The sequence below is a fragment of the Stegodyphus dumicola genome, chromosome 4 (genome assembly GCF_044657685.1).
Source record: "Stegodyphus dumicola isolate Sdum_Otavi_A_Nest chromosome 4, ASM4465768v1".
Lineage (NCBI taxonomy): Eukaryota > Metazoa > Arthropoda > Arachnida > Araneae > Eresidae > Stegodyphus > Stegodyphus dumicola.
Genome location: NC_140771.1, coordinates 39,675,646 through 39,736,593, shown reverse-complemented (window position 1 = coordinate 39,736,593; position 60,948 = coordinate 39,675,646). Strand labels below are relative to the sequence as shown.

Here is a 60,948-nt window from a genome sequence, read left to right as displayed (position 1 = left end):
AACATTATCATGTGTACAGATTGACCGCGTCTTTGTAACTGATAATTATTATTACTTGCAAATTATTCTCTTGCTGGTGAACTATTAACAACCCTTTCTATTGTTGAGTTACGGTTAACAACCTGCGCTCTCGCTACCGACTGCCTTACGGAAATCGGCGTAAAATGCTGGTACCTGGGCTGATTGGGCTCATGCGCGAACGTAGGTGGTGTGAATAGCTTTTTAGCTATTCGCTCCGTCGGTGCGATTAGCCTTTGCGACAGCGTCGGCCGCCTGGTATATAGAAGCCTTAACCAAACACACTCACCACACACACCTGGGAGACACTATTTAAAGTAAATGTACACAGCCTCTTTCCCTTTTGACTAAAGGCATGGACTCAATCGTATTTTTAGGAAATTTTCTACTTTTTTTTTTTTTTTTACCCCTTTCTATAGGCCCATTTTTATTTTTTTTTCTTACATTACTATGGGCCATTTACTTTAATTTTATTTTGTCCCATGTTTTTCTTCTTGGCATTTTGAATTCGTATAAAAAGTGCGAAGTTTCTTTTTCTCTCTCCTGTGAACGAAATTGCCCGTTTTCTATCTGCCTTTCCTCCAGCTAAGCTTGATTTTTCGCCCATCCGTGTAGAAAGACTTAAACGGGTGCAAAACAAGACATCTTTCTACTTTGTCCAGAGAATAGACGTTGTTATCTTCGTCTGTATAAAATGGAGTGGGAATATTCCGTTGCCTTCGGACTCATGCGTCTGGAAAAGACGAGCAAGTATCGCAGGCGAAAGGTACTTGGCTCGCTAAGACCTGAGAAAGTTATATTGCCGACATATATTTTTTCTCAGGGAGAAAGTTCTGAGAATGCAATACTTCAGAGGAGAGTACAACGTGGGACGAGTAATTGAAGGTTCCTGGATTATCGGAATGTTTCAGAGGGAAACAAAAGAATTTCGACTCGAAATATGGCCAGAGAACAAACGATCTGCAGATACTCTAATACCACTGATTAAGGAATACGTTGCGGAAGGTACCACCATAAAAACTGATGAATGAAGGGCGTATTCATCATTATCCAGGCACGGATATTATGTGCACTAGACTATGAACCACACAAGGAATTTTGTGAATCCGGTGACTGGTGGACATACCCAGTGCATAGAATTCAACTGGCGACTGCTGAAAGCCAAACTCCAAGAAAGCGGTCTCCATAAAGAAAACCTTGCTGATCATCTACTGTATTTATTTCGGCGTGAAGTGAAACGCAGTGGTTAGGATATATTCTTGGAAAATTTAGATGCGGTCAAAGACTGTTTCCCGGTTAGTTAAAGGTCTCCGTCAATTTTCTTAACCGCCTTTTTTTTTTTAATTCTCTTTTCAGGGCCATACAAATCTAGTAAAGGATATATGCCACTTTGCTTATCAAAAGTATCATAATAGTCCTAACAATAATGTAAACGTAAGTATAAGAATACTAGGATTAAACCAAAAGGTTCTGATCAAAGAAGCTATCAAAAATTCTTTGAAATTAAGAATTCAACTGAAAAATTGTTGAACAATGTGAAACAAATACAGACAGAATAGCTGTTTGTAAGAGATACAATTTCATAAAAAATGTGAATATAAAAATATTTTTATAAAAAATTTCAAAATTTTTAGTAGTTTAATTTTAGTGCTAATTTTTAATAATTATTTTAGGATTGATTAATGAATTAATGATTATTTTACTTGAAAAGTTTAAAACTGATATGACAGCTTGCAATATATGCAATTTCACTTAAGAAAATTATGTTTGTAATGGAAATTAGTTTAATTAGCTGCAAAATGTTCACATTAACCTGAGCAGATGAAATATATCAGACACTGACATTGGGGCAGGCAGATGGAGAATCTGCTGACATAATCATATGACAAACAGAAGCAATACATTTCCTATAACTCTTTATATCTTCCAGTACTGAACCTCTGATGACTCAGTTTAGTGTTATCATTTTCACTGCCACTAGCTATAAGATTTTCATTTGGTATAGAATCTGCTGACATAGTGATCTAATGAATAGAAATAATAATTTACATATGCCTCTGTTTTCATTTACTGAATCTCTGATAAATCAGTTCAGTATCACCAGCATGGTTGCCACTGCTCAAGGTTTCAAATTATATATCTGGGTTTGGAGCAGTGTACAGTCAGGTAAACTGATAGATTTGTAACCAATGAAGCATGTTTCATTCTAAGATAGAAACATATTTTACATAGAGAAAAAAGACTTCAAAATGAATTTTTCAAACCACAAAATTTTTAAACCATTATAGAAAAGTCCCTTACTTGGGTGAATTGTAAAACACATTGATGCATATTGCAGAACGCATCTGATTTTCAGATATTATTGAGGTAATATAAATTTATGTTTTATTATAAATTAAATTTTTTTTTTTTAAATCTTCCTTTTTCTGTTATTAAGATTGCAAGAATATTACTTTGCACCACTGAGATGGCTTTCACCCTCATTAAACCATGTGGAATTGTGCTACCAATTGAAAATATTGTTTGAATTATTAACTGTGAAACCAGTGTAAATAATGTGTATGTGTATAATGAAAAGTTAATGTTGCGAGATTTTAGAATGGCCATAGTGAATAACATGATGCTTTGAGTTGCTCATTTTTCCTTGTTATTCATATCTCAAGAGGTGCAGTGGCTAGCGCATCGCACAGCAGCACTACAGGTCCGGAGTTCAATTCCCAGGCGGGGCAAGGTCGACTCAGCCTTTCATCCCTTGATTTCCATCACTTGAATCGATAAAATGAGTACCAAGTTCGCTTGGGGACTAAACACTGGGGTCCTGCGATAAGCTGACCACTTGTTCAGGGCATATGCTTATGCAGCCCAGGACTCGTGGTTAAGAAAGCAGATTTCGGGCACTGCAGGCCTTGGCCCATTAGGGCTGTTCCGCCACTGAGTTTAGTTTTAGTTTATTCGTTATCTCATGTAATATTTAGAAGTGATATAGCAAAGTTAGTGATTCCTACAAGTGCATTGTATCTTACAGTGGTATATAGCACTCGCGTAATAAATTGTCCCAAATTTGGATATGTAATAGCAAAATATATTAATAAGATAATTAAAATATTACAAAGAGCAACTAATTAATACACTAATATTCAGGTTATAAAAACAAATTATGTTCAAGTGCTAATGCGTAACCTCTTCATATAAATTTCTGAGAAATGCATTTCTCAGTATTTAAAGATACACACGCACACAGTAAATAAATAAATAAAAGTTAAATCTAATGGGTTTTCGTGTACTTAGAAAGATAAAATACATTGTAGAAGCACTTGATGCTTGTAAAATATCTAAAAGAGGCATAATATTTGTAATTGCTATATAATACTGAAGGAAGTATTTTCATACAGCTTTTTACTTTATCCATGCATTTATGCGACATGATATGGATACTGTCATCATATAAACACTGCTGTATATGGACAAATATAAGTATAAAGAGATGCAATTTCTTATTTGATCTTAATCTTTGTTAGAAACCGTAACTGGCTTCATGCAACATGTCATGTTTTTGGACATTAATTCAGTTCATTTTCTGTTTTATGTTGAGCTGTATAGCTCTTTTGAATGTTTCTGGCTCATACTGCCCAGTTTTGTAAGGTTAGACCTTTTCAGATGATGTTTTGCTGTACTTAAACAATTAAATATAGTGGTCAAGGATTTCTTTTTTGCCACACAGCATAAATCTATTACTATATCAGGAATGATAGAGGTAAGAAGGAAACGAGCTGTGATAAGTCTTGTGTCAATGACGAGTTGATGCAGTATTTCTGTGGATATTTTGGGAAAGAACTAAAACATTTGTTTTTTATGTGGGCTAATCTTTGGAATATGGTAACAGGTAGTTTTGCGACATTTTGGTAAGGCGATAAAGGTTACCAGGTAGGACTTTAGCAATAATCTGAGAAGTACACGGTTCGAATAACAGATTATTTTGTCTCAGAGAAATGAGAGATCATGAGACATGTCATGTGACATTTTCCGGAAAATTTCGATTGTGATTTTAGCTAATAAGCACTTTGAAACAATGTCACTGCTAAAGTGCAGAATTGCCCACTTATTTGTTTGGCGCTTTTTACAAAAGTAACAAGAATTCGATTTTTGTAAATTTTCTTTGACTTTTTAAGTGAAAATATGAAAATAGGTCGATGTGTACATGGATAAAGTCAAGAGTATGCACAATGCCATTTTTGTGCAATTCTGGGATGTTTTTTTAAGTGAAAATAGGTCGACGTGTACATGGATACCGCGTATGTGCAATTCTTAAAAACGTGCCAAGCTGTGGGCGATTCTGCACTTTCTCTCAATTTCGCACCTAATCTTCGTCGTGATTAAGCACTTTTGTTTCATAAAAGTTCTAGCATAAGCATAATTCGGCTAGCAGATCGTTGGGCGGGGGGGAGAAAGCCTATAACAAAATACTTCCTAGCCTAGCTAGGAGAAAGCCTAACAAAATACTTCGTGAAAACAAAATGGCGTCCCCCAAAAAGAAGAAAAAAAAACAAAAAAAAAAAAAACTAGCAGGTTGCTGTAGCAGGGTTGGTCGCCAAGAAATCGCCAAGTTACCATTATCCCAAGATTCACCTTTATGTTTTCTATCACTCTTTTTATGTATTATATATTCTCCTCTCATAACTTGGAAAAAAAAAAAAAGTTAACAAAATATAAAAAAAATTAGTACAATAATATGCTGGTTTAAATTATAAGATATAATTTATGATCACTGCGAAAATACTTAGAATGTTAATATCATAATTTTTTGTTTGCTTAAGGATACTGAAAAACTGCATGAAATTGGTTCTCTCTCTTTTTCTAATGCTTGCATGTTATTAATTATGGTAATGAAATGTGTGACAAAATAAATAGATAATTAAAAATATTCAAAAATTTTTTTTTTTTAGATTGGAAGTGAGATATTGTACTTTGCAACAAGGTGTAGTGGGGGCAGGTTGGTTATACCGAGAACATGGAACATGGATGCATTATGATCTTTTTTCTTGAAATTTGATGGGTCTGTATTTGCATTATGTGAAGATGAAATGGTGCAAGCAGAAGATGATAAAATGTTTGGAAATGCAAGAATTTTTATGTGATGTTTTAACACTATTTGAGTGTGGAAATTTTTCTGTAATGGCTTGTTAAGGTAAAGTATAATAGATATTTGTATGCATGCTGAAATGAAAATTTTTTGAAAATTTATTATTTTTAAAGTTTATCTTGTGTTATGATTATCCTAATAATATATTAGAAAACAAGAGGCAAAATTATCAGGATAATTAAATTAATTAAAGTTAGCTTCATTAAAAATGCATACTCTTAGGATTGTGCTAAAAAATTTGGAAAAATTTTGTGTCTTAGGATTTAGATAATTGGAAAAAGTCTATTAGATGCAAAGCAATAATGTAAATAAATAACCTTTATTATTTTTATGCTAAATTTTTGCAATTAACTTCTGATTGACAAGAGTAATGACGTGGACGACATATACAGTTAAAGTCGTGCTTAATTTGATGGCACTTTGAGAGACCTTAAAAGTCCTTAGGTTTTTTTTAATCGATTTTTGGCCCTTAAAAGTCCTTAATTTCGGCAAAAAGTTTTTAATATTAATCATCTGAAATTTCTGTCTGGTTTTCAGACTGCTATTTTGAGTGTGAATTAGCATTTTGGAGGAATATTTTTGGTGATTCACTGATGACTATGGTTATCTTTTGAATAGGTTCATGGGTTATAATTTTTTCCTGTTTCTTATATAAATGGTGGAGTACTCGAGTTTCTGAGCAAGAAACATAAGCATTTCAAAATTATTTAATTTTTTCTAATGAAGAGCTCTTAAACAACTTTTCGCTTTTGGAAATGTGAATTCTTTTATTAAACGGTTCTAAATTGGACGACTTATCAACACTTTGGCGATTTTAAGATTAGTTTCTATAGAAAATTTTTAATTCCGAGATCTGGGAATTTTTCGACGATTTTTTTAAAACATTGTAACATTGATAAATTTCATTAAAATAAATGTAATATATTGCAATTATATTTAAAAAATAACATTGAAATAAAAATATTCATCAAATTTATAAATTTTATTTTTTGCTGTCATACTATAAAGTTCCATTTTGGCCATTATACGGTATTTTGAATCTGAAAAATAAACAAGGTGTACAAAGTACAGTTTACGAACAGTTCTTAGCAAAAGCAGCTATGTAATTAATTAAAAATGTCTTTTTAATTTTTTCATGGGAAGAGTTTTTTCCATGTAATTCTCAGAATATTCATGAGTTTTCTCTATAAAATTAATTTTACACTTTTTTCCTCTCTGATTTTTTCCCAAAATATTTGTGGCTTTTTGCTGTTACAGAATTGGCAGAGGTAATTTTTCTTTTACATTTTAGACATTGCAAATTGGAAAGTTTAGAAAGATTTGAAGGCAAGATTTATAGACCCACGATTCTAGAAGATTCCACAAAATGTGACAAAATAAAAAATGTCTTCATGGTAATAACACGTAACAAATGTATTCTACGGAAAGTTTGCGATGAATTTCTTATTGTTTGGAGAACGTCTAGAGAAACAATGAAAACATAATATTTGGATGTTTTATTTCTGATACTAGAATCTTTTTCTTAACATGTTTATCTTTCCTTTATTTTCTTTATTCCGATTTGCTTGTAGGCCCTTAATTGTTTTCATTAATGGTCCTTAAAAGTACTTAATTCTGTGTGCAGAAATGTGTTCGAACCCTGTAAAAAAAAAAAAAAAAAAAAAAAAAAAAAAACATAGGAAAAAGAAATAACCCATATTATAACTAATAAAAAATTACTCTTAACAATTTATTTGTAGTTTCAAGCAATATAATCTGGAGAATAAATTCATTTGATTGCATAAATTAAATCAGTATTCGGACTTTTCTTTCTATTGAACATTTGCACAAACCCTCTTTTTCTCTGTGTTATTCCCTTTCCCAGACTATGTGTCTTCCTCATTTCACAGTGCATGTGTTTGTATATTTTGGTATTTACATAGGTGTAATATCAAACAGAAGATCAGTGGTGTACATTTGATCTCTTTTTTTTAATATTGAGTAACATAATTTTCATGGATAATTTAACAGTGTTTACATATTGTGAACAGGATTGCAAAATTTATTCTGCAGTGGAAAAAAAATATGGTAAAAACTATTGAACTATTGAAACAAAAGAGAAAATTTAATTTCAAAATTGAGTTGCATCATCATAAAAATAGTATTTTTTGTTACAGCATACAATAACTCATTTGTTAATATTTTAATTAATAAATTTCAAAGAGGAAATTTATTGTGTGCCTGGTAAATTTTGTTATATTGTTCATGTGAAATTTCAGAAGTAACATTCCTTTCTACTATATCAGATTTAGAGTACAGCAAACAGTATCAGAGTAAAGTAAGATTTTTGAAATGATGTATTCTAGGCAGAATCAGCAAGTTTCTTCTATTGGAGAAAATCAGCTGGAAAAAATTTATTTTTTAGCCCAAAAGGGTGTTAATTGAATAATGAGAGTTCAGAAATGGAAATTAGAAAATTATAAAGAAAATGAAAGAAATTGAAAAAGAGGAAGAATCTGCATGAATGTATGTATTTTTTGTGCACTGTGAAAGAGTGATGGTTTGTAGAGTCATCAAATTTTGAATAACATAGTCCTTAACTCGAACATATGCACCTGGAAGCCTGAATTTTGAATTTTATATTTCATGTTTTGTAAAACTTTAATGAATTTTTAACAAACCCAAAGATCTGAAAGTGAGCTGTAACAACACTGTACAGATTAAAAAGATATGTTGTTTTTAACTATTTTGTAATTTTGTCATTCAGCTGAATTTTGGCATAGTTGCTAAGAACAAGATATTTAATTAATAAATATAACACAAAAAATGTTAATAATAAAAAGGGGAAAAAAAAAGTTTTGCTAGCGATCTTTCTAAGAAAACTGTACATTGGTATGATACACTGAGAAAAGACTGTAAAGATAGAAAAATGTTAGCACTTCATAGGGAATTTTAAACACATGCTGCTTTTAAAATTTTTTAAAATTTTGCTGTTGATGCTTAATAATAAAGCTAAAAAGACAAAAAGAAGTGGGTTAGCAGGAGTGAGTGCAACAGCAGACTGGTACACTGCAAGTTCAGCAAAAGCATAAAAAAAACAAACCTTAACAAACCCTTTTGGGTGGTTGTTCAAATCTGAAACTTTTCAGATTTTTTTATTTGCTTATTTTTTATTTGTTATTAATTTATAGTTTATTGATATTCAGCACAGCTATATTACTAATGAATTTAAATATTTTTATTGCGTGTATATTTAACCTTATTTGTGTAGCAGCAATAACCTTCTTTGGTACTAGCTATGTGTTTAGATCTGTACATATTCCTAAAAAACAAATATTTAAATAAGACAGTTTAGAATTCATTTATAAAAGCTTAAATTGTAATTATAATTTTCTTAAATATAATTTTTATTGTGTGAGCATGTTGAAAAGGAAAAATTCTGTGAAATATTTCATCAATAAATGAATAAAAATTTTATCACACTTCAACTGGATTCTTTGAAGAAAATTATATAATTGCTTTGAATTTTATTGCAGAAATATTGAAGCATTTTTCTAGTTTCTTCCATCCCTCCCATTTTCTTCAGCCATACTGGAAGGAACCTGAATTTGATTCTGGATTATGTACTGTATTGGAAAAAGGCAACTTTCAAATTTGTGATTTTTTATGGGTACTTTCTGATTATTCACTCTTCTGTCTCAGAAGTTGGCATGTCGGTGATTAAGTTTTCACCAGGCTAATGCGTGAAAGGCAGCAGCCATTTCGAATTAAGAATTCTATAAAAGAGCAATGAATCAATGAAATTAAAAAAAGCTAGGAACATACATATTAAAAAACATCTATTTTGAGAAGCCTTATGTAATTTCTTTTCACTGCTGTTCTCTCCATTTAACCAGCAATCTGTTTTTGCTTATATTCGTCATTGCACATAGTCTTGTCCTCCTTATCTAAACAGCACTTTTTTTTTTAAAAAAATTAAAACATAAAAAAAAGAGGGAACTGCACAACTTTGGCATCACCACAAATTTTGAACTATGTAATTCGATGGTTTGAGAAGTACAATTTCAGTAAAATTTTTACTATTGGTAAAAGTACTATTGGATGAAGCGTCATAAATTTGAAGAAATGCAACACTTTCTTCTTCATCACCTGGCAAACTCTACAGCAGTGATTCTCAACCTTTTTTGTTGCACCACATTCTTAACCTATTTCAAAATTTGGCGGCACACAAAGAAAAAGATAAGTTTAAAAGAGAAACACGCTAATGTGACAATCAAAATCGTAAAAACAACCTTGTATTTAGCGTAGGTATAATGAAACACTCAATCGATTTCGAGGGCAGCTAAAGGTCCCTCCTCATCAGGAGAAAGAAATTCTGTTTTAAAAATTTAATTATTAAATGAAATACTTCTTTCCCTGTCATAGTTTAAAGTAATATTACTTTCTATTTTGGCGACTTAAAAGTATTTTGATTCGTAACAAATAAGCATGATAATAAATTCTGTAAAGTAGTTTCCAAAGCACTTCTCAGTAACAATAAAAAAGCTGCTGTAGTTATTTTAAAATTAATTTCATTTGACCTCTTTTATATTTTTCCACGATAATTGCTTCAGAACACTGAAAATCAGTTATCTCTGTAAAATTGTATTTTCTGCATTTAAAAGAAAAAAAATTGCTGCCTTTTTGCTCTTACAAATTTGGTAGGGATGGTTTTTCTTTCAGATTTTAGACCTTACAATTCGAAAGGTTTAGAAGGATTTCAAGGCAAGATTTATAGACGCACGATTCTAAAAGTTTTTGCAAAAATGTGACAAAATGAAAAATGTCTTCATGGTATTAACATGTAATGGCTTATGCAATAGGAAGTTTATGAAAAATTTCTTAATTTTTGGAAAAATAATAAAAACAAAATTATTTTGGTTTTTCCGTTTTGATCACAGAAGTCTTTTTCTCGACCTGTTTATCCTCGATATATTTTCTGTACTCTTCATTACACACAAGCATTGAAAATTTCAAAAATGGTTTTAAACTTGTCATATATCTCAACTGTAGAAAACAGTTGTTCGGTTGTAAAGAAATTGAAAACTGACAATTTAAAAGATTAACATTATTTTTGCATATGTTAGCCACATCCTTAATTTTTACCTGTAATTTAAAAAAGAAGTGCTTGGGGATAAGCCATTGATAACTTGTATACTAACTACAATATTATTTTTGTTTTGGAGATGTGAAAATATCTGAAATGAAAACTGTATTTAGCACACTTTGAGATAAAATTTGCATTTGTTTAGTTGATATGAACTGATTTATTTTATATTCAACTGATAATTTTTGTGAAAACTTCCTTCAGTATTTTATTTTATAAAACATATGTCTAATGTCATATATTAAGTACTTGATATAGAATTATTTGATTTTCATCCTTAAAATGCATAAAATGTGCTTATCAGAGAAACATAATGCCAATTTTAGAAATTTGGTCATCTAAAGAACGATATTAATCACTTTTTTATACTTTCATTAAGTTCTATTATTTTAGGTTCTATGATGTTTTGTCCTTGCACTATCCCTCCGCCCTAAAGTAGTGTTGGTCCTTGCACTATCCTTCCACCCTAAAGTAGTGTTGAAATTTGTTTCTAACAATGTAAAAAAATGTTTGAAAGGTCTATGTAAGTCTGTAATAAGTGTGAATAATTTGTCATGAATTGTTTCTTTTGACTTAATAATTATGTTACAAACTAAATTTTGTCTCTTTGCATTGTATGTAGATGCAAGAAAATATTCAGGAAGTGAAGAGAGTAAATTTTGATAGAGCTTTTGATGGTATGTTTTAATATCATAATATATATATATATATATATATATTTTTGATGTTGAGTTTCCTATGTTAAAACTTAGAATTACTAAATGCAGTGTGACTGTTTTATTGATTAGAGAAAATGGCATTATTAGTGTTATTAAAAGTATATACAGTGCGAAGTCTGAGGTCCAGAATTGTGAGGACTTTGGCAACTCTGAATTTCAGAATTTTCTGGGCTTTTGATCATCAATTTAAACCTTGCAAAATGACATGTAGAAATTATAAAATTAAAGATATTTTTTATTATTGCTTTAAGAAAAAAAGTATTCCCTATAAAAAGATTTTTAAAATCACCACCACATGAAATTTAAATGCGACTTGAAGCTGAAATGGCAATATTTTCTGGAATTAAAGCCATACTACAGATATTTGCAATCCTTTGATTGATGATTGATGCATTATCATTGTAATGTAAGATTTCATTTATATAATTTTCTAACAGCATTTCTTCTTAAATTCCATTAATTGGAAAATTTCGCTTTTTTATTTTTGATATCCAGAAACTTTTACATTTGTGGCTTTCTTCATCGTCATGAAATTTGATACCTGGCTGTATGCTATGCCAAACATTTAAAAAAATATCTGCAGACATGTCCTCTCATGATCTTGCAGTGCAGATATGAGTTGCACACATCAGGTTTTATATTAAAATATTTCTGGAATTCAGGGATGAACTTACTGCTGCATAGTTTCTTAAAAAGCTGCTTTACATCTGCATTTCAGTGTGCGTAAAATTCTGATATCTATTAGCTAGTTTACAGACATACATTTTACTCTTTTCACAAAAATTGTAAATTGTAATTTTGATAAAATTGGTAATGATAGATAAAACAAAATAATAAGCTGATTCAAATTAGGAAGTTAAGAATGAGTGAATTTGCTCGCTACATTCCTTTCCAATTAAGTATGTCTTGAGATGTCACATATTATTTAGGTCAGACAGAAAAATGCTACTTATCCCACAACCACTCAAGGGCTGAAAGTGTGTTCTGGGCTAATGTTAATGCAGTACTAATCGTATTGTCATTGATCATGGTGTGATCTCTAACCAGCAGGTCTTTGAAAGTGACATTCAGGGATCTAATCTAGAGAAAAGTTACTTTTACTGTACATACCTGTTTTTTCTTTATTATATTCTTCATTCCTAGATTTTGAATAGAAAAACTTTTTCTTGTGTGTGTGGTCCAGGTCTTGAATGTCTGTATTTCAGACTTTGTACTGTATAGTGAATGCTTTAAGTTAGCAGTTCTTAATCTTTTCTCTCTCACATATAAAACTTTGTAAAATTGAATATCCATAACCTTCTCTTTTAGAAATGACTCCTTTCTTCACCTCCCTTATATTATTCCTGCAATATATATTCCTGCCTTATATTATTCCTGCAATTGCTGTATTATTTTAATACTTGAAAATTAATAGACTGCAGTGAATGATGTCAGAAAAGTGTGATGAACAAAAGATGATTATTACATTATTTATTTCAAATAAATACACTGATAATATGATACATATTTAAAATAAAAATAACAATTATTAATGTATCATAATTATTTTGAATAATAGTTTTCCTAAAACAAAAATGAAGAAATGAGTGAATTAATTAATTTATTGACCATTGATGAGATCTAGGCCTATTTTAAAACCTTAGTCTTGAAATAGTGTTGTAGCATATTAAAATAATAAACCTATAATTATTTTAAAGTGATTTAATGTATAACTATATTCATACTAAATTTTTAGGCTTAGGTTTATTTAACTTTCTTAAGCCTGCGGTACAACTGTAGTACCGCAAAATTTACTTGCTCTTAAGCCAGCTATGGTACAACTGCTGTACCAAGCTTTCCATTCCCCCTTTTAGCGTAATTGCCTATCTTTAAATTCTCTGGGTGGTCTAGTTTTCTCTTCAGAGCAGCCTCTGGCTATGTAATGTTTCCCACTTCTTATCTCCTTGGCTAAGTTTTGGCGAAGACCGTAGGTTTCGTCTCGCGCCAATGTGCTTGAGAAAAATACAGATGCTATCTCTCTTTCAATTGTTAGAGCTTTTTCTCGTGATTTCTGTGTAACTCGCGCTCTTATTCACTTCTTATAATAGCACCTCGTTTCAAAGGTCTCAGTCAGGATGAAATTAATAAGTTGCTAAGAGATTTAGAAGAGGAAACTTTTGCTGATACAGATTTGGACTGTTCAGATACAGAAGAAATATGTTTTAATCAATCTTTTAATGAAGATAAAGTTGCCGAACTTCAAAAGCAACTCTAATAATTTATTTGAATGGAGACAGCCAAGTGAGCATGGCAAAGCAAACATATTTTTCTTTACTGGTAAACCTGGCATAAAAACTGAATTTTCGGGAATTCATTTTGCTGTTGATTTTTTTAAGTTATACTTTTCAGATGAATTTTTGTTATTTTTGTTTAATTAATGTTAACCATAGAAACTAATCGATATGCTTCTCAAATCTTAGAGTTGCGGCCAGATATAAGCGGTAAAAGAAAACATGAAACCGACTAGAGGCCAATTACATCTGATGAGCTTCAGAAATTTTTTGGATTAGTCTTACTCATGGGACATGTTGAAAAGCACAGCATTCGAGATTATTGGTCCGTGGATGATTTAATTGACACACCAATTTTTCATAAGGTAATGTCAAGAGACAGATTTTTAATGATTTTAAAATTTTTGCATTTTGAAAACAATAAAGAAAAACCCGATAAAATTATGAATTATGACAGACTGTAGAAAATTCGAAAAGTTTTTGATCATTTAAAAACAGCTTATAAACAGATTTACAGCCCCGCAGAAGAACTAGCGATAGATCAAATTATTGTCAAATTTAAAGAGTAATATTTAGACAGTATATCCCAAAGAAATGCAAGCAGTTGGGTATAAAATTATACAAGATCGCTGATAAGGAAGGGTACACCTACGATAAGGAAGTTTACCTTGGGAAAGACAAATCTAAGGATCCCAGCTTCTCAGCGTCTTATGATGTCGTTAAAGAAATGAGTGGCACTATTAGAGACAAAGGCCATAAATTATTTATGGACAATTTCTTTTCCTCGCCAGAACTTTTCGTTTATTTATTAAGTGAAAATAAAATTAATTCATGTGGAGCTATTCGTCCAAATAGGAAGCATTTCCCAAAAGATGTAAGCAAAAGAAAATTGAATAAAGGAGAAACCACTGTGCGTTTCACAAATGGGATGTCAGCTCTATGCTGGAAAGATAAGCATGACGTTTTCATGCTGTCAAATATGCACAATCCAATGATTATAGCCGATGAGCAAAGCCCGAGATCATAACATGTTACAACAAAAATATGGGCTATGTTGATTTAAGCGATTGCATGGCCAATAGTTATACTTTTGGCAGAAGAACTTTGAAGTAGACGAAAAAACTATTTTTTCATCTACTTGACCTAACAGTGCTAAACGCGTACATTCTAAGCAAAATAAGCAATATCGAAAAGAATCACAAAGTTTTTCGCATGAATTTGATTAGAGAGCTGATTCATTATTCTGATCTTCAAGCTCATACGTGGTCTCCATCAAGTCGAAAAAAACAATGCAAGTATCTATGCTCCCATTTCCCTTTTGATACAAAGAAAAGGCGAAGATGTGCTGTTTGTTCAGCAAAAGGTTTACAGTGGAGATCAACTGTCATATGTAAAGCATGTGATGTAGCACTCTGCATAAACTGTTCTGAAGCTTATCACACGTCATTTCAGAAAAACAGTTAAAAAAAACAGCAATAGTTAATTAAATGAAAGCACCTTCCTATAATAGCAAAAACAAAACAAAAAATTACTAATCTTACATCAGAATTTAATAGAGCATGTCTCTATTAAAGGCTAAAAATTGAAAAAAAAAAAAAAGAAACTACACTCAGATGATCACAACGAACGTAACATTGAATATATAACTCTGAATTTTTCATGTGAAAACAACTCGGTTTAGATACCGGTGAATGAGCTATCTGTATGATCCTTTTCGTAGTTTTCCCGTTAAAAACGTGAACGTGAGCCAGTTCTGTCAGTCTTTCATGAAACATCACTTTTCAGCAAGTAGTACTATTATACTTAATTAAATAATCTGTCTGACATTTAAGCTTCTTCCCTTACACCAGTAAATATGGGATTTAGTTACATCGCTACACTCAGTTGTTATGTAGATAAAACTATTGACAATTTCGTTTGGTAATAGATAGTTCAATATAGGTTCAATACAAGTGAATAAACAGGCTCCATAAGATTCCCCCCCCCTTGTGTAACGTCATTATAAACCGCTTTCTTTCCAAATGTCCTCTACTAAGGTTACTAAGGTTACATTAATTAATTCAGAAAAGCAACTCGAGGGCTATCTCTCTATGGGTAGAGATGTTATCGTGGAAGACTTTCTAAGGGAAACTCTCTCGCATTCAAATTATACATTAAGAAATCCACGAAAATCTCTCATGTTCGTCTGGATTTTAATCCAGGTTGAACTACCAGTGTTTAGTGATTTTACTGCTCTTTTATCTGGTGGATTCCTTCATGAAGGCATTCATATTTTGAGGCAACTTATAAGGTATTTTCTCCCTCCTTTCTGCATGCCTTCAGGGTGTAATGGTTAGCAGACTTGGTGATTATTTTGAGAGATCCAGATTCCGATCCCGATGAAGGCATTGCACAATTTTTCATGTCTTCTGCTTCAAAAAATAACCTAATGACTCTATAGTGGTGCACGAACTAAAAGGTGATGGATGGTGATTTAGCTATTGGGTCTCCAAGGGCAAGTATATAAGGTATTTTCTCCCTCCTTCCAGCATGCCTTCGCGGTGTAATGGTTAGCACACTTGGCACATATTTCGAGAGGTCCGGGTTTGAGTCCTGAGGAGGGCATTGCTCATTTTTCACATCTCCGGTATCAAAATAGCCTAATGACTCTAAAAATTAATCTTAGCTTGCTTTGTCAACCTCGAAGTAAGCAATAAGCATTTCTTTATTATAATAAACTCCATAAAATAAATAAAAAGGTTTATCACTTGGCTAATAACATTTGCTAAAGATGCATATATTTATATTATGTTTCAAATTTCAGCGATCTTGCACTCTGTTCGAGATTTAATGTTTCTAAAGCTCCTTTTACAAAGTAGGCACAACTACTTTTTTAGGGCCTGCTTTACACTTGAGGCTTAAATCTAATATGATGTTACTTTGGCTTTTCTTGCTGCCGAGGTCATAAAACTGTTCAGTAATGTTAACTCCGTTCGAACTTCTACTGTTAGGCATGCTACTTTCTCTTATTTATCTTTTTGTGATTTTCATTCATTCTTAAGTAAGTAAAATGGAAAAATCCACATGTAACCAACCTGTTCTTTGGGATTTGTTAAAACTGTTCTGAAAAATAATTTTGATAAATTTATATTTTCTAAAATTTTAAATCATACATTAAAATTCTACTCAATATTAAACAGAACATAAAAACAGCTTTAATAAAAACAGCTTTCTCTCTCTCTTTCTACGGATACCACAAAAATGCGAAGATTTAAGAAATTATCTCATCAAACTTCACTTCACATTGCAGTTATAAAATGGATTGCATATATGGGTATTTGGAGAATTTTTTAACTGCTAATGTAAACAAAATCCAGCTTTATAAAGAAAATTCTCTCTACAGATATACCTCCTTTGCCCGATAGTCCGAAGTAATATCTGTTAAAATTATATAATCAAATGCAACGAATATATATCTGATTTTCTTTTTTATATTACAATAACTTAATTATGAAACAAAAAGTTTTAAAGTTGAGGAGGGCATTATTATTGGTACAAGTTCATCTCAAAATCTAATAGTAATGAATCATATTCTAAACATCTAACAGTAATGAATATTATTAATGAATTCATTATTATTATTCATCAAATTATTCATTACTGCTATTTTATTAATGAAAATAAATTATAAAATATTGCATTCCGACCTGCAGGCATACAAAGCTAGTTCATATTTGTTATATTTTGTAATGTTCTGTTCTCTTTTCCTAATTTCTAATAAGAACAAAGAATTCACATAAAATTCACAAATTATTACCAAGATTGATCAGAAGTAGTAAATGTTATATAAACATTGTATACATTTTGCTCTTAATAAATAAATGATCTTTAGTTTAAATTAAATCAAAATAAACCTCGAAAAAGTCTCAAATATAGTAACCTATTTCAAACTATTGTCCAGCGTGCAACAAACATGTAAATTTTACTGCATCTATGGAGGGGACAAATGACCACCCTAATGACTTTTCTCATTAGGAAACAGTAAAGGAGGGGGAAACAGTTTTTTGTATCGTGCTGTCCGAAAGGTTATATTATGAGAATTTAAGCCCAGTTTTAGAAGGTTAATTACAGCAAAGTACACTAGGGCTATCTGGCCAGGGAGAGGGATGCTTTCATGGAGGACTTTCTAAGGGAAACTGGCTCGTATACACGTTACACATGGGGAAAAATCACGAAAATGCCCATGCAGCCAGGCCGTTCGTGGGATTCGACATACTAAATTTAAAACAAAAATTAAGATTCAATCTTGAAAAGATTGCAGTATATTGTATTGTTATCAACATATTCAGAAAAAAAATCTAATGTGTACACCACATGACTTCATTGTATGGAATATTAAATTATACACATTTTTCCTTGCATTTCATTTAAACTTATTGGATTGAATTAAATCTTCGTTGATAGCTCATAAATCACAATAGAATAATTGTACTCTTTAAAATTCACTATATTTGTTTACCATAGTGACACTCTGGTGCTAGGTTCCCTTAACGGCATTACATTTCATTCATTTTATAACTCAGAATGCACAAAATTTATATTATCTGAAGAATTATCTAATCATTGCCACATGCACTATTCAAATACTATAATAAATCTAAAATGATGTATAAAAGAAATTGAACAAACAAAATAAACAGTTTTTCACAGATGATTCAGTATTTCTCATTCAATTAATTCAGTTCTCAGTTCGTGACAAAGCAAAAATACATAAAAAATGATCATTTTTGATTCACTATGACAAAGCGGAGCAGCCAACATGCAATAATTAAGGAATCAAGTAATATAAATAGTGTGGTTGGGGTTAGATACAGCTAGTTACATTGCTTTCGTATACATTTTGGCCAGTGACATTTTTCATGTTTGGAATTCCTCGTACTTACCTTCCTTTTTTATTCAGTGACAAATTTAATATATATTCATTGCAACATGTTGTTTTTTGCCATTATTGTTAGTTTTTCCGCATACCCCCTAAGCTGTCATATATCACAAATTGCATACCATAGGTTGGGAGCTGCTGCTTTTAAGTATTCATACAACTGCAATGTTTTCCATTTATTCAATATTATAACAACATTATGTTTCCCCCCTAAATTAAAAATAAAAATCTTGTATTCAATTTTTCTCTATTTTCTCGGTGACTTCTGCAGAAATAGATGTTTTCTTTCTGAAATATAATTTTCAAATCATTTTTATTTAATATGATATTGATATAATGCAGTAATGCACAATGGCATTTTTTTAATAATCAGTATAAGCTGAAAAAACATGCATAAATTAGCAATTTATGTAATATAAACCTGATGTTTTTACAATTACTTATTTTTGTTTATCCAAATATGAGTATTTTTTATTTCTGAATCTGAAGTATTTTGTAAATGTTTTGTGGGTTTCATGCCATTTTATTGGAAAAGTTATAAATGTATTTTTCTGTATGATAAAATAGTCACAGTTTTAGTATTATTACATGTTGTATTTATTACATGTTGTAGGCTTGGTGTTATATTTTAAATACTTTTTGAAAGCTTTATTTCAGAATTCATGCATTATCTATTTTGTTATTCATTAATAATGTATGGGCTTCTTTCTTCTACAAAACTGTAAAAGGCTTTAACACTAGAACAGCCGAATTTCAGACTAACCGAAAACCGCCATTGGGGGTCAATTTGACCCTCATAAGAAATGTAAGTAGAAACACAGTAAATGATTGAAATGATGCGGAAATGACCACATAAAAGAATTTTTAGAGGTTTTTTATTTATTTTTTATACTTTAGAATTTTTTTTCGTGCAATTAGTGTAAATTAGCACACAATATCTTTCAATGTAAGATTACAAAAACAAAAACAAAATCTATGAAAAACAAACAAAAGATACAAATGCAAAAAGCAGAAAATAGAACATATGCAAAAAATTACAAAAAATCATAAATTGGGAATAAACACACAATGTTTTCCAAAGTTTGTTATACATTACCGCAGGTGATACAATATGAACTCTTGACAGTGACAGCAACACATTTACCACAAATTGTTTCTGGCATCCCTCACAGCTGACAACAGTCTTGTTTTGTCCCTTGCAACTTGAAATGCACATTTCTTTTGTTTAAGTATCTGTATTTGAGCAATTGGGGGGCATCTGTTGCGTAGTGCACCAACTCGTAGTTCTTTTCACGAGTGCAAGAATAAATTCTCGACGGGAAATAGAGGTGCCCAAGTTTCTTTGAATATAATCCAAGCATTGAGTGCAGCAATGTCAAGGACGTTGTAAAAAACATGTACAGGCCACCTGCGACTTCCACTACTTGTACAGTCAAAAGTCGTTAATTCGGAAACCCATAATCCGGACCTCAAAGCTACAAACTTTCTGCGCATGCGTCCGCGTAAGACCTTTACGGCTGCGAATTTGCATGTGCGCGTGCGCAAAATACGTTTACGAATGCGCGTTTAATGTATAAAGGACGGGATAAGCTAAGATAAAATTATCTAATTATCTATTTCAGTTAATGTTGCAGATTGCATTGTTCCTTAATCTTCGAATTGGATCCGGCTTATTATTTTTTTGAAGACTGTTAGAGCAATTTTATAAAAGTAAGCTTGAACTTTCGATTATTTCAAATAGAATTTCCGATATATATATACTAATATGTAAAGGATATAAAAAGCGAAAGTATCTTTCGGAGTCCATTAAACAAAAAGTGGAATTGCTGCAAAAAATACCCATTACTGAAAAAACTGATAAAATATGTTTTTAGTTCCATGGATATACTATATAAAGTGCATTTCATTATGTGAGTGATATTATGTCCAAATAGGGAATATCCTTGAAACTGATAACCTACATGCTGTGAAGACTGGGAAATATTATTAATTTTCATTAAACAGAAACACGTTTAAAGGTTTCAAATCAGAAAATCCGTCTGAGGATTGGTAAAGATTTTATGGATAATTTATTGAATAGCTGGGCAGCTTACCATGACTTCTGCATTACATGAGCTATTCTTTTCTTGGTAGCAGTTCCTCATCTGTAACACCTGTTAATATGCACACTTCAGTATAATACTCAAAGTGCAAAGTATGCCTACATCAAAATGTATCGCTGATTATACTGAACTTGTAGCTGTTGCAAAGAAAAATATAAGTGCAGCAATTACCAGAACTTAACCCACAAAAAACAAGCTAGACTTCCCAATTATTTTTTTAAATATTGATTATCCAACAAAGTAAGTAAATTTGTGAAATGATGTAGTGTAATTTAAATCAGCATTTAATAAATTAAAAAAAAACTTTTTGCTTTGCTAATCAGCATTTAATAAATTAAAACTTTTCACTTTGCAAATGCAATTTTTCGAAAATATAGGGTGAGCACAAAAGCATTCCCTAATTTCAAGGTGTCATAAAATTAACAGTTACTTGAATATGTTAATGAATGTGATATTCATGACTCAAAAATTTTTCATTTCTTTTCTTTGCAGAATCATTAGGCATGACTTAGGCTGTTAGAGGGCAGTGACATCGAAAATACCATGATACCACTGTAATGAAGCTGGTATTAAAATTTGCAAATACAAGCAGTGTTGTGAGAGTGCAGCATGAGTTCAAATGAAACTTTGTTATTGATCCACCCACATACAAATCTATTTTGAAGTAATATAGCATTTAATGAGACAGTGTGCTTTGTGATTAATATTCTGGCCAACTTTCCATCTCAGAAAAAATTGTGGAGCCAGTGTACACAGCCCAAAGAAGCCAACATATAAAGCCAGCAGAGAGTTACAGGTGCCACAAACAACAGTGTGCAAGCTGTTAAGTAAACGTTGAGGTTTCACCTGTGCCAACTGCAATTGGTTCATAAGTTAAACCAATACCTTCTTAAAATTTATTATTCGTAACTCGAGGCATTCTCCATGAATTAGAAAAATACGCTTCTCAATATAAAAAGAAAATAATTCAGTTTTTATTTGAGAAGCTATCATTGCTCTTTTTGCATAAAAATAATAAGACATATAGTTTGATCTGTTAATAAAGTTTGATGCAACAGTTGTACAAGTATATGAAGCATGGGTTCACTCTCTTTCACTAATTTTAAAGTCTACCATTCATGGTGAAATTACGATAAGTCAGACTGAATGTGAACAAAAAGATGGATGTTGACATAGAAGAACCAGAAGTATCTGGATTCAAACTTATTTTTAAGTGTATAAGACATTGCAAATATTAAAGCTACTCCACTGACGTATATAGTGTGTTATTGTGTACATTCTGTGATGAAAAAATTAGATTGTACATTTTGTAAAAATCATTTGTTAGTATCAAAAGAATTTGATTTCATGTGAACTGCTAAAATGTTTAGACTATGGGAGGCTGAAATATCGCATGATGAAGTTATCACTATTATTATATCTAATTACATTCTCATATATATTATCTTTTGAAAATAAATCTATTGTTTTGAAATGTAAAAATTATAGGGCTTTTACAACCCAGCTTGCTACAGAATTATTATGTAATGATAAAAAATATTTCCCATTTGAGGCATTTGGAAATGAACACTCGCCTAACAGACTTCTTAAACTACTTCTGCATATGTCTGCTAACATATCCCCCAAGATTTACTGTTAAAAAATAAATCTAAACAATTTCATCTTTTGCATTATTTAACTTTTTTCATATTATATAGGAAATTATCCACTGCATCCGATCCTCGATAAAAAGTGAGCGGGCTTCACACTTTTTCCATCGGGCCTATTATGATATATATGTACCCACAAGCTTCATGATGGGCTGTGTATATGATGCAGCATTATTAGGTTCTGATGATAAAAGTGTGAAACTTGCTCACAGTTATCAAGTATCAGATGCAGTGGACAATTTTTTACATAATATCGTCCACAAAAAAGAACTTGGGGAAAAAAGTAATCTGTATTTTTCCCCGCAACAAAAACTGGACTTTGTAATGGCTACCTTATGTCATCTGTGTGAGAAGCCACTTCATAAGGATCACATTTGTGATCATGATCACCTGACCTGACGTTATAGAGCATTACACAATTTGAGCAACCTCAAATACCGTCTACAAAAAAAGATACCTGTGGTATTTCATAATTTGATACATTATGATGCTCATCAGCTAATGCAAGGATTGGTGAAGGTTAAAGACCACGAAATCGAAGTCCTCGCTACAAACATGGTGAAATACATCACTTTTACCCACAGCAAGAAACATAGCAATACTGATAGTTGCCAGTTTTTAAATACATCTCTGGAAAAATTCGTACAAAATCTGCTTAGCGAGAAATTTTCCATTTTAAAGGAAAATATAATGGAAGGGGGTCTTTTTCTTCTCTTGAAGAATGGTATTTACCCTTATGACTATATCCAGCCCTTCGATATGTTTGAAGAGATGGCCTTAGCAGCTCCTTCCGCCTTTCATTAATAGTTTAAAGGATGAGAAAATTTCCTTGGCAGATTATGAATATGTGCAGGTAATGTGGAAGAACTTCAAGATTCAGGTAATGGAAGAATATCGTGGCTTGTAGGTGAAGCCAGATGCCCTCCAGCTGGTAGATGTAGTCGATATTTTTCAAAAGCTGTGCATACAATTTTATGAAATAGATTGTGCACATGTTATGATGTCGCCCGCTCTGTCCTGGCAAGCATGCCTAAAAATGATTGATCATATTGTGGAACTCTTAACGGATGTATGCATCTATTCATAGAATAGAGTGTAGGAGGTGGAATTTCGGTGATTACAAAGTGGTGGGCACAGGTCAATAATCACTATCTGCAGAAACCAGACACTTATGTATTTAGACGCAAACAGCTAGTACTGTTGGGCGATGCTCCAATCATTGCCATATAGTGAATATGAATGCATGCCAGCGAAAGGAGTGACATCAGAATGATTCTCTCCATTAGTGAAGATTCCACTGAAGGATATATTTTGGAATTGGATTTGAAATATCCTCCCGAACTGCACGATGCCCATAACAATTATCCCCTTGTACCTGAAAAGCTGAAAATTAATTTAGAAGATCTTTCTCCTTTCTCCCTGAACATCCTGCCCCATCAAAATTGCAATAGTCAAATGAAATTAATTACCAGTTTAAAAGATAAGAAAAATTATATTGCATATTATAAGAATTTACAATTTTGTTTGAAGCAAGGTTTGATATTAACAGCAGTGCATAGAATTATGAAATTTAAACAGAAATCATTACTAAAACATTACATTGAATTTAAACTGGAGTAGTGCAAAAATGCAAAATCCACCTTTGAGAAAGATTTTTTTAAGCTATTGTATATTAATTGTATGGTAAAGCTTTGGAAAATATAAGGAATGGAATGAACATACAACTTGAGAACACCCACAAAAAAGCAGAAAAACTGGTAACTTATCCCAATTTTAAAAGGTTTAAAATTTTTAGTGAGAATCTTATTGCGGTGGAGAGATTAAGAAACAGCATCACTTTAAATCGCCCAAGCTATGTGGGTTTTGTTAATTTAGAATTGAGTAAAATTCTCATGTACAACTTCCATTATAACATCATGAAGAAGGTGTACGGAGAAAATGCTTCTCTATTATTCACGGATACAGATTCTCTCACCTATGAAATTCATGTGAAGGATATATATATGAGGATATGCAACATCATAGCAACATTTATGATACATCTGAGTGCCCACAATCATCCTCTTTACAGTCTTAAAAATATCAAGAAAATTGGATGTGTGAAGGATGAATTTTCATGAAAAATAGGCTACAAATTTGTTGGTTTGCGACCTAAAGTGTACTCTTTTTTGTCGGAGGCAGAGCAGAAGAAGACAGCAAAGGAAGCTTCACGTCATGTTGTGAGAAACAAAATCATGCATGAAACTTACAAGAAATGCCTCCAAAGCCTGCAGCCTAGATGAGAAATTCAACATAGAATTGCAAGTAAGAAACACCATCTCTTCACTGTTCATTAGAACAGATTAAGTCTATCCCCTTTCAACAATAAAAGATATATTTTTCAAGATGGTTATCATAAAATAGAGGCTGACAAACAAAAAGCAGACTAATAGTTTTTAATACTATCATTGGTCAATGACTTCACAGTGAATTTGTGGGAAGGGGCTGGCACCTGGGAATTAAAAAAAAAACCCACAAGTCTGAAACTGTGAAAGAGACCCTCAGGTGTCAGAAAGCTGAGGCTTTCGATAAAAGCCTATGTGTGAATGATTATTATGTGTGTGTGTGTGTGTGTGTGTGTGAAATGAAAGGAGTATTATGGAATTTATTCTTTGCAATATTTTTAACAGTAATTTAAATTCTTTGCAGAAGATGACAACAGATACACTCTTGTGTCATCACAGTAATCCATAGTTGCCATTACTGCAGTTACCGTTATCATGGTGGCCATTGCCACTTGATGAACCTAAACATTTTGGTGTTGCCACTAATACATCTTTGATTCCATGGCAGCAGCATGCGAACTCATCCACTCTACAATCTCCACCTTTTCTGGTGCTATCAGGGATGACGTAGCCTCCCTTGCAGTAACATTACTGGCCACACCAACACCATGTGCAGGTGAACCTCCACTTTATATATACTGATACATGAGATGACGTAACAGAGAAGGAAAGCTTTCAGATGTAGCTGTTGATTCTACATAGTTTTATTTCATAATGGAGAAAGACTTGACATGCATAACCATATTCACAAATCATCATTTTGAGTGCATTATGCACCCTCATAATTTTATATAGCTTACATCCTCTTAGATAAAGGCGAGTTGGAGCAATGAATGATGCATGTCTTAGCAAGTAGCGAGTGAAGCAGGAGAAAGGGGCTGCATTTTGGTAGTAGCGATATTTATAGACAAAAGTTTCTGTCACCACACAGAGCAGATGTCGATCAAAATGAATTCGCTTGCTGATTGGAGAAATGCATACACAACGCTTTTGTACTGCATTAATAGAAATTGGGCTTTGGATGTCCTATCGGCTTGAAGTAATGTCCGCTAACTTAGCGAGAGCTAGGTCATGAATTAAATATCAATCAACTGTAACATTTAAAGAGAGTTAGATGAATTTCATGCTGGAGTTTACTCTGAGAGTGAGTTTGAGAATTCACAATATTTCCCACGTGCTGAGAGGAAATTATTCAGTATCCGCATTCTGCTCAAGTTATTTGCTGTTATTTTTTGTGCTGTATAGATTAAATTTTTAGAAGCTTTTATCTAATATACTCATTGTGATTTGATTTTCGAGTCTCGCTCTTTTCGATGGAAACTCACTGTGCCAAGTAAGTTCCAAATACCACTTTGCTATTTGTATTTACATCTTTATCATCACTAAAAATTATTATGCACATATACCTACAGAACAGCACAGTACACCCCGTCCTCCTAGGCACAGAACAGCGCAGCAGACACACACTCGCAAGGGGGGAGGGACTATAAAATTGGACAGCATAAAAAGGGATTTATACCGAGAGTAAAAAATAACCATAAACAAGCAAACAAACAAAAAAGAAAGAAAAAAAAAAAAAAAACATACAAAATATAAGCGCTGCTCATATCAAAATTTCCTTTCTTAGAGTTACAATACCAGACAAAAGCATTCTAATACCCATATACACTGGTGTGCAAAAATTAAGGACAAAGTCGAAAAATTAGCATATCAGCTGAACGAAGAGGCAGAGCGGACAGAAAGACCAATCAGGAGATTAAGTAAGGTGATGTACGGTAGCACATGTGCAGATATGCAGGTAGACGTAATGGGGGAGTGTCTGAGTAGTATAAAGCATGTTGTCGGTGTAAGATCAGTATTTCTGGCAAAGAGATTGCACGCCGTATAGCAGTTAAAATCACACCGAGTTGCTGCCTCAGCGAGAAATGGCGAATAATCAATCTGTTAGACGACATCTGGATGCTTTTACCCAAGGTCGAATCATTGGGAAGTTGGAGGCCGCAGTGTGACAAGTGTGGCTGCAGAGTTCGGAATTGCTCACAGCATCGTTTCACGACTTTGGAGACAATTTCAAACTACAGGAACAGCTATCCGAGGGTTTAGTAGTGTTCGTCCACGAGGAACCACACCCGCAGATGACCGGTATATTGCCTTACAGGCCAGAAGAAACAGGCGGCAGACAGCGGGAGAAATCGCTAGACACACAACACAGGCGACTGGACGACCGATATCGCGTTTTACCGTGGCCAGAAGACTGCAAGGTGGTGGTCTGTTTGCACGACGCCCTGTACGGTGTGTACCTCTAATGCCTGCCCATCGGAGAAGGCGTTCTCTGTGGTGCCGGGAACACCGGAATTGGAGAGACAAGGAATGGGGACAAGTACTCTTTACAGATGAGAGCAGATTCAGTCTGAGTAGCGATTCTCAATGCATACTCATCTGGAGAGAGCGGGGAGGCCGCAATCATCCCTCGAACATCATTGAAAGGGACAGGTATGGAGGTGGCGGTGTTCTCGTTTGGGAAGGCATCATGCTTGGTAGTCGTACAGACCTTCACATCTTCGACGCAGGTTCAGTCAACGGGACCCGTTATTGTAATGAGATTCATCTTCCATATGTGCGTCTTTTTAGAGGCGCTATGGGTCCGCAGTTCCTTTTCATGGACGACAATGTACCATGTCATCGCACAGTAGCTGCCGAACAGCTCTTAGAGAGTGAGGATATTGAACGTAAGGATTGGCCGGCACGATCTCCAGGTCTCAATCCCATCGAGCATGTATGGGATTTTCTAGGCAGACGCTTGGCAGCTCGTACCTTACCACCAGTAACGATTCCGGAGCTTCGATTGGTGCTGCAAGACGAGACACCCTCATTCTCAGCATGGGCAGATGCTGTGAAACCTGCCTAGCAGTCAGGGGAGATCATATCCCCTATTAAAGACCGGATGTTTCTTGCTGGACACCCATCACAGGGATGTTTCGGCCTTCAGTCGCATTGTGCTCCATGCTACTTTTTCAATAAAGCTTTTTTTTATCCCTCTGATTTCTCTTTTAGTAAGTGTTGCTTACATTACTCATGTCCTTACGTATTGGGGATCTTACGGTATTAAATGTGTTGATTTGGAAAGCTTTTGTACAAAGTTATATTGAAAAAACCGTCTCGTCCTTAATTTTTGCACACCAGTGTAATTCTTAGACATGTCAGCAATGAACATTTTCTTTGCTAGAGTTACAATAACGACAAAATATTCCAATACCAATATAATTTTTTTTTTTTTGACATTTCAGCAATGAACAGTATACCACACAGTAAATTAAAAAAAAAAAAAAATTCTTTTGCTTTATTTGCCAGTTATTCTTCTTGTCAGTCATTCGGGATTCTGAACAAGGCATCTGCATCTGAGTATTTTGTTCCTGGTTTATGCATAACAGTCACTTGGAATCTAGATAGATCTAGAGAACATAAATTTATCTTTGTAACCTAGCATTATGGGTATCCATTCGGTGAAATATTTCAAAGGGTTATGGTCGGTCTGCAGTGTAGTTTTGTTGTCCTTGTTTCGAATTTGTTTAAGGCAAAAATTCCTTTTGCTTTGTTTCTCTTTTGATAGTACTCAGCACCTCTCTTAAATGCTTAATGTGTTCCTCCTGTGTTGACGAATAAACAATTATGTCATTAATGAAACTTTCCGCATAATCACTACAGGGTCTAAAGAGTTTGGAAGGTTTTGATAGTACCTGAGATTCCGAACGGCATCACGTTCCATTGATACTAACCCTACGGAGAACTGAAAATTTTAAGATGTCAGCTTTCGTTCTCCATGGGTATTTTCAAATACCTTTTATGGATATCCAATATTGACGAATAGTCTGCTGCAGCTACCTTATATCGAAGTTCATGTGCATTTTGCTTGGAAAATGGGTTTATTTGATTTCCCGCGATAAGCCCTCATCCATTTGATATTTCTGTGCTCTATCTAAATGTTTCCAGTCGTCTAAAGTACCACTCTTATTTAACAACGTTTCCGTTTTCGGGTTACTTTAAACAGAGACGTGCTACACCTCTCTGAATTCTGCATAAGTTCCGTAAATTATCCCTATTGTGTTTATGGGTTGTATGTATTTCTGAAACTTATTTTTTGAAGATGTCTAACCGATTCATCCGGCAACTTCACCAAACACGAATGTGGAGACCTTTTCTCAACTATCATTGCCTGCCCTGTCCATTTCGAGTAAAGTTTATTTGTGGAAGTTTGTATTAATAATACTTACTATTTCATCTCCTATCTCAAATTCTCTTTCTGTATTTCTCAAATTGTGATAATGAACATACTTCTGCTACTTAGTTTCGGAATTTTCTTTAGCGAATTGTTCCATTTTCTGTAACTTATTTCTAAATAAAATTAAATATTCCGTTATCGATCGCCAACTCGTTATGGTGATATTATCTCATCTACCCAACTTGATTTAAGTATCACCCAAAGTCCCACTGTTACTGGCCTGTACATTGAGAAAAATGGTGAGATTCCAGTAGTTCAGTTAGTATCTCCCGACAAACCCATAATAAATGTGGAACTGTTTATCACAACTTCGTCCTTGTATATCTATCGCATGACGAAATACTGATTTCATCGTTCCGATCCCTCTTTCCACCAAACCGTTTAACTGCGGAAAACCTGGCACAGAAAATTTTGGCAAGGTCTCTAACCGACTCAAAAACTCTTCTGTTAGCTTAGCTTTAAAAATTCGTGCCATCATCTATGGTGATCATTCCCGGAACTCCATTTCGCATGAAAATATCAATGAAATCGTCATAGGTAGCCATCAGGGTCACTGTTTTGAGTGGTCCTGCCTCAGGCCATCTACTGCGTTGATCGACTGCACATAACACATACTGGTTCCCTCGTTAGGATTTTGGTTTAATCGACCTTAAAATGTCCACATTTACAACTTGAAACGGAAGTTCTGGCCTCTTTTCCTTCACTTTAATTTTCCTTTGAAGGTGGTATTCCATGCAAGCTTCGCATCACTTCTGACCTTATTCGCCTCAACCACCACCAAAATGACATTTTTATCCTCTATGTCGTTTTCTCTGCTACGAAATGTCCCTGATCATTATAAGCTTTAGTGAGGCAATGTCACATTTTCTTCCCTATGGTATTCAGGAATTGTCTATATGTTGCCCATTGATATTTCACGTGTGATACAGGATCCCCGACTCTAGCCAGTACCTATTGTTGTTGTGTGCATCCAAGAACACTTTTTTCAAAGAATCGCATTATTCCGAGCTGGATTTGCGATAAGGGTGGGCTATCAAGTGAGACTTGGCCATTATCTCCAATTTCCACTTTCGCTTCATTTCTCTCCTAGTCGAGCTGTTTCCGACTTTAAATTCGACTTCGGAACTTTGTTTTTTGGAATCAGCCGACTGCTCTCTGGCAACGTTCCTCGATCCCTGACAAACATCCTATAGTTTTTCTTTTTTCTTTTTTTTTTTCTCCCCAATAAATATCCTTTTTTCCCCTGAAGAGTCTAACATCTCGAGGCATCATTAGCGCTTCTCTGTTCAAATTAGGCACCATTGCTGCATGTACATTTAACGTTAGGCTGTATTATCCTCTTAGTCCGACTATCTAGTCGGACGTATGGGTATCAAACCTAACTGGGCTTTTATTCGGTGTCCAATGGCGGGCTTTAACAGTAATTTCTCCCAAATTCCAAGTACCTCTGGATCTACAGATTTTTGGATCATAATAATTTCTGCTCCGCTGTTAATTAGTTGATTAAAACTATAGAATTGCTTATCCGTAAATCTATCGTAGGCAATCCCCTCCTTTGCCCTAGTCAGTGGAATTTCTTCTGCATTCCTGTACCTTTAGCTTCCGCCTTATCCATATCAACTTTCTTGGTTCCTTTTTTGGGTTTAAGTTTATCGCCGGACAAAATCGTTTTATATGCTTTTCACTGAAAACATTTCACGATTTTATTATTTGTCTGCAAAATGCTCTGAGGTTCTAAAGCTTTTACCTCTTTGTATCTCTCTCTCTCTCGACTCTATAATCTGAATTAAAATTTTCCCTACTCTTACTTGGTCGCACTAACTTCTCCCCTTGTCTTACCAGCTTTTATTTGGGTCACATTTTATTTATTTTCTGAGCACTCATAATTTGTATTGCAATTTGCAGCAACATAATTATCCAAATCATTTGCAAATTCCGATGGAGGTAACCAGTTTTCTACCTCATATAGCAAACAATTATGTGGGACTTAACATTTGCTGGTATTTGATCTTTAACCTGATCCACAATAGTTCCTTTAGTTTATCAAAAAGTTTTAACTTTTCTGGATTCTAAGTAGAAGTCAAGTGCTACCTCACCTCTTTCTATGTGTTAAATTTTCTAGTACTTTTTCCTGCATCTTTCTAAGTTTTTTTATGTGGTAATGAGGTAATCTGGAATTCCTTCAATACTGTGTCGTCAACTTTATAGTTATCTCAATCTCTTTCACCTAGAATTAGATTAAACTTTGCAAAATAATTTATCAACTTGTTAGAGTATTTTTAGTCCAAAAAGCGTTAGCCCAGAAGGTGCATTAATTTCGTTTTGGCCTTTTGTGTCAAATCACTACAAACGGCGTATCACGTTTCAAATAGTTTCCACCAAATGTTAGAGCACTGCATTATATTTAATTTCGTTAAATAATAAAGAATCTGCATAATGTATGTATGTTTCTCGTATTGTGATAACACAACGGTACGTAGAGCCATCAAATTTTGAATAACGTAATCCTCCATCCGAATATGGGCATCTGGAAGGACAAATTTTAGTTTTATTATCTATTTCACATTTTGTAAAACGAATTTTTTATTAATGAACTCAACGATTTCAAAGCGAGTAATGGCAAAACTGTACGAAAACAAAAACACTTTTTATCTCCAGCGCGCGAGACTGTGCATCGGAGATTCTAATGATATGCTAATTTTAAAATTATTTTGCGATATTGCTCTTGAAATGAATTTCATGGTTTAAGCGGGAAGAACATCATATTTTATAAATAAACGTAACACACAAAACGTTAAAAAAAAGCTGCTTTGGGCGTAATATACAATCTGGAAGCTTTCAGATTTTTTTTGTTTTTTTGTTTTAAATTGTTCTTAATATTTAGAACCTGTTAAATCTTCAACTTATGCTCAAGTAATGAGTACACAGAGCTTTACATCCTTGCTCAGGAGAGGAAACTGGTAATAGGACAAAATTTGATAGCATCCGATTTTTAGGATCATGCTGCCACTTTGAAACTTTGGCTTACACCTGTCAGTGTTTGACATTGTTTGACTTTTACTGAGACGCGATAAAAGTATTTGAAAAAAGTATATGAATATTTACAAAAAGAAAATTCGAAATATTTGCATGTTTATCGTTATAGAATTAAACAAAAAAGATTACTGAAAAAAGTACTTTGGGCTAAGGAACTTTGCTAAGCGCTTCACTTAGTTTACTAAACTTCTAAGTTTTAAAAGATCGATTTTGCAGTCTTTTATTCTTTCGAAATTACTCTAAATGCTTTTTTATGTTGAGGTTCTTAAAGCATTATATATTAACCGAACGCCTGGAAATTTAAATAATGTTTTTCGCATATTTCGTTTCGATAATAATTAATAAAAACAATGCAAGATTCCAAATCTAAACGCTCAGTAAACATAGATTCCTAAAACAGCCAACTTTATCAACTTAAATGAAACTTTGCGTGCGAATGAATTATGTGACAACGATGATAAATGATGCTAATAAAATACATGGAACAGAAGTAAGAATAATTTCCAGCTCAGCTTTCTTTCCAGATGTATATCAGCGGCAAAGTTCGAATCATTTTTAAAAAATGAAACAATTTTTGACTCGTCGCGAAACGAGTTATGATGCTTAAAGGTAGAAGAATGCTACAATTTAACTTTATCTTCAGAGAATGATAGCTATGATTTATTTACGATAATATATAGAGCATTTTCATGGAATGTGGTTGCATTACAAATGAAAGCAAAGAAGTAAAAGAGGCATTTCTAAGCTGACATTTAAAATAATGCGAATTTTATCTTAGTTATTGTTGTTGATTCTTTAAAGAAAGGTTTCTTGTAAAATTAACGATGCGAACGTAAAATGTTATACTAATTCGAATATTCTGAATTTTAATGTTAGGGAAATACGTAATTTTAAATATATAATTAAACTGGGGAAAAGAGATGACATATAATTTCAAAAATAAGCTTCTAGTTATGGCATTTGTTAAGAATTGCGTAATTGACTTTTTTGGCTGAAATGTGTGTAGAGTCATTAGGTTATTTTGAAGCAGGAGACATGAGAAATGAGCAATACCCTCACTGGGACTCGAACCTCGATTTCTTGAATGCGCGCCGAGTGTGCTACCATTACACCACGAAGGCATGCTGGAAGAAGGGAGAAAATACCTTATATACTTCCCTTTTAAAGGGTGACTGGAATTAGGGGACTCAGTCGCCAAATCCTGGTGATGACGAATTATTGTCCAGCACCTTTTAGTTCGGGCGCCATTAGTAGAATCATCAGATTATTTTGAAGCAGGAGATGTGATAAACGTGCAATATTCTCGCCGGGACTCGAACCCTGAACCTCTCGAATACGCACCAATTACACCACGAAGGCATGCGGAAACGGGAAAGAAAATACCTTATATACTCCCTCTTTTAAAAGGTGACTGAGGATTAGGGACTTAATCGTCAAATCATGGTGGTGTGGATTATCGTCCACCACCTATTAGATCGGGCGCCACCTGTAGAATCATTACGTTTTTTTGAGGCAGATGACGTGAAAAATATGCATTGCCGTAGGCCGGGATTCGAACCCTGGATCTCTCGAATATGCTTCCAGTTACACCCCGAAGGCATGCGGAAAGAAGAGAGAAAATGCCTGATACGTGTATTACATAAATCTGTGTGTATCTTGTATATGCTGCCTACTATTAAAAAAAATTGATAAAAAAAAGCTCATCTGTCTTTTTTTAAACCCCGTTTAGAGTTGTAACTCTACCAAAAAGTTAATAGTTAATAACGGAACTAAGCATATTTATTTTTTAAGTACATCCTCTATTGACATTATTTCAAATTCACAAATTGAAATTGGCTTTTGTTGTTTGTTCTACGTTGTATTACGTCTGCTTATTTCTGATACTTATAGTTTAGTTGAATTATAAATTTGTATGTTAATTAATTTAATATATATGCATAGACTGTTTTTTAGTAATCAAAGGTGAAAAATTTCTAATTACACAACTAGGGAGTCTCTCTGAATGCTCAGTTTTGTAATTCTAAAGGTTAGGTTCATTTTTATGCAAAAACGAAAAGGTGTGAAATTTTTAATTAAAACAATGAATATAACTAAATATAGTTAACTAAGTCAACATTAGTGAACAATATTTGCTATATGTAATGGAAAGGAAAGTTGATTAAACTTAAGATAATTAAATTAAAAGAGATTGCTCTTAGTGATACTTTTACTTGCATTATCTTAATGTCGTGACTGATGTGTGGGTTTCTGCAAATTTAGTACATATTAAACTGATTTTAAACCACCTTGTGATAAAAGTAAACCTATTGTTCTCTTTAAAAGTCTTTTCCAAGTAATTGCTATTTAAGTGAATATTAAATAAGCTAAGAATAATGAAATATTTGTTTACTAATATTAAAAAGGAAACATTTCAAGGTATTTTGTATTCCCACGATGAGACCTAGAAAAGCAGTTAATATGAGAAATTTTTTAAAAATCTTTTTAATGCAGACGATAGGCTGTGCATGTGATAAAACGACGAATTAATAAAAAATAAATATATTGCACATAATTTGTGTGATTATAAAGTGGCATATTCTTTTAGAACATTTTAGGCTGCAAGGTCGCGCTGATAATTCGGTAAGTAATTGTACTTTACTTAGGCTGAAAATCACGCTGCGCTTAATCTGTAAAGTTGACTTTCTAATTAAAACGTTTGTTGTTTTGCTGAAAAATTATCATACATTGATTACTGTAATGCATTTATAAAATGATTACTTTCTTGCTGTAGAATCTCATATTTTTTAAACTACGCCAATTTTATCGATAAATGCCAACCTATGTAGTAAACCATCACTAAACGGCCTGCAGTCCTAACCACAATTGCTTGTTGTTCTTTTTTCACGAGAAGAGCTCTGAGCTTTTAATCGTATTTCTTTTTCTCAACCCCAAAAGCAAAAAATTTTGACTTACTGAGGAGTGGGGAAGATGGTACGTCATATTCTTGCAAGAAAGTTGCATTTTACTTCATTCGAATATGCGAAAATGGCCTCGAAATAAAACTGTACATCAAAGAAAGTATTTGGAAATGAAGCGGGAAAAAAAGCAAGAGAAAGAAAAGTACAGTGGCTTCAGAATACCATTTTCAACAGTGCTGTGGTTTTCTACTGTAAGGCAGAGGAAGTTAATTACTATTAAATGATATAAGAAGCAACTCAACCATAATGCAATTGTTGACTGAAACAGTTTTATAAAAGCGGTGTATTCTGTACATCTAATTCAACAGCCAAGGATGCGAAAACGTGGCCTTGAAAAATGTGTGCAAATAAATGAAAACCTTTTCGTATGACAGAAAAAAACACGGTTAATCTTTGGATTATGGTAACTTGGCGATTTTTTGGCGAAAATTTGGCAATTAACCCTGCTACAGCAACCTGCTAGTTTTGTTTTGGACGCCATTTAGTTTTCACGAAGTAAAGGCATTTCTTTTTTACTCAAAATTTTTTCCAACAATCTGCTAGCCGAATTACCCTTATACTAGAACTTTTATGGAACAAAAATGCTTAATCATGACGAAGATTAGGTGTGAAATTGGGAGAAAGTACAGAATCGCAAACTGCTTGCCGCGTTTTTAAGAATTGCACATACACGGTATCATCCATGTACACGTCGACCTATTTTCACTTAAAAAAACATCCCAGAATTGCACAAAAATAGCATTGCGCACACGCTTGACTTTATCCATGTACACTGCTAAAGTCCTAGCTAGTAAGCTTTATCGCCTTACCAAAATGTCGCCAAACTACTGTTACCATATTCCAAAGATTAGCCCAAAACAGCTTGGCATGGTCTTTCTAAAACAGTGGACATTCCGCACATTGTACCAAGAAATTGGTAAACGTTTTCTCGTTCAGGTTCCGAAAACAAAGCAGTCACACTTATACCAAGAATGTGAAACACGTACAAAAATGGACAAAGGTTCGACGAGCATACAAAACAAGGAAACTGGTAATAGCAAGTTAATATTATAAATCCTTACCTATTAACGAAACCATCTTAGTAGAATTCGCCAAATTTTCAGAATGTGACAAGCTTTAGCAACCATGAGCATAACCATTTATATTTATTCATTATTTTTCCGGAAAACATGCTCATAACAATTTTTCAATCAAGCAACGCCGCCATTTACGTTTGCTGTATTCCAAGTTCCAACGGAAAACAAAATTTTCCTTAGTTTTAAAATATAAACTTGTGGAATTTGCCAGCAATGGGAGAAGCTGCGATAAAATTTCTACAGGAATATAGAATTTTGCTGAAAATTTTCTAAAGGGGTCAACGACGAAATGCGTTTCTTCGATAGTCGCTGTTTCTGAGGGTTGCACGATGCCGAGTTTTCACAATTGTCTGGTGTTTTCTTAAGCAAAAACAGATCGCTTGTACTTAGGAAGAAGAATAGTGCAAAAAAAATTTACAGAAAGATATGAAGAAGAATGTAAGTGTTTTACTTTTTTAATGTATCACGTAAGCATACTTTAATAATTAAAGCAAAGCTTGTATATGAAATTGCTAAAGCATGTTTTCTTTCCATATGCTGATAATGTTTAGCGACTTACGATAAATAGAAATAGTTGGGAGTTTTTTTTTTTTTTTTTTTAAAGCTTGAAAACCACCAACATGTACCAAGTGTAGGTGGAAAATATGCGTTTCATGATATATTAAAAATAATCACTGACAATAATCGGCAATCACAAATTGTATGCAAGAGGTGAAGATGTATAGTAGTACATAAGTTCTTAATATTTCTTTTCTAAATATTAGAGATAATCTTGGTGCCATTTAAATAGCAGGGGGAGTAATAACAGAAAAGTGTATAAAATAAATAATGCTAGTGTGGGGTTATTGATAAATTTATGCAAATATAAAATAAAAAGTATTACTTACCGAAGTTGTTATGAATTAAGCTTGTAAAAACATTAAACAAATTTGAACAATTAAGAAGTTAATGTGTTTGGACTTGAGGACATGGGCGTACGTGATTTAAATTTTATCTTCGATCTCAACAAATTTCAGCATCCGCATCTAATTTTTTCATGGGTACATAAGGTTTACTGATAATCTCTTGCCTTTCTTTTACCTTAACATTGACTGCGCTCCCTAGGAAACGTCATATCTTGCAAGCAGAAGAGCTATAACCTAACGATTTTCGTCTTTCCGTCCTCATTAGGTGCTTAATAATAAAATATTAAAATAATTTCCCCGCTCAAATACTAATCGGCTTTTTGACTTTAGAGTTAAAAAAGAAAATGAATTGCCAATAAGTATTAATTAAAATTCGGTAAAACATTACTGAATTTTACTTAATGTTAAGTTGTCGTGTAATACTAATATTCAACCCATTAAAGGGTATGAAGACAAGAACAGGAATTGTTTCAATATTTCAGCTGGTCTGTCAATACCATCTGAGACATTAGGTTCCATTCTCTATTTTCTGTTTCAAGGAAAACTAACATGCAGCCATTATCGACTTTAACAAATATCGACTTTACACTTAATATTTATGAAAAATGCTCGTTGCCACAAGTTCTGTCGGCCCAAATTTATCGATATTTGTGCGTTAGAATTTTCTCATTCTTATGGTACTTACTACTTTTTATTTATTCGATTGATTTAATTTAACGCATACTATCTGATAAGTAAAAGAAATTTTCCCTATACCATTCATCTACTTATTTATTTTGCATCTTCCGCGAGTTCTGCATGGAAACATACGAATATCTTTAAGTCATTGCTTTTGGACTTCGATTAGTTTTCTTTTGTGAAGCTTTGAAGTTCAGACTTATCTCGAGAATTATTATTTATTCATTATTTTTAAAGCAAGAGTAGCTCTGCTATTAATTTTTCATTTTTACTTATCAGAATTTTTTATTTATTTGTTATTTTTATTTGCTATCAACAAATGGAAGAGGATTTATTTTCCTTATTTTTTTCGGTACTATTCGGTTTCGAGGGCCGTAAAAAAATTGCAGCGTATGTAATGTATGCACGAAAGCGCCAAATCTAGCAAACACGTATGAAACACGTATGAACACGTATGAAACACGTATGAACGTATGAAAATGTATGCACGAAAGCGCCAAATCTAGCAAACACGCCCATTTAACAGCGTACCATCTCGCGTACGCGCTGATTTCAGATTGCGTAAGTTTATATAGTTCTATATTTCTTAAGACGCCATTGAAATACTAGTTTAATTTTTAACCCCTTTTTTGATATCCTATGGATTTAACAATTTGGGAATTGCCTATGATGAAAAGTCTGCGATAGAATTTTGGGTAAAGTGCAAAATCACCCACTGCTTGACGCGTTTTTAAGAATTGCACATACTCGGTATCCATGTCCACATCGACTTATTTTCACTTAAAAAAAATCCCAGAATTGCACAAAATGGCACTGCGCACACCATTGACTTTATCTATGTACACATCGACCTATTGTCACTTAAAAAGTAAAAGGAAATTGACAAAATTCCAATTGTTTTACCCTTGTAAAATACGGCAAAGAAATAAGCGGGCGATTCTGCACTTTACCGAAAATGTTTTCAAAGAAAAGGCATCATTCATTAAAAAAAATTATGTTTGAACAACCAACGAGATGTCATTATGCTTTAGCGATAACTCGGTAGCGAAATATTATATGAAATTAACCTTTCATCTAAATTAAAACATCAATATTTAGATAGTTATTTACTATTATACTTCCTTTCTTGCGTTAAGGGCCCACCAGCGGCCGAGCGGTAAAGTCGCTGAACACTGGTAGTTCGGTCCGAGGTTCGAATTCCGCGAACGGGCTGGCTGCATGGGCGTTTTCGTGGTTTTCCCCATGTGTAACGTGTATACGAGCCAGTTTCCCTTAGAAAGTCCTCCACGAAGGCATCCCTCCCCTTAGGCAGATAGCCCTAGTGTGCTTTGCCATAATTAAATACACCACACCTTTCTTGCGTTAGGGTTGCCGCTATTACTTTTGGCAGCACTGGCACATCAACAATAGTTTGGCGATTTTTTACGGACCTCGAAACCGAATAGTAACTTTTTTTTTCCTTTTCCATTTCTATTTTTCTCATTTATTAAAATTCAGATTGCAAATTTAAAACAGAATTCGGTACTTCTGTATTAACTTGTGTTACTTAGCGCCAAACATAAACATCAGTGCGAAATCTAATTAGATGATTGCAACTCTAACGGTACTTTAAGAAAAGAATGACTATTTTGTTTAATTCTAGTATACGGTACACACGGGATTTGGCAACTTTTGGCGACATTATGATGAGCAGTAAACTCGGTAGTTATAATGAGTTGTAAACGAGTTATTTTGGTGTTGGCGACAATTTTCAAAATCGCTCCAAGACCGTACCGTATACTAGGATTTTACCGACTATTTTATTAAACCCAGAATAACTATAAAATCTAAAGACAAATACAAAAATAGAAAACATTTTATCAGATTAATTTTAGATTTCGCAGGAGGCATATATGATAAACGTAATTTAAAACTGCTAAAAATATTTGTGTCATTTTACGCAATTGCCGCCACATGAAGGCATTACAGCCGTATTTCCCTACCTTTTTTGTGTAATATCCCCCAACTAATACTCTAATACTAAATAACTTTTTATGCCTTCCCTAGCACAGTGGTGTCCAACCTTTGGCCTATCGCGAGCACATTTTCAAAACATCTGCATTTTTGCTAAACATATTTCCAATCTTATGTGATACATCTGAAATATTAATTTCGGCAAATGAAGATGAGATGAATAATAATATTGGTTGAACGTTATGGAAATCAGAGAAGCGGAGTTCAAAATTATTTTTCAGTGCATTTAGGTTTTCCGAGTATTTCTCTGTTTCAATTGCTTGTGGTTATTAATATGCCTTGATAAATTCTGAAAATGGGTGAAATATTTTTCTTTCATCTGATTTAAACACAAATTTAACTTTATCTGGAAAGCAGTTACAGACCCAGTCAATTGAAAAAGGGTTTTTTCTTTTCTCTGGAGATCTTCGTTCAGTTTGTTCAGTTTAGCTGTTATATCCGTGAGAAAATACAGATCGGATAACCAATTATTATCGTCCAATTCTTTATAACTTTCGTTTCCGGATTCCAAAAACAGCTTTATTGGCGAAAGAAGTTCTACAAATCGTTGAAGTACTTTTCCTCTTCTGAGCCATCTAACATCGGAATGAAGCAATAAGATTCCATGTTCGCTATCAAGTTCATTAGTCAGCAATCAGTTATTTTATAACGTCTTGCAAGATATCTCTTATGACAATAAATGCTTACCGTATTTTAACAATTAAGAAATATAATTGAATGTCTATTTTTAAAATAATTTTTGTTCATAGTACCTAATCGGGCAGGCGAGCACAAGGTTGGGCACCGTTGCCCTAGCATATACCTAATTTTTAATTGAACAATTTTAATTAAAAAATTGAAATGTTCACGAAAGAAACTTGAATGATAGGTTTTCAAGAAGAATTCATTAGGAAATTTGAGCAAACACAGTATGCAAACTTTCAAAACATATAATGGAGAACTGAAATTCAAGTACAAAACAATTTTAATTAAAGTTTTTTTTCTATATTATTTTAAATATTAGTAATTAATATAATAATAATTATTATTATTTAATTTTAAATATTAGTAAATATTTATTATTTAAATTTAGTGAGATCCTTGCGCTTGATGCTTGCTTCAAAGAGATTTTATGTCAAGTTCCAATTTAGTTAACTTCAGTCTCTTTTTCCTGTTTTATTATATCCAGCCGATTTCTTTTTTTTTTTTTTCTAGCAGAAAATCATTTACGGCACTAAATCCGAATTCAGTTAAATATGAAGATGGAAACGGTAACGATTTTTTTTTTTTTTTTTTTTGTACATTTTGCTGCATTTAAAAATTTTATTTCGATTTCCTCACAAACCATCACCTCATAAACCTCACATCGCTTTTTTTATGTTAAATAAGTTTTAATTGCATCTCTGCGAGTTCTTGATACTGCATATTTAAAATATCAGCCAAATCCACGAACATTGGCTGCATCATCCAAGTTGGGAAATCAATTTGTTTCAAATCAGAAAATCTTTCGTTTAAATCAGCCGATAAAATTTTCAGATGATCAACAATAACATGTACAGTCACTTCACATTTTTGGAGCCAATGAAACTTTTCAAAATTTTTGTTGTAAATATATGCCTGTCAAAATTCAGTAAAGTTAATGAAACCAAACATATTGGCTTTTGTATCGATAAGAGTTTTATTTGATCCTTGAAACTGCTTATTTAATGTAGTTAGTTTTCACAGATATCTGCTAAATAACTCACAAATGCCTTACCATGAGATCAGATCGTTAACAGATTTTTCATTTCAGGTTTGTCGCTTAAAAAATAACTAAGAGTATGAAATAGTTCTATAAATCTTTTCAAGTAGTTCCCTTTCGACAGCCATCTTACTTCAGTGTTAAGTCTCATATTGTCTCCATTTTGTTCTTCACAAAAACTTCAAAAGACGTTCACATTTGGCACTAGTTTTAATAGCATTGATCCATTTCATAACTGAATTTAGTACTTCATTTAGAACAGGCGAAATGTTTATAGCTACCAAGTTTTCACTATGAACAATACATTGCACAAGAATTTCTGAATTCTCATCTTTCATCAGTTTTTAAGCAACCCTTTATCTCTCCCATCATATTAGGAGCACCATCTGCAGCACAAGTTATATTTTTCATTGGTATATTTTTGATCATTTAAGTAACTTTTTAGCTTACTAAAAATATTGTTGCGTGCGTACGGGTTCGTTTGAATTGAATGCATAAGTCCGATAAAAAATGAATAAAAATTTATTATTATCACAACAAATATGCTTAAATTTTCTAAAATATTCGTGCAGTATTACAATATCTCACAGTAGTTATCTTAACTACTCAAACTTTAAACAGAAGTTAATTCAAAAGAGCTAAAGAAAGCTAATCCGCGAATTCGCTACAATTAACAAGAGCAGTTTTCTAAACAAACTCTTAAAACAACAACAAGCTAACTAAAATAACTGACTCATCGAATTGAGAGGTTTTCCTCCCATTTATAAGATTTTTAAATCGCGTGCGAGAACCTTCTGGAACTTTCTCGAAATCAAAAAAGAAATATTTATTAAATGTTAAATGCACGCGCTCTTGTATTTTACATTTTCCAACTTAGCTTTCTTTTAATATTCGTCACGCGCTGCACTGCGCGGAAAATAAAACCATTTAATTTACAATTCAACTAACATTAATTATTTAAATGCCAAATTCGTAACAATATCTGGCCCACCAGCGGCAGAGCGGTAAAGTCGCTGAAGACTGGTAGTTAGGTCCGAGGTTCGAATGCCGCGAATGGGCTGGCTGCATGGGTGTTTTCGTGGATTTTCCCCATGTGTAACGTGCATACGAGACAGTTTCCCTTAGAAAGTCCTCCACGAAGGCATCCCTCCCGTTAGGCTGATAGTCCTAGTGTGCTTTGTGATAATTAAATACACCGTTTATACACACCGTAACAATATCTTTGGTAGTGGTGCTTTCCAATGATTTACAGAATAACATTTCTTCGGCAAAATCGCCTTTATCAATATATCTTGACATAAGTAGGGCCTCATTGTCTCTCAAAGTTGTTTCGTCCATTTGCACCGAAAATTTTCTTGTTTTTCGGCCCTTTTCAACAAGTTGTATTTCAATATCCTCAGGCCAACCAGCGGCCGAGCGGTAAAGTCGCTGAACACTGGTAGTTCGGTCCGAGGTTGGAATCCCGCGAACTGGCTGGCTGCATGGGTGTTTTCGTGGTTTTCCCCATGTGTAACGTGTATACGAGCCAGTTTCCCTTAAAACGTCCTCCACGAAGGCATCCCTCCCCTTAGGCAGATAGCCCTAGTGTGCTTTGCCATAATTAAATACACCAACATCAATATCCTCACTCATTTCTTCTATTCTTGTGGTAACAGTATTGTTACTTAGTGGCATAGCCTTAACGTCTTTTATTAGAACCATTTTAAGAAATGCTGATATTGATGGTTTGATTAAATTCTTCCCTCCCAAATTTAGCGATGAGTAATGAAATTTGATAACTAGCCTCAAGAGTACGATTAACAGTTACGTTATGAGCAGTAAATAGAAACTTTATTGTTACTCGTTTTTTAAAAATTTTCTTTAAAGATTGAAAATAATTCTAAGCTGAATTAATATGAGCATTATGTTTCGCCTTCAAATTTAACTCAAGATGACTTCGTTTCATTGATTCGTTAGTCAAGCATTGTTTGCATAATAGACAAAAAGATGACCTTTCATCATATATAGCGGGAATGAAACCAAATTTTAAGTATTTATGTTGCATTTTTACGTAATTTAAAAACTCCTAAGTTTTAAACAGTTGGTGACTATTATCTATGTACCACCCAAAATCGCCAATTTTTACCAAATTTTTTACCCGTAGATATATTTTTACCAAATAATCTTTAAACTAGAAATAAAAGGAATATTTCATAAATTTGTAAATACTAATTAACATTTAACATGTTTCTAGAGCAAAAATCCAACTAACATGGAGTATTATGCTTTCTTAAGTTAAATTAAGTACTAAATAACGTTCTATATCTTCATAGCAAAAAGTCGAGAAGATTTAACAAGACGACGAATTTAATGACTTTCCTATACATGTTAAAGATCAAAGCTGAATATTTTTGTTCCCAAATTAGCAGTTGCTTACTTTGGCGATTAATGGCTCCAGAATGGATACACAGCAGTCGTCGTTCACTTTGCAGCTGACCCATAAATCTATTAATTAAAATATCTTTGAATAAACATGGAGAGCTTTTTCTGTTTGAATGGTACATAATAAATATTTTACTAATTTAATTCTTTGCTTTACGGAGCTGTAAAAATGATTAAATTTGGTGTTTATTAAGCCACCTAGCTCTATAAAATTCTTGACTTTATTTTTAAGAACTTTAACAGGAAATATATGTCCAGTTTCAATATTAAAAAAAGTAAAGCCTGTAGTTATTATCCTTTTCTAAAAGGTGTCGCATAGGTGTTTCAGATCTTAACTGGTTAGATGATAAATCATTGCTGGATCCTTCTCAAAGAAAAAGTGAGGAACATATGCAGAGTTAGCTAAAAATAAAGCCAGCCTTTTCGTGTTCCATCATTTGTTGTGGGACTTAATAATTCAGTTTCCCGTAGGAATAAATCGATATCATATTAATAATTTGTATGTTAAGAAAAATAAAACGTTTTCATTTCACAAAAAATTCGCAGCGCATTAGAATAAATGCATAGAGCGATGACTGAGACTTGTCTTTGCATTGAAAAGGATAAAATAACATGGTGTTTACATAATATTTACCAGAATGCAGTATGCTAGGTGTTTAAAAACGATTGCATACCTAAATGTCTGCTGATATTTGATCGCAATTATGGTTTTAGTTCAAAAGGTGAATCAAATAAAGACATCTGTAGTCCAGAGTAAGGCAATTCTTATCGTATGGTGTCTTTTAAAAACATATATAAAATTTAGATTTTTATACCTATTAAACCCTGATTCGTAACTCCTTATCCTATTAAAATGTTTTAATAACTAAATAAATAAATAATCGAACCCAGGACGAATCAAACTGCATAGCATGCGTGATATGAGGAGGAGAAATATCAAAATTATACAAATTTCACCTGATGATTAGGTTCGTTTAGTTTAATTAATTAAGGTAAAGCAATAAATTTTAGATACCCTAACGCAAGATACTATTCCGTTTTGAAGACCGTAAAAAAACTGCAGCGAAAATGTATGCGCAATGCGCCAAATGTAGCAAACGCGCCCATTTAACGGCGCGCCAAATCTAGCGTACGCGCTAATTTCAAATTACGTAGTTTAGATAGTTCTATATTTCTTAAGACGCCATTGAAATACTAGTTTAATTTTTAAATCCATTTTTGAGAGCCTATGGATTTAACAATTTGGGAATTGCACATGACGAAAAGTCTGCAATAGAATTTTTTCAAAGAAAAGGCATCATTCATTATACAAAATTATATTTTGAACAACCAACGAGATGAAATTATGCTTTAGCGATAACTCGGTAGCGAAATAGCAATGCAAGAATCCATTCAGTTATGCTTAACCTTTATACTTCCTTGTACGAAGTAAAAAGGAAGTATTGTAATCGCGAAAAGTTTCAGGCAGCATATTTCAACGAAAATATCCATTTTGACCGCTATCGAATGCAATTTAACGATGTTTTTGCGTGATATCTGTACGTAAGGACATAATAAAAGACTCTTTTACTCCAAAAAATTATAAAACTGCTTTAAAATTAATTCTGAAGAGAATTTTTCGTGCCGTCTGTAAGAACGTATGTACGTATCTCGCATAACTCAAAAACGAGTAGCCTCAGAACGTTGAAATTTTGTATATAGGACTGCTATAACATGTAGATGTGCACCTCGTATTTTGGTTGAAATCGGCCGCACCAAACGTATATAAATATATTTATATATATATCCACTTTGCTACCCGGCTCAGTGATCTCAGTTCCTTTACTCTTATATGTTTGTAAATTGTACATGTTTTGCCTTATAAATGATTGTATTATGTTGTTTTCATCTTCCGGTTAAGGTTTTTATGCCTTTAGTAAATCTGTATGCAATAGTTTTAGAATTATCAACAATTTTAAAGTTGTCTAAGTGCTGCTAAGCCTTTTCTTTATGGCGGCCATTGATGTTTACATTTGAAACAGGAGACTAGTGGATTTGTTGCCAATCTAGTGAAGCTTAGCTTCGCAACAACAAAGATAACGCATTCATTGATTATTGCCAATTAAATCATGCTTAATTCTTTCTGGAATTTTTTCGAGGAAATAAGTGTTTAAGATCTACTTCGTAATTTTTAATATAGATATTTTGAGTTTTTATGTATTTTTGCCTTCTCGCGAAGTGAGAACTGAATTAATTAAATGAGAAATACTCAATCGTCTGTGAAAAACTGTTTCTTTTTTGTTTTGTTTGCTTAATTTCTTTTATACATCATTCTAGCTTTATTGTAGTATTTGAATAGAACATCTGGCAACGATTAGATAATTCTTTTCTTTAAATGATATAAATTTTGTGCATTCTGAGTTATAATATGAACGAAATATATAAGTTAACTCTTATATAATTAATTATACTGTTAAGGAAATCTAGCGCCAGAGTGTTGCTATGATAAACAAATACTAGAGTGAATTTTAAAGAATGCATTTCTTCTATTGTGGTTTATGCGCTCTCGGCGAAGTAGATTTAATTGAATCCAATAAATTTAAATGAAATGAAAAAAAAAAAAATGCGTATAATTTAATATTCCGTACAAGGAAGTCATGTGGTGTACACATCAGATTTTTTTTATATAAATTATAATAATGATCTGAAATAGTTATTTACTCTTATGCTTCCATTCAGTTATGTTTAGCCTTTTTTATATAAATTATAATAATAAAAAGTATTATATGAAATTAATCTTTCATCTCAATTCTTAATAATCTTAGATAGTTATTTACTATTATACTTTCTTTCTTTCTTTGCCGCAATTATCTTTGGCAGCACTGCCATCAACAAACTGTTTTTTACGATCCTCAAAACGGTATAGTGCCAAATGTTTCAATAACTAAATAAATAATAATAAACTGCATAGCATGCGTAATAATTTGAAATGAGGAGGGGAAAAATCAAAATTATGCAAATTTCACCTGATGATTAGGTTAGTTTAGTTTAATTAATTAAGCGCACAGGCGCTATCCAAAGGAAGAATATCTTAGCTAATGTTTATTTATGGGAAACTATCTTTTATTCACGTTACAGATGAGGAAAGCGAAGAAAATTCGTATAAGCAGCATGTTCGCCAAAACTCGAACCCAGGACTAATTACAGTGTTCAGTCTTCTTAAACTCTTGACCACATAGACTCTTAGACTTTCATACGATGAAAACAGCGGCCAAATTTCCAATTGTAGAGTTCATATAACAACTGAATTTCTCTAAAACATAATTTTGAAAGTTAACATTTTCCACAAACCAGAATTTCAACCCTATGCATAACTATTTATGATTTCCTCGCCTAAGAGAGGTCTTTTAAAAATCTGCATTCGAAAATTTAGCATCAGATATTTTTTAGAAATAATTGTATACGATCGTTCAAAGTTTTATTTAATGATATCTTGAGTAATTTTGTGGATTTGCTAATTTGATTAACGATATCTCATGTAATTTTTCTGAACAACATTAAGTGTTAGTCCCTTATATGTGAAAATTTAAGTTTCATATATTTTTACTGAAAAGTGACTCATGATCACAGTCGTCGTAGCCTATCTTATTTGATTCATATCTTAAACTGAGTTCATGATTAGTCGTTCAAGACACTTTCAGTTCACGCAATTTTCTTTTAAAAAACTTTGTATATAAAGCGAGTGTATTGTCACAACATACATCTCTACATATAATTTAATTTTATAAAAATAAACGGAAAGCTATAATTACGTCTTAAAAAAAGAAGAAAAAATATTACTTTTACGAAGATATTTCCTTCAATAAGCTTTGTTGCAAACTTGTTACTAGATTTAAATTAGTATCTCATGACAAAAGAACATTTATCAGTGGCAGTGTTTTATAAAAAAAATCTGATGTGCACATCATATGACTCGCTTGTACGGAATATTAAATTATAGACATTTTCGCTGCATTTCATTTAAACTTATTTCCTAGAATATAATCAAAGATATATTTCTCATTCTATTAATCAAGTTCTCGCTTTGCGGCAAGGCAAAAATACATAAAACCACAAAATATCTTTATTAAAAGAAAAATATAGAAAAATATGAAACACTAAATACAGTTAATGTTGGCAACCGCCGTTGATTCTCCTAGCGCATGCGCATGATAAGCAAGTCCTCTGCTGCGTAATACTTTTCTATGTAGTTAGCCAACGTCATTGGTGAGTATCGCATGGAAGCGAGAAGTGCTAAGCGCTGTTTAATATCAGGTTTCTACTCTGTTTTTCAACGTCTTCATAGCTTAAATAAATGTTTGTCATGTATATGGAAGACGTCTTTTTATTCTTCATTGGTTATGGGCCCAGACAGTGCTTAACTGTGCAGCCCAACCATCATTGTTAAATTCTTACGGCAAGCCAAGCTGCGTCGACTGAAATGAAAATGACATTCTATTTACGAATCGAAAGGACCAGCTAGAAAATCCAACAACAATATACTGCGACAATCAAGGAGCTCAAAAAATTACGAAGAACTCGGTGTACAAAGCACATAGACATTCGCCATCATTTTGTGCGTGAAGTATATGAACGCGGTGAATTGGATGTGCAGTACATACCTACCGGTGGATCAATGGGAGTTGATGTGTTAACCAAAACCCTGACTCCTGTTAAACATCAAAACTGTTGTACAATTATAGGATTAAATGCTGTTTAATATGTATTTTGTTTTATTTTTCAGGAATAGGAGAATCGACGTCGAAAGGGGGTATGCTGGCAACCGCCGTTGATTCCCCTAGCGCATGCTTATGATAAGCAAGTTCTTTGCGTATGATAAGCAAGTTCTTCTATGTAGTTAGCCAACGTCAATGGTGAGTATCGCATAGAAGCAAGAAGTGCTAAGCGCTGTTTAATATCATATTTCTACTCTGTTGTTCAACGTCTTCATAGCTTAAATAAATGTTTGTCATGTATATGGAAGACGTCATTTTATTCTTCAGTTAAAACAATTAAAATAATTTTACAATTAAAATTAGAGTTCCTACGCAAAAAAAGCAATTCGGTAAGCGGGCAAGAAGGCAAATTTTTCGGTGCACAAAACTGAATTTTACTTTTGGTGCCATTTGACAAAAAGACACTGAAGGTGCAAAAACCGACTTAATTCACTATTCTGCTAAGTTTCAAATGTAAACAAATATGGCTGCTACGTTAAAAATATAGTCTTAGCCATACTTAAACAACTTTTAAATTGTTGAAAATTCTACAACTATTGCATGGAGATTAACTAAAGACATGAAAACATTAACGGGTAGATAAGAAAAACATAATTATATCATTTTTAAAGCAAAAAATGCACTATTTATCAACATATAAGAATAAAAAAAATGAGCTCACGAAGCCAAGTAACAAAGTGAAAGAGTTTAACATACATACATATATTTTGTAACAGAGTTTAATATATATATATATATATATATATATATATATATATATATATATATTGTCACATAGTTTTGTATATATTGCACTTAAGTACGCTTTTTGAATTGAATGATATTGCAAATTAGTTCGCAGCAATAATTAATCTTTTTTGTATACAATTAAATTTTCATAATTTAAAATTTAAATTAGATTTATATGAATGAGAGTATATTTGTTAAATTCATATATATATATATATATATATATATTATATACTTTTGGTGCAGCCGATTGGAACCAAAAAGGGAGATGCACAACTACATGTTATAGCAGTCCTAAATACAAAATTTCATCGTTCTGAGGCTATTCCTTTTTGGACTATGCGAGATACATACAAATAAACAAACCGATTATGTACGTACGTACAGACGTCACGAAAACATTTCTTCTGAATCCATTTTAAATTCTTTTTAAAACGCGTTTTGGGAAAAAGAGTCTTTTATTCTGTCCTTACATACCAATATCACGCAAAAATATCGGTAAATTGCATTCGATAGCGCCAAAATGGATATTTTCGTTGAAATATGATACCCGAATATTTGCGGGTAAAATAAATTACTGTTTTTAATTGAAGAATCATTATGGAATATAAAATAATTATTGTTTTTAATTGAAGATAATGAACACTATTTCATTAACAGTACTGGCGAGTTTATGTAAAGCTTAGCTTAAGCAGTGCTCATTAACGTATATTATGGATTTTCTATAAACAGTTGTATGTAGGAACACTCTGGAAGCTCAGATGAAAAACTCAGCAGTTGCTGGCGAGATAAAATTTAAGGGAAAATATAGTGTGGGAGATAGAGGACAGATAGCCATCTCTCTATATTTTTTTAAAAACATCTTATCGTCGTTTGAATCCGGGAAGGTAAGCATGTCACTACTGTCTACACCTTCTATTATGCCTGTCTGCTTTGACGTTGGAAGTCAAGCTTTGTTATTAGTTGTGACTGATGTGAAAAACATCGATCTGCAAAAATATTGTTCCAAACGACGTGATCACTGATGTTTTTTTAAGTAAGTCCAGATAGACAGCAGAAAACGAACAATTTGTTAGGAAAATAAAGACAATCAATAGCACTTACAGTACAATAACAGATACAAATAGCTCAAAGAGAACGGGGTTATTTAACAATTGCTCCTTTTAACTGAGCCTTCTAAATGAGCTATTTTTGCAATTTCAGAATTAAAAGATCCACAATTCTATGCAACAAATAGACATTTAAACACAAGATATGTGACCATAAATTAGAAACACAAAATGAACCATAGTGAAACGCAAAATAACCACTGCAATTTTAAAAACAGTAACTAAATAAAATAACTAAATAAAATACTACAGCAATAACGAAAATCAGAAATGCAGTCAAAAAGATTAAAATATTTACAGCAGAATGCTTGACTGCTAAAGCTCATGTAGTTTCTTAATATGCAATTTTGTTTTTAATGCTCACATAAAGAATCTCCCAGAATTATTCCTGAATTTATCTGCCCTTTAAAAATTTCGCACTTTTCTAAAATTACTATATGGGGGGGGGACTCTTTAAAACATGTCGATTTTTTCCCTGTAATATCGTTCGTTATCGAAACTAGCCACTAAAAACAAATCTTTTATAACAGAAGTGGTGTATGGGAATTTTCACAAAGCATGAACACCTGTGTTTAAATATAACACTTCTGAAAGAAAATGTAAATGTATGGAATGTAATAGCTTGTATATACATAAAAGAATTATCCTTTTAAAAAGAAGGTTTATCATCAACTTAACATCTCAGGTATCAAGTGATCTCCTATTTTCTTTACATTATTTCAGAGTGTGTATAGATCATCCACTGTCAGGAGATAAAGCCTTGAGTAGATCGACGAGATTTTCCTTCCGAGCGGCAAAATGCAAACAAAATCTCGTGTTTCTTCTCAGCTGTGAAAACTACTTGATACTGAGAGGGAATAAATGGAGCACGATATGAAGTTTGAGCTGTCCTATGCCTCATTAATCACTAGTGAGCTAAAATAGGAACAAAGAAATTTTCTCGTAGCTTAAGAAGCATCAGATAAGAAAACTAGTTACTTTTTAGAGAGGAGGAATAACTTTTTTTTTTCTTTTAAACGAAGCGATCAATAGGATAACATGGCGCATTGATTTTGTCATGAATTACTAGAAACTGCCATGTGTGTCAGCCATAGTGTCAGCTCATGCTTAGTAATTAGTAAATAAAATCTATGTTTGAGATTAAACGGTTTATGATGCTATTGCAAGGAAAACATTTGAAAGTAGGTAGTGTTCTGCTATTGATAGTACTGTCTGTCTACGAGAAGAACAATTCTCGGCACAGTGTCTGACGGGTGGCGTTCGCTATAGCAACAGGGCAAGTATATTTCAAATAGGGACGAACCAGGGTTACCATTTCATCTTTAAATACGCTAAGAAGGAAAACTGAAAAGTAAATCTTCCAAGACACTCCTACGGAAAGTGGGTCAAGGCTCGTTTCTACGGCAACAGACAGCTGTAGACTAACTGGCGAGAGCTTTTCTTATATGGCGAGAGCGTATTCTTAGATGTTTTACTTTCGTACTCGAGAGCTGCCCCAGAATGTAAACATTTACTTGAAACGAAGACAATTCTTTTCTTACTGCAGACAACTCGTAGCAGAAAAGATACTTTTTCAATGTTTCAGAAGCATCTGAATATCAACGTTTTCGTACATTTCAGAAAAGTTATGTGCCTATCTATCAAGGAAAGGAACGTTCTTCTATTCCAAACATGGGACAGTTTCTCAATTTTTATTCACAATTCGAAAAGTCCACAGTTATTCTCGCATTCATAATATTGCTATACGACTACAGATTACGAACAATAATCTATAAGTATCTAGTAAAAGCCCATTTATAGCTTTTATTGGTAAATTTTTTACGTTTTTAATGTTCATTTTTACCGAACGACGGGAAGGCCAGGGAATGTCGAAAAACGGTATTGTTCACTTCAAAACAGCACGTATGATGAGCCTAATCTTGAATAAATAACTTCATCATATCCAAGGGAAATATAAATTAAGTAACAAAAAAGACACTGAATATTTAGTTCCTTATTAGACAACAGACAGAGGCAGTCGTGTTAGATCTGTCCGCCGTGTATGATGATCTTTTTTTCTAAACACTTTGTATTGGATCTGCAGATGCTGTTGGTCAATCTGAACAATTCGCATTTGCTACTCTGCCGTTTTTCATATATTTGTTAACTAGTAACTAAATATTAGTTTTTTTAGTAGGTTTCCCATATTTATGCTCAAACTCAGCTCGAAGAGTTTCATGTGATAATCCCTTGAAAGGTACCGCAATAGCAAATATGTTTGCTTCTACTGTTATTCTAAAAGCAGTCTTGATATCTAGAACAAAATGAGAAATAGCTGATATTTCATTAAAAGGAACAAAGTCTTTATGGTTATTCTGTATTTATATTTTTAGTAAAATCAAATTCGAAATCATTCTGTTGTAAATTTCAGTATTACATAAGAAGAAATTTAAATAGGCCATAGCAGTTTACAGATTATCATAAAATGCTTTAGAAACATCAGCTTAGGGGAAAAAAAAAAAAAAAAAAAAAAACTGTTGCTCAAAGCATGTTTAAGCTAAGTACTGTTAAAGGTGATCTAGTCTGACTCATCAGAAAATGCACACATTACCATTAAAACTAGTTGTATTAACGAATAAATTATTTACACATATACATTCAGCTGTAAGCTGGGGAATCATAACACATCTCCATTGCTTTCGTTCGTGTTCACTTGGTTGATGTTTCTTACTTTTACACCCTCTAACGACAGTTTTTTTACAAAGCCATCCGTCGGGGAGATTGCAGTTTCACCCTATGTAAATTTGAATACGTGTGTCAATTGCTTAATCTAAGGAGGGGGGGATTCAAATAAAAATGTCTGAAAGTTTTTAGATTTTATATTATGCCCAAAGGGGAATTTTTTTCATTTACACCCATATATACGTTTCCAGAGCATTTGGACTAATGCCCCCTTGAGCTAAAAATATTTAAAAACATCCTATGTTTAGAATTTCCGATAGCTCTAGCGGTAAAAATATTTTATTCTGTATAGTGTTGCCAATGCTCGCTTTGAAACCTTTGAGGTTTATAATTAAAAATTCGTTAAAGTTTTACAAAATATGAAATAGATAATAAAACAAACTCGAAATTCCAAATTCGGGCATCCAGGTGCTATGTTCAGCTGAAGGTTTACGTTATTCAAAATTTAATGGCTCCAGGTACTTTCGTTTCTTCACAACGAGAGAAACATACATACGTTCATGAATATTCTTCATTATTTAATTTTTTTAATATAATACAAAGCGATAATGTTTGGTGGCAACAATTTAAAAAGTAATACGTCGTTTATAGTGAACCGAGGAAAATGCCATTTTGAGCTAATTTGTGTTCTAGGCTAACGCTCTCCTAGACTAAAAAGAAAAACGATTTTTAGTATTATTTCTAAGTTTACGATTTTTAGTATTATTTTGCTAAGTTTTCATTCATTGATATCATCATTTTTTTATAATTATCTGCAATGTAGGTGGTAGCACCCGTAATGCTACAGACAGTAAAAAGAAAATACATGTCATAACATATTATGTTTCATAAAATGAACTGCGTTTTATTGCTGTTGTAAGTATTTATCAACAGATAATAATAAAAGGCTTGACAGGTTGTCAAAGTTGGAATTTTACATGAATACTTTTAATCTAGATTTTTTCTTCCTTGTACGAAGTAAAAGAAGTATAGTAATCATGAAAAATTCCGGGTATCTTATTTCAAAGAAAATATCCGTTTTGAGCATTATCGAATGCAATTTAACTATATTTTTGCGTGACATCTGTAGGTAAGGATAGAATAAAGGACTCTTTTACCCGAAACGAGTTGGAAAAAGGATTTAAAATAGATTCAGAAGAGATTTTTTTCATGATGTCTGTATGTACGCATGTATGTATGTATCTCGCATAACTCAAAAAAGAGTAGCCTCAGAACGTTGAAATTTTGTATATAGGACTGCTATAAGATGTAGTTCTGTACTTTCCTTTTTGGTTGCAATCGGCTGCACCGAAAATATAGAAACATACGTATATATGTATATATAATCACTCTGTTACTCGGCTCCGAGAGCTCGATTTTTTTATTCTTATATATTGGTAAATTGCGCATTATTTGCTTTAAAAATAATTGGATTATGTTGTTCTTATCTTCCGATTAAAAGTTTTATGCCTTTAAGTAATCTGCATGCAATAGTTGTAGAATTACCAATGATTTAAAAGTTGTTTATGTGCGGCTAAGCCTAATTTTTTTACACAGCCATATTTGTTTACATTTGAAACTTAGCCGAATAGTAAAGTAAGCGAGTTTTTGCACCTTCAATGTCTTTTTGCCGAGTGGAATCAAACTTTCAGTTTTGTGCACCGAAAAAACTGCCTTTTTGCCCGCTGGCCAAATTGCTTGTTTTTGCATAGAAACTCTACTTTTTAATTGTAAAAATTGTTTTTGTAATTTTTTTAACTGTATCTGGTGTTTTATATTTTTCAATTTTTAATAAAGATATTTTGAGGTTTTATGTATTTTTTATGTAAATCCGAGGAAATAAGTTTAAATGAAATGCAGGAAAAAATTTCGTATAATTTAATATTCCGTACAAGAAAGCCATGTGGTGTAAAGATCAGATTTTTCTTAAAAGTCAACCATGATTTTAATTTTTTAATGGAAATAATACTCTGGATTCTGTTTCCAAATTATATTTAGGTCATTCATATTATTACAAATGTTTGATATTGCCAAGAATATACTCCAGATTACTGATCAAACACATTTGATTAATTTAAATGTATGTTAATTTATACCTCTGTTTAAAAAGTATGCCAAAAATTCATGCCAACTTGTAATAACTGAATTTGGTTGTTAGAGGACCTTAATGCACACTCTGTAAAAAAATGCTTCATGTAATACTACACAGGACGGCATGGTTCGTGTTGAAGTAAAGTGTATGAAGTAAAGCATCCTCAGACTATTCAAGCGTGCTGTCGTATTTTGTCTGTCTGCGGAAAGAAATTTCGCTTTCTTTTTGATCAGAAGAAAATATCTATCATGCTACAGTTACCTTATTTGACAGGTAACTTAGGTAACAGCTGACTCCTCTTTTTAACATGGCTGCGCGGAGTCAACACTTTCACAGAATTCTAGTTATCCATACCAATACAACAGCTATTCTATGATGCATACCAAAGGATATCAGGACCGCTGGAGCAAGTGTATGTTTTTGCAATAAATGCTACTTCAAAGGTGATAAGTAATAATTTTTTTTTGTATTTCGAACGGCACTCACATTTCAAACACAAACATTCGCCAGGAAATTTATAAACATAGAAGCGCTTTATTTCTAAGGCTATGCAGTAAATAAATATTCACTAATACATTTCATTGCATGAATGATTGGAAATCGTTTTATCTAAATTAAAGGCATCGTTTTAACTATATTTTCTCAAATAGAAATTGTATTGTTAGCCAATAACAGCTAATAGTCTCGAAACACGGTTTTGCGTTGTTTCACTTTTTATTCGAGTGTGTTGCCATTCCGAAAAAAGTAATATATTATTCTTTCATATTTAATTTGTCTGTTATTAATTAACAAATTAAACGATTTAAAGACAATAGAGGTAGTCCTTAAGAATACTTTTTTTTTTTACTTTTTAATCTGATTAATTTAAATAAAAATGGTTTAATTAATGATATATGATTTAAAGCATTAAATATTTTTATAAAACGACTCTCTATATATTTTTCGCTTCTCAGATATACAGAAAATATATAAACGTTTCAATTTTAATCTAAATGTATAGTCATCTAGTGTCTATTAAATGTTTCGCTTTGGGCCATCTCTGTTGAAAATCTGTGCTGATAAATCATATTAAACTTTAAAAGAACTGTTTTGAGACCGTTAAAATCTGAACCCTTTCACATTTTCTTTTTAACTGATTGTAAAGTTGGCAGCAAATGTGTGTGTGTGTGTTTTGGATACCTATTAGCCTTTCTGAAAACATTCTGTTATTAATTCAGAAGTCAAACCACACAAATCAGCGTTATATTTTCAAATTTTCTCGGTGAAAATTTCACTGTGAAAATTTGAAAATATATCGCTGATTTTTGTTGTTTGACTTCTGAGTTAGTATTTGTTCGGCGTGTTACTGTGTCTTAATTCTGTTATTATTTGTAGTAGGTATTTAAAAAATTGTAAGGCTACATATTTTAATACAAGTTTTGCATATACATATCTCAGGTTGCTTTAGTATGTATTTTAATGAAAGGTCCACACAGTTTATGAATGCAAAATTTTATTAGATGAAATTACAGCCACGAAAAATATTCCTAATGTTTTATTTTTCATAGACTAAAATAATTCAGAAAAATACATATTTCTTGTTAGCTAATGTTCATTAAACTACAATTTCTTTTTCGATATAAAAACTTCCATTACAAATTCATTATTGCATGCCTTTTTAGGAGGAGGGGTGGAAGAGTTATAATCAAATTATTACTCAAATTTTTGAAAGTCTTCTGCACATATGCTGTCGCCCTTTTTTTAAAATTTCTTCCTAGATGTTTTCTTAAATGAATTAATGTTTGAAATGGTAATTTAATTAGTCAAAAGACACATTAGGAAATTACATTTTGATTGAAACAAAAATAACATACGTGTATTCTTGGAGTAAGAATAATAAAAAAAAGCATTAGCGAAACTAATTAAGGTGAAGGGAGAGGAAAGAAAGCTGGAAGTTTTAATGGCTCAAAAAATTACATGATCCTCGACAAAATCTTTAGTAAAAGGCGCAAATGTTACAAATGAATAAACAAAAAGTAACTGATGCTTAAGAATGTCATTCTGATGAGTTCATTTTCAGAGGGATTTTCGTTTCTAAAATTATATTCTAAGAAAGAAAAATGAGAAATAAAAACTTATAATTCTAACTTCGAAAATTTAAGTAATTTAATTTGAAATTTTAGCGATTATGGTTTGATTCTTGGCAGAGGAACTGACTGCATGGGGTTTCGAGATTTTTTTTTCTCATATGAAATATAATAACAAAGCCTTTTGCCTTAGAAAATCCTCGGGGTTTTTGGTGCAAACATTTCAGCCAGAATTTCAGCGTAGCTTTATGTAAAGGGGTTTAGAAAGGTAGCACCAGAAAAATTTATTGGGCTGTTGTTCTTATATACAGTATTCCATTTTAAAAAATTTATCAAATAGGTTAAGTTTCTAGAACCCGTTTAGTTCCTTTTTTTAAGGAAAATATACAATTATTAATCACTTTCTCTTTGTGTTGGAATGTGCAGAATTTGTCACGAGATAAGTTGTTAAAATTTCTGATTTAAACTAGTCAGTAATAGAAAAGAAGATAAGTGGATTCTAGGAGATCACATGAAAACTAAATTTGTTTAGTTAGAAAACTTTGAAAACAAAAATCATGTTTCCTAGCATTGCATTTACGACATTAAATGATACTTTTTTTTTAGAAAAATGCGCTCGAAAATGTGATCTATACAGAAGTTTTATGTAAGGGTCTTTAAAAATTTAGTTAATGTTATCTCGTATAATTTGATCATTTAAGGATGAATTATTTTTGTTTGACTAATACGTTTATAGAAAATACTTTAAGACACATTTTTCCCCCTGTACGAGGCAAGCTCAAAAGATTCCATTTATTTTTACTACGGCATATCTCATGCCTAAAATCCTCGCAATCTTAGCTTCCTTTATTTCTCCCTTAATCTCAGCTTATATTTATTTATAAAGCTTCCTTTATTTCATCAAATTCTTAAGATAAGTTTATGGTTATAAGACCAGACTTTCAAGAGATTTTGTTATGGAACATTTTTGAAACACCTTATATATTCTTTCAACACACATGACATCTGATTACTTTACAATAGTAAATATGTTTTAGGTTGATACTTACATAAAAATATTTCTTTCCGCTTATTCGTTAATTAAACGTCAAAAAAGCATTGTCTTTTCAAATAAAGCTTTGCAAGCTTTCAGGAAAATAAATTTTAAATTATATGAGAACCGACAGTATTGATACCTCTGCATCAATTTACTTTTTAAATTTAAATTCCTAAACAGTTTTAATTAAAAATACTAGCAATTAAGGGAATAAAACTGGATAATGTAGAACACAGGAGGATTACGCTTATTTATCCTGAGAATCTTTTGAAGAAAGCATTTTAAAATGTTCTATATTATGGAAAGTGTGATATTAAAAAAAATGCAATTTTTACAACATAACATAAAATAGCATTAAAAGACTCTAAATTAAAATTCACAAGATGTGTAATAAAATTTAATGCAAAGAGGATTATGCTTCAGAAATCTTTGGTAAACAACTTTAAACTTTTAGCGCAATGAGATTTATAATTATATTTTATTTTGGTAAAATAAACATTTTTTTATTGTCTGGAAATTTAAGCTTTAATTACATGCTTTTAATTAGGGTGTATTAAGAATCAAATAATTATTTTGACATTAGTATTCTATAAATAATAAAGAAAACTATATATATATATATCATCTTCAACGCAGTAGGCCCTTATTTATATTTCACAAACGTTATTTTACATGTTTAGAATATATATACTACACAATGATAAACATTTCTAGTCATATACTATTCTACTATGCAAAAATCCTTAAGTTTACGATTGCGTTAAACAAGATTAGCTTAAAAAGAAATAGGCATACACGAAAATTTATCGAAACAATAGTTTTAATTGCGCAACTGAATGTTAACAAGGTTAGAAAATACGCCCTGAAATTTATATGAAAATTGTTAAACGTATTTAATACGAAGCTATAAATGTTCATTGTGACCCTTTTGTGATAGGGTGCAATAGATAGGTTCTTCCCAAGGAAGTCACAGCATGCCCGTGTCAACAGTTGCAGTAATATCTGTGATGCATTACTTAAGATGTTCGAGACTTGTAGTAAGAGAAAAAAAAATAATCCTTCTCTCCTTATATTTACCCGCAAGACGTTAAATATGAACGTCTTTTTAGCCAGCATGCTACAGCCATATTCTGGTCTGTTGAATAGGCAGCGTGACATCATGAAAGCCCCATACACGAGGAAGAGAGTCGGAGTGATGCATAAATCTTTTATTCACATCACTATCGAAACGCATAGGTACGGACATAAACTGTATATAAACTATATTTAAAACTATATAAACTTATATAAAAAACGCAGTTGCAGTAGCTCGGATGAGTTTAATTGCCATCTAGAGTTACAGAGTACTGTCTAGAAGTCATTACGGACCCCCTTCGCTTCCAGATTTTGCTTTCCTAGAACTGAAGGAAAACAAAAGTCAGGTTTTTTTTCTAGTTTCTAGCCGTGAGGAAGAGAATAATCAAGAGTTTATTACAGACGCCTTCCACCTCCAGAGTTTGCTTTCTCCAGACACAGGTAAAGCAAAAGTCCGTTTTTTAAGTTTTAGTAAGTTCAATTTCTATTTTAAATATAGAATTTTCAACACCGTACAAGTTCATTTTAGATATCGCTGTTGCGAGTGTTCTCCACTCATGACCAGGTTATAAAAACAGCTTATGCATATAACAAAAAGTATCATATAAAATACATGCATCGAAAACTCAATTATTTTGAACAAAGCTTATAAGGTATTTTTCACGCTTTCTTAGCGTGTCTTCGAGGTGTAGTGGTTCTGCACGCTGGACCGGTATTTTAGAGGTTCGTGGTTCGATTACCGGCGAAGGCATTTTCTAATTTTTCATCTTGCCTGCTTTCAAAAATACCTAATGTCTCTACAAGCTAACAATTAAATCAAATAAAATTAATGATTAATTCGAATAAAACTAACATTTAATTAAAAACCATGAACTTAAAAAAAGAAATGCCATATGTACACAAATGACAAGATGATTGAGAGAAATGATAAATGTTATATTTAACCTGCATGTAAGGGATTTCTACCTAAGCAGTCTGCGTTCAAAATTTCTTTCCTTATATTTCAAATTTTCTTTTTCACTACAGTAAAACTGAACGATTTCAAGGCTAAAGTCCAATGTAGTAATCATCCATTACTACGAGCATTATTTTTTATCTATACTGGAGATTCAGTACCGTTTGAATGAAAAATTCAGTCTGTTCATCTGTATAACCTTTCAGTTTTTTTTATTGCATACAAAATTGCGGCACACTCTTCTTCTGTGGTGAAATACTTCCGTGCACAAGCTTCAAGTTTTTTTATTAAGACACAGTACGGGATGTTCTTTCCCTTTATCATTCTTTTTGAGCTAAAATAGGCCTATATCCCTGATTTGATGCGTTTGCCTTTAACATAAATGGTTTAGAGAAACTGGATGCACTTAAGCACAGGCTATTCGAAAGTTTTTCTTTTAACAATTTGAATGACTCATTAAATTCATTATGCCACATAATTTTAACCTTTCAATTATTCCCTTTTTATAAATCTGTCAGTGATGCAGCTATAGCACAAAGCATAACTATATATTGTCTGCAGTATCCAGCAAATACTAAGAAAGCTCTAAACTCAGTTTTAGTTGTGGAAAATTTCGAATGGCTTCTATTTTTATTTCTGCTGGAGAACGTTTCCATCGACCCATTATGTAACCGAAATACTGCACTTCTTGTGCAAACCTTCACTTTGATGGTTTAATAGTTAAGTAAACTTTTATTATTCTTTTTTAAATTTCAGCAAATGTTCCTTCCATATCTCGGAAAAAATTGCAGTATCTTCTAGATAAAGGGAGCGCTTCTAGATAAGGAATTACAGCGCTAACTGAACGTGTTTCTGCATATTCAAGCACGCAAAAAGAGCTTTCTAGTTGACTATTGACCAAAATTGCTCGATTCCAGTCCGCAGCATTCACGTGGTGCTCATCATGCAAACAAATGAAAGTAAGAAATCATATATATGAAGACTTCATGTTTTCACAGTAATAAATGATAATTTTGATAAAATCGAGTACTTTTCAGTTTATCATCATGTAAGAGAATTAATCTATCTGCTTCTTTTAGGCTT

The 60,948-nt window shown here is 32.6% G+C and overlaps 1 long non-coding RNA gene across 1 annotated transcript; it reads left to right on the top strand.

The window, feature by feature from the left end:
- The first annotated feature begins 200 nt into the window (after window positions 1-200).
- LOC118183621 (uncharacterized) lies at window positions 201-21,926 on the top strand. Its single transcript, XR_004757264.2, has 4 exons — window positions 201-1,313; window positions 4,962-5,203; window positions 10,906-10,960; window positions 20,785-21,926. It is a non-coding gene; the product is annotated as an uncharacterized LOC118183621 (long non-coding RNA).
- The last annotated feature ends 39,022 nt before the right edge of the window (window positions 21,927-60,948 follow it).